At 34.5% G+C, this 60,948-nt stretch overlaps 2 protein-coding genes across 2 annotated transcripts; both read left to right on the forward strand.

Annotated features, from left to right (window-relative positions):
* Positions 1-43,853: 43,853 nt before the first annotated feature.
* LOC141713083 (la-related protein 1C) lies at positions 43,854-50,840 on the forward strand. The gene is made up of 6 exons (XM_074516316.1): positions 43,854-44,477; positions 45,238-45,784; positions 45,870-46,026; positions 46,134-46,224; positions 49,711-49,782; positions 50,227-50,840. The coding sequence occupies exons 1-6, from the start codon at positions 44,166-44,168 to the stop codon at positions 50,509-50,511; spliced, it is 1,464 nt and encodes a 487-aa protein (XP_074372417.1). The 5' UTR covers positions 43,854-44,165; the 3' UTR covers positions 50,512-50,840.
* Positions 50,841-54,873: 4,033 nt separating this feature from the next.
* LOC141714801 (uncharacterized) lies at positions 54,874-55,494 on the forward strand. The gene has a single exon (XM_074518299.1). It carries the CDS (start codon positions 54,874-54,876, stop codon positions 55,492-55,494), a length of 621 nt encoding a protein of 206 aa, XP_074374400.1.
* The last annotated feature ends 5,454 nt before the right edge of the window (positions 55,495-60,948 follow it).

Below are 60,948 nucleotides of genomic sequence, written 5' to 3' on the forward strand. Positions count from 1 at the left end.
AAATTCTGTGAGTTACCTGAGGCGGTTCCCATGAGTATCGTTCGCGAGTTATATGCGAATGCCAAGGCCGACAAGAATGGGTTTTCTGTTGTTCGTGGGCTTACTGTTGATTATCAGCCCGAGGGGATTCGCCGGGTGATTGGACAGCGACAAAGGAAACCATAAGAGGAACATTGGAATGAAAAGGCCACTGAGGACTTTGTTTTGGACTTGATTATTGCTACTCTCTGTCGGCCGGGCACAGTGTGGAAGTTTAAAAGGGGATCCAACGAGTATCGTAATTTCCCTGTTGTCGCGATGAATAGGTATGCTCGTGCTTGGAATGCGTTTATGTGTGATAATATTCTTCCTTCTGTGCATTCACATGAGGTTACAGTGGAGAGGGCCAGGTTGTTATGGGGAATTCTAAATGATGAATATTATGTGGACCTTGGTGAGCACATCTACCAAGGGATTTTGAAGTTTTTGAGGGGGAAATCGCAATACTCTATCCTGTATGCCTCTATTGTCATGAAGCTTTGCAAGGCATGTGGAGTCCAGTGGCCGTCTTATGAGCAGCTGTAGATGCCGACCGCTCCTATTGATCATCGACCTTGAATATGATGCAGGAGTGGATGGGTGAAGAGCTCGAGCCACATGGTTTGGGGTATCACCTTCCAGGAGGAGTCCCAACAGCTGGTGCTACTATGGCTAGGCCCAGTCAGGCTCAGGGAGAGGCAGGCTCTTCGAGAGCTCAGGGAGGAGATGGCTCGGGATTGGCTGATGTCCAGTACAGGAGGCTTTCCAGGAGGATGGATGCGATGTATGAGTCGCAGAGTCGGTTTGCGCAGAAGCTCACCCAAGTACTTGGGACTGCATTTAGAGGCCTTGGAGCTAACATCCAGTGGCCCGTTTATGGTGAGGATTCTGCTTATCCACCTCCTGACACTCCACCCTCTGAGGGTGATGATGATGATGATGATTCATCTGAGTAGGTATACCCTGTGTTCCTTTCTATTACCTTCATTGGGGACAGTGAAGATTTTAAGTTTGGGGGTGGTAGTTAAGGAACATATTTGTGTGTATGTCATGTAGTTGCATATTCATGATAGTTTAGCTCATTTAGTTGCATATTTTTTCCATATAGTTTTTTTATAGTTTTTTATTTTTATTTTATAGCTTTATTTATCATGTCATATAGCTCATGCATATACCATGATTCTTTTGTATTGCTTTACTGATTAATATGTGATATTGATGCGAGTGTAGTGATAGCGTTAGAGTGATTTTGAATCTTGTTAGGTTGATATGCATGCTTGAAACACTTGTAATTCCACTAAGTCTTAGAGTATGCTTAAGGACTAGATTGTTGTCATGATTTGATGGTTTTGAGGTTAATCTATTGCTTATACTTAGAATGCATGATAGGCTCTTAATGATAAAAGACATGAAAAGATTAAAATTAAAAAAATTGGAATTCATTGCTGGTTGTGGCTAGGCGTCAAATGGCTAGTAGCCGGCTCGTATTGTATACGAGTAGTCCAGGGTTGAGCAAGATGGAGCGAAACGCACTTGCTCAGAAATTAAAAAAAAAAGAGAAAAGAAAAAAGAAAAGAAAAAAAATATGGTTTAATGCACAATTGATCATAAGTGAGCTCTTTGGTATTCGAGTTATTAAGTTCTTAGGGAACTTTGTGCCTAGTGACCTAAGGCTTTTATAGTCTGGGATCCGCTAGCCTAACGTTCGTTAAATGGGTACCATTGCATAAGTCTTTTGTGGACCTCACTCATTGCACGATCAAATAAGCATTTGTTTTATGCGTTGAATAAAAACATGATTCCGTAATAAACTCCAATAATCTTGAAGTGTTATAAGTCATTGTGTGTCTAGAATATATTCTTCGTATAAGCTTGTGATTGCCTTGAGGATAATTAAGTTATGGTGATTGATCTAGTTTTGAAGCATATCTGTTAAGCATTCGCACACACCATGTTTCTAGTTGAATGTTAGCTTGCGTGATTTGATTGATCTTTAGTCGCCTAATTGCATTTGTTGATATGTCATGTGTTGGTTGGTTTAGTCATCGCGATGGGGATCGCTGCATTCATATAGTTGCATTCATGCATGTTTTATTCTGAGTTTGAGTCTGTGATGCTTGAGGACAAGCATCGATTTAAGTTTGGGGGTGTGATAAGTGGTATTTTATACCACTTAGAGTATCTCATAACGGCTTGAATTGGTGTCTTGAACTTGAGTATTTTGTGTATTTGACGCATTTTCTAGTGTTTTTGCATTTCAGGGTATAACTTGCTTAGATAGGTGGTTTTCATCAAATAAAGCTTAAGAAAGTGTTTAGAATCAGTGTAGGGGAGATGAGTGAAGAAATCAGCAAAAAAAGAAGCAAAACAAAATTATTTTCCAGAAGGGTAGCAGGCGCGCGCATGGAGAGAGCAGGCGGCCGCGCGCTAGCAGGCGCCCGCGTAGAGGATGCAGGCGCCCGCCTGTGTGCGGAATTTTAGATTCTGGATTTTATTAATTCTATTACAATTGGGCTTCTGTTAGCGATGGTTCTCTTGGGCAATTATATAATGGGAAGACATTTTATTCAGATAGAAGAGAAGAGATAATCAAGAGCGAATGCAAGAAGATTGAGAAGACCGTTTTAGCACGCAACAACGAAGAAGAGGAAGCATACGTTATTCTTGTGATTCTTTTAATTCGTAGTAACCGTGGATGCTAGTTTTCTTTATGCTTTGAACCTTAATACTCTTGTGACGTACTTCATTATTTATTAAGTATTTTTATTAGTTTATATCGTTGTGTTATTATCATGCTTTCATATGAACCCATGGTGACGATGAGTTCTATTATGGGCTAATCGTGATCATGGGATCCTAGCGGATTTACTATGGATTTCTTAAGTTAATTGTTTAATACCTTGGTATGTGGTGATTGTATGATTTCTAGCATAGGTTGTGCTTATTCGTCTTATGTGTGTCGAAAACAGGTAAGATAGCCTGTTAATCTCTTGTGAAGCGACAGTGAATCTTGAGATTTAGAACTTGCCATGCTAGCATAGGTTCATGTATTGTACGCATGATTATTGGGTAACTCTAACTGTTTTACTTGCCCTGTGTAATCATCATGAATAACTTGCGCTTAAATCGTTATGTTGTCAAATTATGTAGACATATAGGGTCTCAACATAATTGATGCCTATTCAACTTCTATCTTAATTGTGGATGCTTGGTAGAATGGTATTCGTACAACAAAAGTTGGCTTTTATCAGTTTCGTGTTGTTCGATTAATATCATCACCATTACATGCTAAGGGTAATGACAATAACTATTGAATGAAGTAGTAATGAAGTTAGGATCTCATGTGTGTTTAATATTATTAATTTAAGTGTTTAATTCTCGTATTTAATATTAGTTAACCAACCTTAATTGTTATTTTCTTGACATTGAAGAATAATCATACATTGGTGAGTAAGTGTTAATTAGATATAATTAATCATAGTCTATGTGGGAACGAACTAGAAATTATTCTATATTACTTGCGAACGCGTATATTTGAGTGAATTATTAGCGCATGCTTTGTGCCTAACAACCCCATCTTCTTTACCATTAGAAGCTAGGAAACCAACCATTTCATCCTCTCAAATGAGTGAAGTGAGTAAAAAGAAGAGAAAACAGGTACCAATAAATGTAATAAATGAGAGTGGTGAGGATTAAACAGAACAAGAGTCACCTTTGGTCAAGAAAACAAACTGAGTTGACCACTCAAGCCACCTCTGCATCCTCCCAACAGGATGCAGTTGTAAAATAGGGAATTAAACAGACTCTAGAGGCATCCTCCCAACAGAGTGTCTCTATTGAACAAAGAATCCACCTTAATGCATCTTGTATAGAGTTTGCACCATCACTTGAACAAATTCAAGTGTATGAAAGGAGAAATAAGGATGGCACACACAAAGAGAGCACATATCTTGGAGCTCCCTCATCCATTCAGGGGAGCTGCCAACACTCAACTCTGAAATTTAAACTCTAATTTCTCAAATTTTTTCCTCATACAATGAAACACTTGAATATGATTCTCAAGTATTGCCAACTTCATGTGACATGGTTCATGAAACTGTGCTTACCACCCAGGACAAAAATTTAGTTGGTAAGTGGCTACATGCTGGGTAGACCTTGATGACACCAACACAAACATATGGGTTTCATCAGTTTTTACTGAAGACCCTGTGGTAGTTACAAATGCACCTTCATGTGCAAATCAACCTTCACAGGTTGTAAGGTTTGGGGGTAGTACTCCTGAGGGGGAGCTATCTAAATCTTCTCCAATTCAATTGGAGGTTTCTCTTGCAGGAACCACTGCCCTCAAAACCCTAGCTAAGATTGCACTCACAATTGAATCTAGGAGTTCAATTGCCAATGATCCTGCTATTAGGGAGGCAAGTTTAGCACATTCAAATGTAAACTCACTGCAAAATGAGCAAGGCTTTGAGACTAGAGTACATGACAGTAACCTAGTTAACTCCCCTCCAATTACAATGGAGGTTCCCACCACAAGTGGAGAACAACAAATTATCATAACCACAGTTCAACCTGTGAGTCAAACTATGACATCTGTCACAGGTGGTTCTATTGAAGATCTACCCTCCACTTCACAACATAAAGATATTCCTTCAACATCCAACCCTACACAACAACCCTCTCATCTAATCCAAAAATGGTTATATAATGCTCAATCCCAACCCAACACAGTGGATGACCTTCTTGTTGATCAACTCTCATGCCTTGCAAACATTACACAACACCTACTCACTTCAGATATGTCAAATCAAGACTATCAGACAATTCTGTTTATCTATAATGAAGATGTTGAGAAGCAAAAGCAGAAGATAGTGAATGAAGCTGAGTAGGATGGAAATGTGGATTCTTGGCTTTCTAAGGACTTCACCTTGGAGATGGATGAGGTCTTGGCAAGGTTTAGAGAAGAATATGTCACCATTTTGGGAGTAATGTCAAGATCCTCACTCCACGGGAGATCTATGATGCAGTCAATGAAGTCTACAAGGCTCAAATCAAGGTTTTTCACCTCTTTGGTAAAGCATTACAGGTGACTTTGACGGGTCATCAAGACAAAATCAGGAAGTTGGTGAGGGAGAAGATGGGTGAGAATATTCCTTCACAAGTTGAGATCAAATCAAAATTCAAAACTTTTGCTGAACAAATGGCAAGGTTTGATCTAACTACAGTGGATGCAAATGTCAAAATTCTAAGGCAATCATTTGTAGCTTTGCATATGGTTCAACAACATATCAAAAACTCAAATGGCACAAGACTCAAGCTTAATTAACTTCATCAAAGTAGATATGAGCCATCTGCTCTTCTGATGGAAGGGATCAAGGAGGTTGTCCAAGCAACATTTGACACTGCCACATCTTCAAGCTCTCAACCACCTGTATTAATATCAACTAACTTGCAAATCCAGGCTCTTCAATCTCAAGTCTCCACCTTACAGTCAGCCAATAAGTCTCTAACAACTCAAGTATCACAACGGGTTGATATCCAAACCTTGGTGGACTATCACAAGCACCTACAAATGTAAAATTCAGTGTCTTTGGGAGCCATCACGGGTGCACTCAACATTCCACTGCTTACACTTCTAGAAGCTGTGAGGCCTGAAATCCCTACACCTCTTATCCTGCCTGCTAACAAGCCTAAGGGGGGAATTGAGGCTAGGATACTAAGATAATCCCAAACATCCACATCTGTACAAGCTACTAATAAAGGCAAATCTCAAGAAGTTGATGTTGGCATGAAGAGGCTTAGCAAAGCAGCTGAGGGACCTAGTCTGAGCAAAAAATTTGAAGATTTGCTAAAGGCTCTCAGGGATTCTCTCAATAATAACTTCATCACTTACAAGAGGGCTTTGAACAAGACCATAAACTACATAAGGGTGATTTTGGAAACCAAGGGTAATTTTCAAGAAAAGGGTGCTGTGATAAATATTAATGACTCAGGTGTAGACAGATGCATGCATGTATCCCTTAATTTTATTACATCAAGAAGGGCATATGGGTTGGATAGCTTCATTGAAAAATTCAACAGAGTAATCAGTGAAGACGCTATCTTGCTTAAGGAATTACAAAAAGCTCAAGAAACTACTTTTTCAGAAGCATATCTCCAGCCAAGCAAAGGAGTGGCATACATTTGTCCAAAAACCAAGGAACTCAAGAACTTTCTTGTTCCCAAACATTGTGTCATGGCACACAAAAAGCTTATAATAACTTTGGAAACTAGATTGAAGACCAAAAAGAACAAGACTAATGAAGATGTAGAGATGATAAGGATTTTGGGGAGATACTTGAGAGATCCTGAGGCCAAGTTGCCCAAAACACAATTCAATAAGGTTGACTTGGATGATGATGAGCAGAAGAAAGATGATCAAAAACCTTCTGGCTGAAATCATAGTCAATCCTCCGCAATTGGCAACAAGGAAGTTGCTAAGAATAAGGGAAATGATGAGAAGAAGGGGGATGAAAAAAGAAGAAAGAAGAAGGAAGATGGTTCAGGAACCAAGAAAAATGTCCAGTCAATTTATATCCAACCTCCTCAACCCTCTAGGCCAACAAACTCAAACATTTTACCACCTCTAAGCCTAAGTTCTTGTATAAACACACTGCTAACACCATATTAAAAATACCAATCACCTCCAACCAAGTTTCTCTAAAGAAAATCTCAAACCTACCTACTTTCAAGCCACCAATGAAAACTCATTACAAATCTGTTGGGAGAAAACCATAAAAATTGCAAGTTACTAAGAGGGCCATCTGGAATTGTTTCAATCAAAATGATTTTCTACCTCTAAACTAGTGCATCACAGATGATGACTACTTTCAACAATTATCTGAAGAAATAGTCAAAGTTTGGGTTATATCATTGAGGGAAGTCAGAATCTACTATCAGGATAGTTCCTACACTTTACTTGGCAGAAATTTAATGGACACTTTCTCAACCACGGAGATTAAGAGGGTGATTAACTTACTGAAGAATAAGGATATAAGTACATTGGCATGGAGATCTGTATTGGGTGTGCGGTTGATAGTAAGGGAAGAAAGAATAGTATGAAAAAAGGCTGAAAGAGAAGAAAGGGAGAGAAAATATGCTAAAGAAATAGAAATGTTTGAGCAAAGATCTGAGGAACTCAAGGCAAAGGAAATGAGCAGAATTTCCAAGGATGGACATTTTCTGAACATTAAAGTTGGCAGATTCTCAAGAGTCAGAGTTGGTTACTTGAATAGTTATTCATTAGATGATTGGATCAAGCTTGTGGAAGCTCTAACGCTGTGTTCCAGAAACTTTTTTGGAGAGAAAAGAAAAGAAATGTAAAGAATACATTTCTTCAGCTTGTTCCCAAACAACTTTAATGAAAGAAAGGAAAAGAAAGCTGTAGATTTGGGAAGAAGTTTTCTTTATTTTTGTCTCCAAAATCTTCTTCCCACTTTTGGAAAGATTAGGAGAGAAAGGAAAATTGATTATTTTCTATTCTTTTCTTTTCTACCCTAGATTCAGGAACACGGCGTAAGAGAGACACAAATCATAGAAGAACTGCAAGTACTTGTAAACTTAAAGGCCCTCATGAGACAAGAAACATGTTATGAGAAATTTATGTAATTGATGATCTTATCAAACTTATGTAATCACTTATTGTATAAAAGTTATACTTCTGTCAATTTGTATGTAATCTTTTAATTGTTTCATTGTAACTTGGGGTTAGTCTTGTTACCAGGCATGGATTTGTGATAATCAATCTTCTCACAAATTGGGGGAGATTATTGTGCAAGACATGCCTGTATCATAAAAAGACTAAGTCAAATTGACAGCCCTAAGAATTAGTTGTGTGATAATCTAAATATGTATTTTATATTGTATTACTTGAGTCTGTAAAAATGTCAAAGATTAGACTGGCGTATTTTTCTGTAAAAAGTCTCAAGCCTAAGAATAAACTTTGGAAGAAGATCATGTCTCAGAGAAATTGTGAAGAAGCTTGGAGTTTAATAAATCTATTTTGGGAAAAATATTCTAAGTCAAGATATTTATAAGTCACATATCAAGTCATATAGAGAAGTCATTCGAGAACTCCAGAATGACTTATCGAGAAGTCCAAAATAGCTTATAAAGGGTCTCAGAGATATCGACAAGCCAAATAAAGAATGAAGATTGAAGATATCGACAAGTCAAATTATCATTAGAGATCTTAGAGATATCTACAAGTCAAAATGTATATAGAGATCTATGAGATATCGAAAAGTCATTTCTGTATTAGAGAACTCAGAGATATCGACAAGCCAAAATAAAGATATAAAGATTGGAGATATCGACAAGTCAATTTTCTCATAAGAGATCTCAGATATATTGATAAGTCAAAATGCTTATAGAGATCTTAGAGATATCGACAAGTCATTTCCACATGCAGAAAATTGGAGACCTTGACAAGCCAAGTTCACTTATAGAGAACTCAGAGACCTCGAAAAGTCAAAGACACTTATAGAGAACTCAGAGATCTCGATAAGCCATTATACTTATCAAGATGTTAGTTCTCTATAGATCAAACTGGAGATCTTGATATAAACCTCAAAGTACAGAATGCAGAAAAGTTGAATATTCAAGATTATCAAATCAACAAATGATCTAATCACTTAGATTGAAAAGTCTACAAATGCAGCTTGAAGAGTACAAGATCAAAGGCCAAGATTAATTGACAAAGGAAAGTCACGGATCCACGGGATTTGCAAAGATACACTAAGCCAGAAATGGAAAGATTTAGATAACTTAAAGTAGGGTTTAGTACATCTTATTACATGTTGTGTAAACCTGTGTTTACTAATCTATAAAGTAAACACTGTTCCTTTGCTTTTAAGTTATATCAAACAGATCTAGTTTTTCTTGTAACTCTCTCAAGGAAGAAGCTGAGTTCTTTACTTACAAAGAACCTAGGATTTGTAGCAAAACACTAGCTTTATTTTAATACAAAATTAAGTGAGTTTTAAAATATTGTGTGAACTATTTAATTTCAATTAACATAATATCACTGCAATTCTAATCTGCTTTGTTCACCAAGTAACAAACATTCAAAAAGCCTTAAAAATATTTAAAAACGCATTCACCCCCCCACTGTGTTGTATTCATTACCTAACAGTCCTTCGCACTTTCGACTTTTTGTACTACTTTCACCTATAGGAGACACAAATTTGTTCAAATTTTAATGAATATACTCGAGTGATAGGAGACACAAATTTGTTCAAATTTTAATGAATATACTCGAGTGAAACTAGTACTTAAAAATGAAAATAAACCTTTCTCAAATACACTCTCAATCGGGGGCGCAAAGGTCATGTGATCAGCTTTCAAAATAGTCACAGCCTTCTCATGTGTTTATTGCTCACTCATTTCCCTTTTCTTTTTTTGGATTTCCAAGTACGACTCCATCACACCAATTCCTTGATTAATAGGAGCCCTGTCTAATTTGGTAAGATCAACGGGTGGTGGCGGGGGTGGAGGTAGTGGAGGGGGTGAATGGAAGACCAGTGGTTCTAAGGTACATGGTAAATTCAATCCATCAGTAGCCTTGCAAAAATACAAAATAAACAATTAAACACCTCAAAATACAATTCAGAAATATATTAAAAAGGACATTAAATTTGATTAAAATTAGACTTGTACCTTTTGTGCAGTATCAGCTGATGAACGGGTCGTTCGCCTGACCGTCACATCCTTCTCCTTCTCAATTTTCTTTTTTTCTGTAAAATAAAAATACGGTCAAAAACATTAAAGATACAATTTTATGATATTATTAAAAAAAATAATGTCATAAACTGGAAAAAATGACATGCACGTCTTCCTCTTCACTTAAACTGTCGTGACCAGAAACATAAGGCCTATCAAAATCCAATTTCAAACCTGACCATACATCTACAACCTTTTTTCTTAATTTCTTTTTCGGTTTTGCAGCTTCAGCCAACACAGCTTCCTTCTCTTCCAATTTTAGTATTTCAATTTATCCCTGGTTTTCTTCCGCTCTGATCCTTCTCTTCAATTCATAATCTACAACCTTTTCCTGCATTAAAGCCATAAATTATAAATAGAACAAATGTGTGATGTGTTCGTATAATATTATGAGATGAAGACAACCAAAATTACCTTGCCATTTGCTTTTTTCCTTTGCAAGTTAGAGATGCCTTTTCCTTTCCACTTGCAATATTTTTGTCCTCCGGTTCACTTCTAATTTTGTTCTCATTTTCACTTGCTTTTTTGTTTTTTTCTTGATCTACTGATTAGGTGCCTTTTCAGCAGCTTTTTTATTCTCGTGCTCATATGCGTCATTGGCCAACTTCTTTTAATCTAGTTGTTGTTGTTTAAGATCCTAAATCATCATAAACTTCTGTTTTACATGGAAATCAGTACCTATAACAGAAATGACAAAAAAAATTAAAAATAAAAATAAAGTTAGTTCTCAAATACATTCACAATACAAGAAATGTAGCCAACCACAGTTTACCTTCAAAACATTGTGTTCTTGGTCTAACAATTACATGGGGTTGAGTTTGAATTACAGGCTCAATGGATTTGTCAATAAATGTATCAACATATAAATCTAAGTAGGATCCATTGTCAGCCCCTTCTCCAAGATTGATATCTTCTGCATAATAAGTGATTAAATTCCAGCCACCACCCTTTTTACTTACATAAACTCCTCCGATTTTATTATATCCAATATCATCTTTTACATATTCCATGATTACCGAGTAGGAAAACCTATCAGGGTCAACAGCTTCTGCAATTGTGATGCAGCTTCCACGTAAATACTTATTCTTTTGAAATTCTCCCTTGTGGTAGAACCTGAGAAAAAAATGCTTGTCTTCCATTTTCTAAGAATACAAAAAACATGAAAAAGCACAATAGTCCACACATTTTACAAATAGAAGAAGGTAAAAATAATTAACAAGTAAAGGGTCAATTTCCATATATATATATATATATAATTTAGGAAATTAACTATGAGCACTTTTTGAAATTGAAAAGGTAAATATTTCGATAAATACCATGGAATTAAACCAAGCATTAAAAAGTTCAAGAATAATTCATAGGATTAATTACAAGCACATTTTAAATTGTATTGAATAAATTACAACAAAACATTAATATGATCAATTACAAGGAAATTGACATAACAAAAATAATGAAAAATCAGAAAGTTCGTTTATTCGTCAATTTCATTGTCCACTTTATCTCCACTAGACAGTTCAAGGCACATTTCACCCGGAATGTCATCCCTACACCAACTACCATCATCATTATGGTTTTGCAATTCAGTGACTAATTCCTTATCCTACATAGTGGGTCCACAAACATCTTCAAGAACATCAGTTTATGTGCCTCTATCACCATACTCCTTCGGTAGTTTCTTTACAACAAAATGAAAAATAATTGCAATACAGTCTTGAATATAAAAAACTTATTATACTTGGGTAGCTAGAATGAACGGATCATCCTTTGGTACTTTCTTACTAAAATTGACGCGTGTAAGCCCATAACAGTCCTTATCCTTTTCATACTAGTAACACCCGAACAGAACTACCGTAGTTGCTCCCCAATAATCTATTTCAATAATTTCTTCGATTATTCCATATTAAGTAACATCCCCAACTGTTGGATTTTTATCTTTAGAACTCGCAAAACTGGTGGTTAGGGTTGTCAGAATGACACCGCTATTTTGTGTAGTACATTTGGCATCTCTTTTCTTTGTATGGAACCTGAACTTGTTTACAACATAGCCGATAAACTTCTTAGTCGCTCGTTGAGGACCCCTTGCCAAATTTAATAATTCTATTGAAGGTTCATTTAGTTTTTGCACCTCATCTTTCAACCAGTGGTGAAACTCCATTGTCTGTGATCTTTCTCTAACATATCTCTTTGATTTTCCAAGACTGTCAAGTAAGGTATGATGATCCCTAAAATTCACATTAAATATCAGTGTTACATACTAGTTTAAGCTACTTTATTTACCTATATTAATACAAGATAAAACTACATTATTTATTTGAATAAATGCTAATAATATATAATAACGTACCCAATAAGCTTTTTAATTTCAACATTTCCACTGTTGAAAAGCACATATCGATGAACCTGGATCTAAACCTTTTCTGTCAACTCTAAAGATTGACCATCTTTGTTTCTTCTCGATCCAATTGAGTATCCAACATCTATGTGTTAATCAATTTTAGTTTTGATAGCATCACTTAAAAATCTAGAACAAAATATGACACACACTTCTGCCAAATACCCTCAGCAATGGACCCCTCCGGTTTACTCCTATTGCGGACATATGATTTCAATTTGCTCAGGTATCTTTCAGTTTCGAACATCCATCCGAGGTGCACTAGTGTAATATCCCGTAATTTTTAGTATAATATAAGAAAGGAATAATAGAACAAAAAAGATTAAAATTGGACAAGGATTGGGATTTAAAATTGAATTAGAGTAATGAGCCTAAAATTTGGATCAGGTTTTAATATGGGTAACTTGTAGGTTAAGAAAAAGGGTTTTGTATCGTTATAAATACACCATATTCGTCTTCCCCGTTTTTTTCATAAAATTTGTGTGTCTTTTATACACAAAAATTATCAATCTTGTAAAATTTGTAGAAAATTCATTGTAAGTCAGAATTTGTTGGTTCTATACTTTTCGAAAAATCTTTTCATTTTCTACAACTTTCGTGTTTTGTGCATTTCAAGAAAATGTTGTTTAGAGGGTCAAAAAGGCTAAACACAGATCTGGGCAAAATTGGAATCGTGAAAATTTTCAAGATTTTAGATGTGCTGTATTTGATGGGCTGCTAATAATTGAATATGTATTCTAATATAAACTATTTGTTTGCATGATTGAGGCAAGTAACTTTACGTTACTCTGTATTATTTGTTTGCTTACATGTTTCATAAGTAACTATTCATTACTCTGTATTACTTGTTTGCTTATGTGTTATGCAAGTAACTATTCGTTAGTCTGTATTATTTGTTTGCCTACATGTTCTGTAAGTGATTATCCATTGCTCTGTATGTGTAACATATATATATATATATATATTGTCTACGTACATGTTCTTAACTCTTTATTAAGTGACTATTTGTTGCTCCGTTTTTTTTGTGTAACGTATCTTATATTGTTTGGTTCATGTGCTCAAATATTTATTTCGATAATCGTAAGTGTGATATTGATATGTGATAGATAAGAAACGAATTCAAAAAAAAATCCCCGGTCTTAGTCATGTACAGTATAAGAATTAGAATTTGGTCACTGGGTAGCGTGATACATAGAATTTAGAACTAGTTTGCCACGTTCCGGAACACATCGATACCTTGTCAAGCTTTGGTTTCACTTGACGAGGGACGCAAACTAGCCCCTATCGAATAAGAATAAGAACCCGGGTACTTGGGAAGTGTGGCATAAAGTATAATATGACGGTCACTGGAAAAGTGTGGCATAAGGTGTGATTTAGGAATGTGGGACTAAAGATAAGAATTTGTTATTAAGATTCATCAATTGATTAAGAATTTTGATTATGTGAATTATAGATTATGTTGTGTGTTTTGTTTTGATCATTGTCATAGAAAATTTATAGTAATAATTTGATTTTGAGATATAATGTGTCGTGTGCTTCGCTTTGATAATGGTTATTGATTATATCGTGTGCATCTTTGTTCACCTTGTTATTGAATATGTGTGATTTTGTGTGATCTGTATTATGTGTCAAGCATGGTTAAATTGTGTTTTTGAAAAACTTAAAAATATTATTTTAATCCGTCAAACGGTAGTTGCTTGCTGGGCTTCGCGGCTCATTCTTTTAATATTTCAGGTTTTGCCTAAGATTCGAGTTGGATAACATTGGAGTTCGAGGACTTAGTTTTGGAGTAGAGTGACTTTTGGACTTCCGGTTTTAGTTGCACATTTGTAATAGTGACCTTTGTAATCAGATTTTTGATCAATAAATTGTATTTTATTTTAGTTTTGATTAAGAATTAATAGTTCAAAAAGTGCAGGTTGTTACAACTGGTCCTCCAAATTCCAGTTCCTTACAAAAATGAACTGGAAGGTGAACCATGATGTCAAAAAGGCAGGTGGAAAGATTATTTCTAACTGACAAAGGACTTCAATAATTTCTGCTTGCAACTTCGGAATATCTTCCAGCTCGATCACTTTGCCGCATAACCCCCTAAAAAAGGCACCCAATAAGCCACTGCAACCTCTGGTTTTGAGGTTTTTACGACAACAAATTGAAGTAAATACTTAAGCATAAAGTGTGTATCATGACTTTTATAACCAAATATCTTTCTTTCACCAATGTGCACACGGTGACTAATATTAGATGCAGTTTCATATGGAAGTTTAGCATTCTGTAAAACTGAGCAGAACATGGTTCCTTTTCTTTTTTCGTCATGTCAAAAATTGCCACCCTGATTTCGTATTGGTTGCTGTCACCAATTCTCGTATGGTGAAGAACCTTACGAATAGCCATTTCTTGTAGATCTTTTCGAGCGCTAAGATGATCTTTTGTCTTGCCGCCAATAGTCAACAAAGTTTCTAATATTTTATTAAAAATGTTTTTTTATTATGTGCACGACATCTAGATTATGCCTAACCAAGTTTTCTTTCCAATATGGTAATTGGAAAAATATGGACTTCTTTTTAAACAGACGGCCTGTCTCTTTTTTTCTTTTCTTTGAATCTCGCTTTCCAAAACAATTTTCATATCCAAATAACAGTTCTTCAATGTCCATTCCAGATAATGGAGGTGGAGGAACATTTGTTTCTACCATACAATTGAATCTTCTACAATCAGACCTATCCTTATGGTCAGGCGGAAGGAACTTTCTATGGTTCATGTAGCAAACTTTTCGACCATGTTTCAGATACGATGAAGAAGTACAGTAGTGGCAATTGGGACAACCCAATTTACCCTTGGTGCTTCACCCCGATAAAAGTGCACCCAGGAAAGTCGCTAATGGTCCACAGTAGGCTCGCGTGCAAAATAAATGTCTAGTCAGCAAAGGCAACGTAAGTTTTTAAACCTACATCCCATAATTCCTTTAACTCTGCAACCAATGGCTGCATATCCACATCTATGTCGTTACCAGGGTATTCGGGACCAGGGATTAGTGTTGATAAAATTAAATGTTCCGGTTTCATAATTAACTAAGGAGGAAGATTATAATTGACCAGAAAAACTGGCCAAGTGTTGTGACTTATATTCATTGATCGATATGGATTAACGTCATCTGCGGCTAAACCTAACCTAATATTTCAGGTTTTCGCTACAAATTTCGGATGACAAGCATCCATTTACTTACAGCCCTCTGTGTCCGCTGGATGTCTTAACTTTCCATCCTTTGTTCGTCCCACAACATGCCACTTCATGAGTTCAAAATACTTTTTACACATGAACAACCGCTGTAGACTTGGTTTCAATGAAAAGTGTTTCACAACTTTTGCAGGAATGTTACCACTTTTTTCTTGTAAATTAGTAGAAGGTGCATTACTATCTTTATTAGGGACTATCCACCTTAACATTACACAGAATTTACATTTAATTTCATGTTAGATATATTTGATAATGTCATGACTAATATGTTTTATGTTTAGTTTTCAGATCTTATGTGAACAGGATAAATCAGTACTTAACTGTTGATCAGTACTTATACTGGAAGTCAGGACTTAAGGATATCAGTACTTATATTATCAGGAGATAATCATCAGAAGATAGATATCAGAACTTAAGTGCTGAAGGACAATCAGAAAAGGACAGTAGCTGATTAAAGGAAAGAAGATCGAGATAAACATAAGAAGAGATATGCATGAAGAAGGAATTCCGTGAAGAATGGAATACTTGGAAGAAAAGATATCTGATTGATATATTTTAGGAAGCAGAATTATATTCCATATCAATTAGTGATTATCTTGTAACTGTGTAGTATATAAACACAGACATAGGGTTTACACTATAAGTGTTATCATTATTAGAAAAGATTATTCATTGTAACCCTGGCAGCTCTCGTGATATTTGTTCATCACTGAGAGGTAACAGTTCCATACTGTAACAGAGTTTATTGTTTCAATAAAGTTTGTTTTCTGTTACTTAAGTTCTTAAAGTTCGATTTGAGTGTACTATACACTGTATTCACCCCCTCTACAGTGTGTGTGTGACCTAACAATTGGTATCAGAGCCTATCTGTTAACTTACATACAGTTAAAGATCCAAACACAATCATGTCGGACACAGAAACTCCAACTAAGCCTACCACAACTGAGGAACCACCAAAGACACAAATTCAGAGTCGGTATGAGACCATCAGAGTCCCCATACTGAGACCATCTGAATATCCCATATGGAAGGTAAGGATGACCATGTTTCTGGAAGCAACAGATCCAGAATACCTGGATAGAATCAAGGAAGGTCCTCACAAACCAACCAAACTCGCTGTTGCAGTTGGAGGTGAAGCAGCAAAGATCGTACCAAAGGAGAAGAGTGATTATACTGCTGAGGACATAGCATCAATTGCTAAGGATGCTAAGGTACGACACTTACTGCATAGTGCCATTGATAATGTAATGTCAAACAGGGTAATCAACTGCAAGACTGCTAAGGAGATATGGGATGCTCTGGAAACATGGTGTCAGGGAACTGACACAATTAAGAAGAACAGGAAGACAATACTCACTCAAGAGTATGAACACTTTGACTCAAAGACTAATGAGTCATTGAATGATTTATATGATAGATTTGTCAAACTTTTGAATGATTTGTCATTGGTTGATAAAGAGTATGATCTTGAAGATTCAAACCTTAAGTTCCTGTTAGCTCTTCCTGAATGCTGGGATTTGAAGGCAACGACAATAAGAGACAACTACAATCTTGATGAAACAACTCTTGACAAAATCTATGGAATGCTCAAGACTCATGAGCTGGAGATGGAACAAAGAAGCAAGAGGAAAGGAGGAAAGTCAAGGACAGTTGCTCTTAAGGCTGAAGAAGAATTCCCCAAAGCAGCTTCCTCAAAGAAAGACAAGGGTAAAGCTCTTTTCATAAAGTCAGTCTGATACTGAGTCATCAAGTTCTGAGAGTGATGATGACTCAGATTCTGAAAGCTTGCCTGAGACTGATGCTGATGAGGAGATGATGAAGCTGTGTGCTCTTATGGTGAAAGGAATCACAAAGATTGCATACAGGAAGTTCAGGAAGGGAAAGAAGTTTTCCAGGAAAAGCATAAGTTCTGATAAGAAGAATTTCAGAAGATCTGAAGGCAGAGGAGGAAAGTCTGACAGAGGAGATTACACCAATGTTAAATGCTATAACTGTGGTGAGAAAGGCCACATATCTCTTGACTGTAAGAAGGTAAAGGGTGACAGAGGCAAGGCTCTTGTCACAAAGCAGAAAAGCTGGACAGACACCTCAGACTCTGAAAGTGAGGAGAACTATGCATTGATGGCAAATGCTGATAAAGAAAGTGCTGAGAGCAGTTCTGAAGCTGCTGAAACAAAGGTACCTCAGACTACTTATGCTTTTCATACTGATGATATTAATGAGTTGAGAAGATATCTTAAAACCATGTTTGTTAGCTATAGAGACCAAACTTTAACATGTGAAAGATTAACTTCTGAAAATCTTGCATTTAAGAAAAGGAATGATTTCTTAGAAAAAGAGTTAGTCATGTTCCATCAAACTTAGAAGGATAGAGATGATGCTTTTTATGTTAGGAATGAAGTGCTAAAATTAAATGAATCTCTAAAAACTGAGTTAGAAAAGGAAAGAGAGATTATCAGGACTTGGACTAACTCTGGCAAAACAACTCAAAATTTGCTAAGTAGTGGAAACTGGAAAGAGGGCTTAGGTTATGGAGAAGATAAGAATGATAAAGGAACTGAAGAAATTAAGCCTGTTGTTAAGCAAAAGACAAAGTTTAAACCTGTTAAGTTTGTAACTGTAAAGTCTGAAAATGAGAAATCAGAAGTTAAAGAGGAATTAACTTCTGACAAACTAAAACAGGAAAAGACAGCTGAAGTGAACATAGGCTTACTGACAAAGAAGCAGCTTAAGCATAAGCTGAAAGATGTCAAGAATGCAAACAAGGTAAAATCACCTAGGAAAAATAGGAATGGAAAGGAAGGTGTGAATAAAAGCAATGATTATAAACCTGTTCCTGATGCTCCTAGGAAAACATGTCATAACTGTGGAAGTTCTAACCATCTGGCTTCTTTTTGCAGGAAGAATAAGAATATTAACTCTTTACCTTCAAAATTAGGAGTTAAGAGTGAGTCTGTTAGATACAAACCACAAAATCCTTGTTTTCATTGTGGTAGTTTATGGCATTCCATTTATACTTGTAAGGAATATCATAGTTTGTACTATGATTATTATCAAATAAAACCTTCTTTGAAGAAAGTTTCCATTGTTCCTTCTAGTGTAAATTCTGATTCAAAGTCTAATAGTGTAAGTTCTAATAAGAAAAATGTTAACATAAACTCTGATGCTAAATCCGCTGCAAATGTTAACAAACTTAATAAGGCCAAAGGATCCAAGCAAGTCTGGGTCCTTAAAACTAATAATTAGTGGTCTTTGTGATTGCAGGGCAACAGGAAAAATATTCTAGTTCTGGACAGTGGATGTTCAGGACATATGACTGGAAATAAGGCCCTGCTATCAGACTTTGTGGAGAAAGCTGGCCCAAGTGTTTCTTATGGAGATGGCAACATTGGAAAAACATTGGGATATGGCAATATCAATCTTGGAAATATCATAATTAAACAAGTAGCTCTGGTCTTAGGACTTAAACACAACCTACTGAGTATAAGTCAAATCTGTGACAGAGGTTATCATGTTGATTTCTTTGAAGAACACTGTGAAATTGTGAGTAAATCTAAAGGCAAAGTTGTTCTGACAGGATACAGACGTGGTAACATTTATGAAGCTAAGCTTTCAACAAGTACTGATGGCTCTGCAATCTGTCTGTTAAGTAGAGCATCAATTGAAGAAAGCTGGAATTGGCATAAGAAACTCTCTCATTTAAATTTCAACAATATAAATGAACTGGTCAAGAAAGATCTTATGAGAGGATTGCCAAACACAGTATTTGCTCCTGATGGTCTTTGTGATTCATGTCAGAAAGCCAAACAAAGAAAATCTTCATTCAAGAGCAAGACTGAATCATCAATTCTTGAGCCTTATCATCTTATACATATTGATCTATTTGGTCCAGTAAATGTCATGTCTATTGCAAAGAAGAAGTATGCGTTGGTCATAGTGGATGAGTTCACCAGATACACATGGGTGTATTTCTTGCACACAAAAAGTGAAACTGCATCTATCTTGATTGATCATGTCAAACAGCTGGATAAAATGGTCAAAGATTCTGTGAAAATTTTAAGGAGTGATAATGGCACTGAGTTCAAGAATTTGATAATGGAAGAGTTCTGCAAAAGCCATGGAATAAAGTAGGAATTTTCTGCTCCTGGAACTCCACAGTAAAATGGAGTTGTTAAAAGGAAGAATAGAACTCTCATTGAAGCTGCACGTACAATGCTTGAAGAAGCAAAGCTTCCAACCTATTTCTGGGCTGAAGCTGTGCAGACTGCTTGTTTTACTTAAAATGCAACACTCATTAACAAGCATGGAAAAACACCATATGAGATGGTGAAGAAAAAGAAGCCAAATCTAAAATATTTTCATGTATTTGGATGCAAGTGTTTTGTTCTCAAGACTCATCCTGAACAGCTATCAAAGTTTGATCTAAAAGCTGATGAAGGAATCTTTGTTGGATATCCACTTTCCACAAAAGCCTTCAGAGTCTATAATTTGAGAACAAAAGTGGTCATGGAATCTATCAATGTCTCTTTTGATGACAAGAAGATCACTGGTCTTAAAGATTTCATTGACCATGATCAGCTGAGATTTGAAAATGAAGACTCATATTCTGATACTGAAAATCCTGACAGTCCAAGTCCTGATACTGCAAACTCTGATGGATTAAACTCTGATGTTATTGAAACTGTGGTGACTACGTTAAAGGAAGATGCACCTATGCAGGGGGGAGCATACTCAAGATCCTACCACATCTCAAGAAACATCAGAACATGCATCTGGCTCTTCAAGTTCTGATTCGTCAAGTTCTGATAAGCCAAGTTCTGATAGTGCTGAAAATCTAAATACTGAAGAATCCAACTCAGAGAGCATAGTTTCAGGGGGAGCATCAGAAAATGAAAATGAAGATAGCATGGATCATGGGGGAGCATCCAGTTCTAGAGAAAACCTTCCATCTGCAAGGAAGTGGACAAAATTACATAAACCTGATTTGATAATTGGAAATCCTGATGCAGGTGTCAGAACTAGAACAGGTACTTCAAATGAGTGTCTTTACAATTCTTTTCTCTCTCAGACTGAGCCAAAGAAAGTGGAAGAAGCTCTTCAAGATGCTGATTGGGTGCAAGCAATGCAGGAAGAGTTAAATGAATTTGAAAGAAACAAAGTCTGGACCCTAGTGCCAAGACCAAAGAATAGATCTGTTGTTGGTACAAAGTGGGTATTCAGAAACAAAACTGACAGTGATGGCATAATTACAAGGAATAAGGCAAGGCTGGTTGCAAAAGGATATTCTCAACAGGAGGGAATTGATTATGATGAAACATTTGTACCAGTTGCTAGGTTAGAAGCCATAAGGATATTTTTGGCTTATGCTGCTCACAAAAAGTTTACTGTCTTTCAAATGGATGTGAAAAGTGCTTTTCTCAATGGAGAATTGGAAGAAGAGGTATATGTTGAACAACCTCCAGGTTTTGTAGATAACAAAAATCCAGATTATGTCTACAGGCTTGATAAAGCACTTTATGGACTTAAGCAAGCTCCTAGAGCATGGTATGAGACTTTAGCTCAGTTCCTTCTGGAAAGTGGATTCAATAGAGGGATAATAGACAAAACACTGTTCTACCTCAACCATGGAAAAGACTTACTTCTGGTCCAGATTTATGTTGATGATATCATTTTTGGATCTACAAATGACAAACTTTGCAAGAAGTTTGCCAAACTAATGCAGTCAAGATATCAGATGAGTATGATGGGGGAACTTAGCTATTTTCTGGGCCTTCAAGTCAAGCAGAATGAGGAAGGCACTTTTATTTGTCAAACCAAGTACACCAGAAACTTGCTAAAGAAATTTGGAATGCAAGATTGTTCAAGTGCATCCACTCTAATGGCCACTGCGACAAAACTGGATAAGGATACCGGTAAATCAGTAGATATTACTGACTACAGAGGTATGATTGGCTCTCTACTCTATCTAACTGCTAGTAGACCTGATATCATGTATGCTACCTGTCTTTGTGCAAGATTTCAAGCAGATCCAAGAGAACCTCACTTAACAGCTGTAAAAAGAATCTTTAAGTATCTTAAAGGAACAGCTGCTCTGGGATTATGGTATCCTAGAGAATCAGATTTTAAACTAATAGGTTACTCAGATGCAGATTTTGCAGGTTGCAAAATTGACAGGAAAAGCACAAGTGGAAGCTGCCAATTTCTTGGAGGCAGATTGGTTTCTTGGTACAGCAAGAAACAAAAGTCAATTTCCACATCAACTGCAGAAGCAGAGTATATTGCTGCAGGAAGCTGTTGTGCACAAATTCTTTGGATGAAGAATCAGTTACTGGATTATGGGTTAACATATTTCAAAATCCCTATTTACTGTGATAATCAAAGTGCTATTGCTATGACAGGTAATCCAGTTCAACACTCAATGACAAAGCACATCAGCATCAGGTACCACTTCATCAGGGAACATGTGGATGAAGGTACAGTGTAATTGCATTTTGTTCCCACAGATCAACAATTGGCAGATATCTTCACAAAACCATTATATGAAGCTACTTTTACAAGATTGGTAAATGAACTTGGAATGGTTTCAGGTTCTTTCTCTAAATCTGCTTAGACTTGTTCTATGTTATCAGACTTTATGCTCATTATTTACAGAATTAATCTCATTGTATATTCTGTGCTTAATTAATAAATGTCTTTAAGTACTGACTGTTGTCTGATATATGTTTCTAAACTATGATAAGTGATATGTTTGCTCTAGTACCTATTCAATCCTATGAGGATAACTGTGCTAGATACTGACCTAGTAGTCTTTAATAAACAAATGATTCCATGGAAGAAGTAATTATTTCAGTGGAAATCTTATGACACTAGCAAATTCTGATAATTGAGCTTAGTTAAGTTTACTTTGTATATCTTATTACTAAGTCACAAATTAGAATAATGCTACTCATCCGTTAAGTTCTGATACTAGTAAAACTGCTGAATGTACTAAGTGTTGATAAACCTCTCTTATCAAAAGAAAAAGCAAAAAGATCAAAGAATAAAATCAGGTACTCCTTTGAGATCTAGAGTAAAAATATGGAAGGGACGACCCAAGTGCATAGCTGGTATTAAGTAAATATGCATTAGAAAAGCAAAATATTTTCTAGGTGACTTTTCACACTCTATGATTACTGGAGAAATACTCTGAAAATAGCATAAATTCTGATAAACAGTCGTGACTCACTTACACTGAGAAGCCACTGTAAAATAGAATTGCAAAAGATGCATAAAATTAGCACAAAACAGTTAAGATGGACTCAAGCATGAACTCATTCATCAGTAGATTTCAGGACAATGACAGATCTTTAGCAAAATTTTAGTTATGCCTTATTTCTAAGATGTACTGAAGTGAATCAGACTTTACTCTTTGTCTGTTTTTAGCTTAATGCACACACTAATCACTCCATCTGAATGATGAAAATTTCTGTGGTGGTCTATGTTATTTTAGATAAACAGTCATTGTGTCATTATTGCACAAATTCTGAGGACAAGTTCTAAGTTACACGTTCTGATGATTAAGTTTTGACGTCCATAACTCAGAACTTGTATGAGTAGTTACTAAGATGGGCATTCCTTTTTCGAGTTAAGAAATTATGTTCTGATGACTGTTAAGTTCTGGTATAGGTCTAAGTTCTGATTTCTCAGTCTAATCCTTTACTTGGCTTATCTGTGAATAAAATTTGATAACAGTCTCAGTTAGAACTAGAATATGTTGAAGTGGAAGATTAATAGTCACTATGATTAGGATTAATGGTATTTGTACTTGAACAGTCCACTGTTTCTTGTGTCTTGTGCGGTTTAGACCATGATTCCTCCTTCCAATGACTGTTATTCTTTTTCAAAGTCTAGGGAGACGAGGTAGAATTAATTCTACCTGTCGGCATTAAATATCTTTGCGTCTCTTGGCATTCTCTTGCCTATATAAGCAACCACTTCACATCAGTCTTTCCATCACATTCTTCTCACACACTTATCCTCCTTCTTCTGTCAAAACCACAATGGTTCGATACAACATGTTTTTGAACAACCAAACCTTCACTATGGAGCTAAGTTGTGCCGAGTGGCAGCAGGAGTGGCATGTAACAGCCATTCCTGAGGAGATCTGGGATTCTGTCCCACAGGAGGTGCTGACTCACCTTCTATTCTTCTCTATGGATTACCATCGCCATCTGGAGCGATTGGAGGAGGAAAGGCGGGAAGCTATCCGTCAGCAAGAGTGAATCATACGACTCGCCATCTTGTTCGTCGAAGATAGGAAGAGGAAGATGACTTAATCTTGTCTTCTTCCTGTTCTTCTTCATCCTCAGCTTTGTCAGGCTTCTTAGCTAGGACTAAAGCTGTTGATGTTAGGATTAGGAGCTTAGGGAAAATCTTGTATAAGTACTGATGTAATTTCCATTTCATAAATGTATTGTCTTGATATATTAATGAAAGTTGTTTTTACTTCAAGATTTTGTCTCTGAGTTATTTCATCTTGTGTTGATAAATCCTGATTGATGTTCTGATGACCATATATATTGTGTTTCTTATTAAGTTCTGATTCATTTTCAGCACTTACTCCTTTAATTTATCTTGGTCATTTTCATGTGATGTATTTTCAGAATATCAATGATGCAGTGAAAAATAATTCAATCAGTACTAATGGTTTAAATTTTGAATTAAAACTGTTTCTCTTGATTAATGGAACGGTTTTTCCTTGAAACAAGGCAACTGGGTAAGTAATGATTCCTATTTTCTCGAGCCCAGTAACTGACCGTTATTACTGCATGTCTGACAGTTGTCCAACGGTAACATTTTTTTCAGAGTATAAGTACAACAGAGAGAAGATTTCCTTAATCTTTTATTTTCTTTATACTTTATCTCTCTCCTTACTTTTACTCTCTTTCTCCTTCTTTCTCACGTTGGTTTTTCATACAGACATTATCTCAAACACCTAACAGGCATACTTGAATCTCAATATTTTTCACATGGCACCAAAGGATTTAATCGTTGATGGAGCAAAGTTTGTTCCGAACAACTATGCTGCAATTCTTGATCATGCTGAAGCTCCATCTGAATTGCACTTTGTGCAAGATCTTCTTGCACATAGTGAGGTTGGGTACGCCTTAACTCAGCCTGAATTATTTTCAAGTCAACAAGTTCTGAGGTTCTGGAGGACTGGAGTTTTTGATGATGGTGGTAACCGTGGAACTCCCATTATTATCTTCCAAGTGGGTGATTCATCCTTTGTAGTCACTCCTGGTACAGTACGCAGGGCTTTACATCTTCCAGAAGATTGTACTTTCTCAATTCCAGAGGACTCAGCCCTTCGGGAGTTAATGGCTGAATTGGGATATGAAAAGAGTCTGACGAAACTTGGACAGTTGAAACGGGCTAATATCAGAAGAGAATGGAGTTTCTTCTTTGATTGCATCACCAAAGCTTTTGGGAACAAATGTTCAAATTTTGATGCTATCCCAATTCTGAGTCAGCACATAGGGTATGCTATTATCCATCAAACTCATTTTGATTTTGCAACTGGAATAATTGGTTTTATTGGGGATAGGATGACAGAGGATCGAGATGTTGTTTATTTTGCTAGATTCTGTCAACTTATTTACACTTACTGTACTGATGAACCTCATTTAGTCAGCACTCAAACCCCACCTTTTAAGGTTGCAAAACGATACTTTAATGACCTGATAAATGCTGATACTAAGAAGAAAGTGGTTAGACCATTACAGATTCCTAAGTATGTCAAACAGATACTGGTAAATGCTGATCCTGATACTTATAGATCTGTTTACTCTGATGTCCAATCACCTCCAACCACCCAAAATCCATCAACCTCAGTACCTACCTCTCATTCTACTCAACCTGCCCTCAGAACTTATCTCAAATCCTATCTCTCCACTTCACAGACTGCTCAACCTTCTTCTTCAGCACCTACTGTGAAGCCTACATCCTCTAAGCCAAAGAGAACAAAGATTGTTCCTCAAATACCTCAAAAGAGGAGGAGAATTACTTTGAGAGATGAATCAGATTCTGAGGATCAGATTCCTTCTTCAGAACCTGTGGTAGATGAAGCTGAGAAAGCAACTTCTCAGAAGGATTCTGAAATTGGGGGTTCTAGGCTTCTCAAGCGGCTTAGACGAATGATAGTTCCTGAAACTCCCAAGGAATCCAAATCAACAAGGAAGTACAAGAAACAGAGGGCACAAAGGCCAGTTTCAGATGATGAGGAGGAAGCAGCTAAGGAAGGGGATCAGGAATCTCTGATCTCACAAGACAAAGAATTTGCTCCAGTCACTTCTTCTCCATCAACTCCATCTCAGGAAGCTGTATCTGACAAGGTTAACTCACCATCTGTGTCTCTTGTTGATCCAGGCACAAGTGCTGAAATTGATATTCAGAACCTGGTTGTGCCTGAAATACTTTTCTTAGAAGCTCCAACAGCAAATAATCCTTCCACAACACCTGTTACTGATGCTGTTCAAACTCCAGAGTTATCAACAACACCTTCTCTGCATCAAGATGCTGATGATCAGAATTTAGGTGAGCATCAGGATATGGCTGTTGATCAGAACTTAGAACAAGATCAGCAATTAGAGGATGCTGAAGCCTCCATTGCTACTCACACTGTTGTCTTATCAGAAGATACTGATTCTTTAAGTTCTGATGCTGCAAATGTTGGAGATACTGGTGATGCTGCTCCAACTGTAGATGCTGATGAAGTAGGTCCTTCCGGACATACTCCACCACCGACTCTTCCTAAGTCTGAACTGGTAAAGGAGTTTGTTATCAGGGATGCACCAGTGCCTTGGAGTGAAACTCCTGTAGGTTAGGAGTGGACTAAGGAATGGAACTCAGTTTCATGTGTTCCAAATGCTTTACATCTTGCTGAGCACTTGACTCAAGCTGATAAAATATTAAATTCTGATGATTTTAAAACCCAGCTTAGAGTCACTGCATTGAGTACTAAACATCTACAAGGTCTTCATTCAACTACTCATGCAGAGCTACACAAGATTCAGGAGAACTTTATCAAACAGGAACAAGTTTGGAAAATTGATAACAAAAAGTTCTTTCAACCTACCATTGACAGGATTGCTTATATTGAGAAAACTCAAGAGAAACAACAAGCTCAGATTGATCAAATTCTGACAAATCAAGCTTCTCAGCAATCGCAACTTACTGAAATCCAGACCTCAGTGGAACTACTTATCTCTCTTTTATTACCTGCTGATGCCAAAAAGGGGGAGAAGGTAATTAAGTCCAAATGCAAAACCAACAAGACACTGCAAGGAAAGGATGATGGAAAAGATGACCAAGGAAACTCTGGAATGGGTAGTGGTCATAGTCAAGGTAGAAGGTTTACATCAAGACAAGCTAGTCACAGAACAAGTTCTGATACTGGGAAAAGAATAAGTTCTGCTGCTGGTAAAAGGATAAGTTCTGATGAACTTCTAGATCTTGATGAGGAAATGTCAAGACAGTTATTTCTTCAAGAAAATCCAGGAATGGACTTGGAAATTTTAAAGGAAGAAGAAGCCAGACTTAAATCAGAGAAAGTCACATCTAAATCTGAAGCTTCTGGTAAAAAGTCACTTCCAAAACCTAAAGGCATTGTGATCAAAGAAAGGACACATACTGAAGCAACATTGGCTAGATCACAACCACAGATAGATCCAAGATCCAAGGGTAAAGAAAAGGTTGGTGAACCTATCAAGGCTTATGTACCTCCTAAAGAAGAAGAAATTGCTGATGAAAAAGATGATCTTGCTCTGATTTCAAGAAAAGTTCTTAAAACAACCTCTGACATGGCTCAAGTTGTTCAGAGTCAAGAATTTGTAAGTTCTGATATTCAGAAGAAGCAAGTAACCTCTGACAGAGCTCAAGTTAACTTGATATCAGAAAATAGATCAAAGACACTCCTACCAGGATTCACTAAAGCAAAACAGACTCAATCTTTGAAGACTACTGCAAGTGGTTTTGAAGCAAGAGTAGTTACTGGAAAGGAAGCTAGAGATAAAACTGGATTGGGAAGTGCTGATGAAAGAAGAGTACACAACACTACCAATGATCCAACTTTCTTGAGTGAACCAGGTATTGGAGCAACTCCTGAGAGATTGAATCAACTGGAATCTGTACAGATGGTTTACCATACCTACTTGAAATAATACATCATGTTGTATTTCATGACAGATGGTAGGGTTTATCATATAAGACAAAATGCTATTCCTTTGAAGTATTTTGAAGAATTGGAGCATGTACTTTTCTTACTTCAAGTGGATGACAGAATAACAGAGACTGCTGCAAACTACTTAAAAGAACAGATTCAGAGACAGAAAAGGCTTTATTCTGTTAAGTCTGACAGCATATATGTTCCAAAGTACAGAGATCACAATGGTGATATTGTTGATATGAAGCCTAATACTGCACAGATCAGAACGTATCTTGGTATTAAGGGACTTGAATTCAATCTTGAGTCTGACAAAGCTTATGTCATAAGACTAGATCAGGAGTTGAGAAAAGCAAAGATTAATGATCTCAGAGCTGCAATCTTTCAAACTGGTGAAGATACTGCAGAGCTTAAAGATGTTAAAAGGAGAATGATTGATGAACTCAGATATGCTGAGAAATGTTTGTTGAAGAACTATCTCAGAACAACTCCTGACATCAGAGAGATCAGAAAATGAAGAAGCCAAGTCGAAGATCTATAACTGCTTAAATTCTGATATTTATACAGATTGAAGTTGTTATCAGGAGTTGAAATTGGTAAAACTTTAAGGACTGTAAGTTGTAGTTATCTAGTCTATTTCTCATGCATTTGTACTTAATGTTTTTGACATCATCAAATATCTGTTAAACTTGTATATTTTGTTAATTTACAAGTTGGGGGAGATTGTTAGATATATTTGATAATGTCATGACTAATATGTTTTATGTTTAGTTTTCAGATCTTATGTGAACAGGATAAATCAGTACTTAACTGTTGATCAGTACTTATACTGGAAGTCAGGACTTAAGGATATCAGTACTTATATTATCAGGAGATAATCATCAGAAGATAGATATCAGAACTTAAGTGCTGAAGGACAATCAGAAAAGGACAGTAGCTGATTAAAGGAAAGAAGATCGAGATAAACATAAGAAGAGATATGCATGAAGAAGGAATTCCGTGAAGAATGGAATACTTGGAAGAAAAGATATCTGATTGATATATTTTAGGAAGCAGAATTATATTCCATATCAATTAGTGATTATCTTGTAACTGTGTAGTATATAAACACAGACATAGGGTTTACACTATAAGTGTTATCATTATTAGAAAAGATTATTCATTGTATCCCTAGCAGCTCTCGTGATATTTGTTCATCACTGAGAGGTAACAGTTCCATACTGTAACAGAGTTTATTGTTTCAATAAAGTTTGTTTTCTGTTACTTAAGTTCTTAAAGTTCGATTTGAGTGTACTATACACTGTATCCACCCCCTCTACAGTGTGTGTGTGACCTAACATTTCATTTTTATTTTCAGCCCAATATAGCATGCAATCCTTCGGGCAAGCATGTATCTTTTCATAATCAAAGCCTAAATCTCTAATCATTTTTTTAGCAACAATAAAATAAGAAGGAAAGTTCATATTGGGGAAAGATTCCTTTAACAACTATAGAATACCGCTAAACGCAAACTCGGTAAAACCGTGACTACACTTTAATTGGTAAAGTCTGACTATGAAGCCTAAATGTATGAATTTTTCAGACCCGGGAAATAGAGGCTGTTTCCCTTCCTTAACAATCTTATAAAAATCTGTTGAAGTTTGTTCATAGCATTTATAGCTCTAACTTCAATGCAAATCATTTCATCAAAATCATCACCTAGGCTTATACCCATATTACCATCCATGTCTACATCATTAAGTTTCCTAAACTTATCGGTTGACACTTCAAATATCCAATTACTAAATAATGGATAGGGGGCATTAAACACAAGATGTTCGTATACATTATCCTGAGAGAACTAGAAACAGTTACCACAATCTCTACAAGGGCATCGTAATTCATTTCAATGGCAAAATTATCAAACGCATTCCTAACAAAATCTGAGGCGCTAGTACTATAACCCTCGTTATGCTTTGGCAGAGAAATCCAAGTCATTTTGACACAGTGAAAATTATCTACACAATGAAACAAACAATATACATAAAATATAATTGTAAAATAAATAGCTAACACCGTAATATAAAGCACTTAATCACAACTTACAACCAAAAATAGAGCACAACACAAGAACATAGCATACAACAAGCACAAAAAATTGATAAGAACACAATCATATTTTATAATCCCAAATAAATTCATGCAACAAATACAAGGAACACAGTTACAAAATACCCACTCTAAAAGCTTCAAGAAAATCACATTTGAATGCCTAATTTTAAAATCACATTTGAAGACCTCATAAAAATGTTAGGTCACACACACTGTAGAAGGGGGTTGAATATATTGTATAATACAATCAAATCGAATTAAGAACACAAGTATGTAACAAAGAATAATCTTATTATTAAAACAGTATTGCAATGGAACTGTTCTCTCTCAGTGATGAACAAATATCACGAGAGCTGCTAGGGTTACAATGAATAATATTCTCGATAATGATAACACTTCTAGTGTAAACCCTATGTTGTGTTTATATACCACACAGTTACAAGATAATCTCTAATTGATATCGAATATGATTCTGTATCCTAAAATATATCAATTAGTTATCTTTTCCTCCAAGTCTTCTATTCTTCATAGAATTCTTCTCCATGCATATCTCTTCTTGTTTTAGTCTTGATCTTCTTTCCCTTCAATCAGCCGCCTTCCTTATCTGAAAGTCTTCTTAAGTCCTGATATTATCTCCTGATGAATATCTTCTGATATCTTAAGTTCTGATAACTTAAGTTCTTATATATTAAGTTCTAATTTCAGTATAAGTACTGATTTTCAGTTAAGTCCTGATTTATCCTGTTAGTCAAGATCTGAAAACTAAACACAAATCATTATTAGACATGACATCACAAATATATCTAACAATCTCCCCCAACTTGTAAATTAGCATAATATACAAGTTTAATAGATATTTGATGATGTCAAAAACATTAAGTACAAATGTATATGAGAATTTGACTAGATAACTACAACTCACAGTCCTTGTAGCTTTTACCATCCTTAAAGTCTGATATCAGCTTTAGCCTGTATATACTTCAAAATTTAACAGTTGTAGTCCTCGACCTGGCTTCAGTGTTTGATCTCTTGAATGTCAGGAGTTGTTCTGAGATAGTTCTTCAGAAGAGTTCTCTCAGCATATTCAAGTTCATTTATCATCCTCTTTTTAGCATCTTTAAGTTTAACCGTATCTTCTCCTGTCTGAAAGATAGCAGCCCTGAGATCATTAATCTTTAATTTCCTTACCTCCTGATCCAGTTTGATCAGATAAGCTTTGTCAGACTCCAGATTAAATTCAACACCCTTAATACCCAGAAAAGTAGTGATCTTGGCGGTATGGGGCTTCATCTCAACTAAATCACCATTGTGAGCTCTATACTTTGGATAGTATGGTCTGTCAGACTTTACAGAGTAAAGTTTCTTATGCCTCTGAATATCAGATATTAAGTATCTGGAAGCACCATCTGTTGACCTGTTCTTCACTTGAAGTAGAAATAAAACATGTTGCAGTTCTTCATAATACTTCAACTGAATTGCATCCTTTCTTATCTGGAATACTCTCCCATCTGTCATAAAATAAAGCATTATGTCTTCTTTCAGCTTGGAGTTGTAGAGCATCTGCACAGACTCTAATTGATTTAGTCTTTCTGGAGTTGTCCCTACTCCTGGTTCAGTAAGGGATGTAGGATCTGAGGTAGAGTTGTTTATTCTTTTCTCATCAGGATTACCCAGTCCTTTTTTATCTCTAGCTTCCTTCCCTTGGATCAATCTACCCTGAAAAATATTTGTTGAAGTCTTCATAGGTTGAACAGATTGTTGAGCTTTAGTAAACCCAGGTAGTAAAACTGTTGAAGGTTTAACATGAGCAATGTCAGAGGTTTCCTTTTCTTCTGATGTCAAGACAACTTGAGCTCTGTCAGAGGTTGCTTGAATATTCCTTTTCTCCTTCAAAATCAAAGTTGTATCTTCATCAACATTTACTTCCAGATCCATGTTTGGCATATATATCTTTACAGATTCATCAACTTTTGCCTTACCCTTGAATCTAGGATCAACTTCCACCTGTGATTTGGACTTGGCCTTAGATGCCTCAGTATTTGTCCTCTCTTTGATCACAATGCCTTTAGGCTTAGGTGGTTTCTTTGCTGTGACTTGAGTTTTAGAATTTGACTTAGATTTGTCATTTTCAGCTTTCAGTCTAATCTCTTCTTCCTTCAGACTTTTAATATCCATGCCTGGATTGTCCTTTAGGAACAACCTTTTGGAGATCTCTTCATCAAGTTTCAAAGTTTGTTCATGAGAACTTATCATTTTAGAATCGGAACTTGTTCTTTGACTTATAGTTCTGGCTTCCCTTGATAAAGAACCCCTGCCTTGACTTAGACCTCTACTCCTTTCAGAGTTTCCCTAGTCTTCATTATCATCATCCTTACCCTTCAGTGGTTGATCAGTTGTGCATTTGGACTTAATTAGTTTCTCCCCCTTTTTGGCATCATCTGGTAGAAGCAGGGAGACAAGCAATTCCATAGAGTTTTGGATTTTATTGAGTTGGTTTTGTTGAGCAGCTTGATTCTTTAAAATATCAGATAATTGAGCTTGCTGCTTTTATTGAGTCTTTTCTATATACTCAATGCGGTCAAAGGCTGGCTTAAAAAACTTTTTCTTGTCCAATGTGACATTCATGGTTTACTTAGTCACTGTATCTTGAATTTTGTTCACCTTGGCTTGAGTTATTGAGTGTTGACCTTGAAGGTTCTTGGTACTCAATGCAGTAACTCTGAGCTGTGCTTTGAAGTCATCATTCATCAGCATTTCATCAGCTTTAGCCAGGTGCTCAGCAAGAACATTTGCAGTAGGAACAAAATCAACTTTGTTCCACTCTTTGATCCATTCTCTTCCTCTGTTAGTTTCACTCCAAGGAACTGGTGCATCCTTTCTCACAAACTTCTTAATCAAATCAGCTTTACATACTGTTTTTGGAGGGGCATGTCCAGAAGGACCAGATGCATCAGCATTTATATTTATAGCAGTTTCACCAGTATTTTCTTTTAACAGAACTTGCAAAATCTTCAGTATCAGCATCTTTTGATCGAATGATTGTATGTGAAGCAATAGAAGATTCATCTTCATGGACATCAACATCTATCAATTGAGTTGTTGGTGTAGTGTGTTGAGAAAGATGTGAAGTAGATGGAGCTTCCAGATTCAAGACCAAAGGCACATCCAAGTTGTTGATATCAATTTCAGCACTTGTGCCTGGGTTGTCAGCATGTACTGGAGAGTTTGTTGGAAACACATGAGGTGTAGGCATTGGAGTAGTCTATGGCTCTTGGATTGGAGATTTGTGAGCTTCATGAAGTTCTGGCTCAGCACTTGGAAGAGATTCAACTACAGTAGGTTCTTGTGGGATCAGAGATTCTTGACCCCCTTCCACAACTGATGCTTCCATTCCTTCTTCAGAGATTGATTCTTCTACAGCCCTTCTATGTGTTCACTTGCTAGTAGTGGTTCATCTGATGTACAGTAACTGTTCCCACTAAACAAGTAATTATGACTGTCTTTATCTCACTTAAACCAATATTCTGATAAAATATAACAGTTCAAGTATTGACCAAAAATAAATCAAGAAAATAAATACTGCCACGTAAGCATCAGAACTTGAATATTATCAGAATTTAAAGATCATCAGAATATGGCTTCTGTACTCAAAAAGTGAATGTTTATTTCTGTAATTCTTCACACAAATACTGATATGGATTCCGCAGAACTTAATCATCAGAACTTCCATCAGAATTTGTCCTCAGAATATATGCAACTGACACTTAAACTGTTCATCTAAAATAACATTGATCACCACAGTAATTTTCATCATTCATATGGAGTGTAAGTGTGTGCTTTAAGCTAAATATCAGACAAAGAGTAAAGTCTGATTCACTTCAGTACATCTTAGAAATAAGGCATAACTAAGAACTTTGCTCAAAATCTGTCATTAGTCTAAAGTCTACTATAGAATGAGTTCATGCATGAGTCCACCTTAACTGTTTTGTGCTCATTTTATGCATCTTTTGATATTTTTTTTCACAGGAGCTCCTCAGTGTAAGTGAGTCACAACTGCTTATCAGAATTTATTTATACTATTATCAGAGTATTTCTCAAGTAATCAGAGAATGTGAAAAGTCACCAAGAAAATTTTATTTTGCTTTTCTAATGCATATTACTTAATACCAGCAATGCATTTGGGTCTTCCCTTCCACATATATTTTTCTCTAGATCTCAAAGGAGTACCTGATATTTATTTCTTCTCTTTACTTTTTCTTTTGATAAGTGAGGCATATCAGCACGTAGTACATCCATAAGATTTACCAACATCAGAACTTAACGGATAAGAAGCACTATTCTAGTTTTTGACTTAGTAATAAGATACACAAAGTAAACCTAACCAAGCTCAATATCAGAATTTGCTTGTGTTAAAAGATTTACACATAAACAATTACTTCAAACATAGGATCTTTAGTATATTAGAGACTACTAGGTCAGCATCTAGCACAGTTATCCTCATTGGAATGAATAGTCACAGAAACATTCATATCACTATCAGAGTTTAGAAATTCACATCATACAACAATCAGCACTTAGTTAAATGTCAATTTCAGCACAAATTACATAAAGATAGTAATATCTGTAAATACTGATTATAAGGTCTGATGTATCAGAACATAAACTAAACAGATTTAGAGACAGAACCTGAAACCATTCCAAGTTCATTTACCAATCTTGTAAAATTAGCTTCACATAGTGGTTTTGTGAAGATATCTGCTAGTTGTTGATCTGTTGGAACAAAATGCAATTCCACTGTACCTTCCATCACATGCTCCCTTATGAAGTGGTACCTAATGCTGATGTGATTTGTCATTGAGTGCTGAACTGGATTACCTGTCATAGCAATAGCACTTTGATTATCACAGTAAATGGGTATTTTAGAATATATTAACCCTAAATTCAGTAACTGATTCTTCATCCAAAGAATTTGTGCACAACAGCTTCCTACAGCAATGTACTCTGCCTCTGCAATTGATGTAAAAATTGACTTTTGTTTCTTGCTAAACCAAGAAACTAATCTGCCTCCAAGAAATTGGCAGCTTCCCCTTGTGCTTTTCCTGTCAATTTTACACCTTGCAAAATCTGCATATGAGTAACCTATTAGCTTAAAGTCTGATTCCCTAGGATACCACAATCCTAGATCAGCTGTACCCTTAAGGTACTTGAAAATTCTTTTCACAGCTGTTAAGTGAGGTTCTCTTGGATCTGCTTGAAATCTTGCACAAAGACAGGTAGCATACATAATATCAGGTCTACTTGCAGTTATATAGAGTAGTGAGCCAATCATACCTCTATAATCAGTAATATCTACTGATGTACCAGTATCCTTATCCAATTTTGTTACAGTGGTCATAGGAGTGGATGCACTTGAACAGTCTTGCATTCCAAATTTCTTCAACAAATTTCTGGTGTACTTAGATTGACAAATAAAAGTTCCTTCTTTATTCTGCTTGACTTGAAGACCCAGAAAATAGCTAAGTTCTCCTATCATACTCATTTGATATCTTGACTGCATTAGCTTGGCAAACCTTTTACAAAGTCTGTCATTTATAGAACCAAAAATGATATCATCAACATATATCTGCGCCAAAAGTAAGTCCTTTACATGGTTGAGATAGAATAAAGTTTTGTCAATAGTCCATCTGTTAAATCCACTTTCCAGAAGAAACTGAGCTAATGTCTCATACCATGCTCTTGGAGCTTGCTTAAGGCCATAAAGTGCTTTATCAAGTCTGTAGACATGATTAGGAAATTTTGAATCTACAAACCTGGAGGTTGTTCAACATATACTTCTTCTTCCAATGCTCCATTAAGAAAAGCACTTTTTACATCCATTTGAAAGACTTTAAACTTTTTGTGAGCAGCATAATCCAGAAATATCCTAATGGCTTCCAATCTAGCAACTGGTGCAAATGTTTCATCATAATCAATTCCCTCATGTTGAGAATATCCTTTTGCACTTTATTTCTTGTAATTATGCCATCACTATCAGTTTTATTTCTGAACACCCACTTTGTACCAACAACAGATCTATTCTTTGGTCTTGGCACTAGGGTCCAGACTTTATTTCTTTCAAATTTATTTAACTCTTCCTGCATTACTTGCACCCAATTAGCATCTTGAAGAGCTTCTTCCACTTTCTTTGGTTTAGTCTGAGAAAGAAAAGAATGATAGAGACATTCATTTGAAGTTGTTGTTCTAGTTCTAACACCTACTTCAGGATTTTCAATAATTAAGTCAGGTGTATGTGCTTTAGTCCACTTTCTTGCAGATGGAAGGTGATCTCTAGAACTGGATGCTCCCCCATGATCCATAATGTCTCCATCAACATTTTCTAATACTCCCCCTGAAATTATGCACTCTGAGTTGGATCCTTCAGAATTTGAGTTTCCAGAATTATCAGAACTTGGTCCATCAGAACTTGATGAATCAGAACTTGAAGATCCTGTTCTAGGTTCTGATGCTTCTTGAGATGTAGGTGGATCTTCAATATGCTCTTCCTACACATGTGCATTTTCCTTTGGCGTAGTCACCACAGTTTCAATAACATCAGAGTTTAACCCATCAGAGTTTGTAGTATCAGGATTTAGACTATTAGAATTTACAAAATCAGAATTTAAAACTTCATTCTCAAATCTCAGTTGATCATGATCATTGAAATCTTCAAGTCTAGTAATCTTCTTATCATCAAAGGAGACATTGATAGATTCTATGACAACCCTTGTTCTTAAATTGTAGACTCTGAAGGCTTTTGTGGAAAGTGGATATCCAACAAAAATTCCTTCATCAGCTTTTAGATCAAATTTGGATAGCTGTTCAGGATGAGTCTTAAGAACAAAACACTTGCATCCAAATATATGAAAGTACTTCAGAGTTGGCTTCTTTTTCTTCACCATCTCATATGGTGTCTTTCCATGCTTGTTGATAAGTGTTGCATTCTGAGTAAAACAAGCAGTCTGCATAACTTCAGCCCAAAGTAGGTTGGGAACTTTGCTTCATCAAGCATAGTTCTTGCAGCTTCAATAAGAGTTCTATTCTTTCTTTCAACAACTCCATTTTGCTATGGAGTTCCAGGAGCAGAGAATTCCTGCTTTATTCCATGGTCTTTGCAGAACTCTTCCATGATTAAATTCTTGAACTCAGTGCCATTATCACTTTTTATGATCTTCACAGAGTCTTTGACCAATTTATCCAGTTGTTTGACATGATCAATCAAGATAGATACAGTTTCACTTTTTGTGTGCAAGAAATACACCCATGTGTATCTGGTAAACTCATCTACTATGACCATAGCATATTTTTTCTTTACAATAGACATGACATTCACTGGACCAAATAGATCAGCATGTAGTAGGTGATAAGGCTCAAGAATTGAAGATTCAGTCTTGCTCTTGAATGAAGATTTTCTTTGTTTTGCCTTTTGACATGAATCACAAAGGCCATCAGGAGCAAATATTGATTTTAGCAGTCCTCTCACAAGATCTTTCTTGACTAGTTCATTTATATTGTTAAAATTTAAATGAGAGAGTTTCTTGTGCCAATCCCAACTTTTTTTAATTGATGCTCTACTTAACAGAAAGATTGCAGAATCATCAGAACTTGTTAAAAGCTTGGCTTCATAAATGTTACCATGCATGTATCCCTTCAGAACAACTTTGCTTGTAGATTTGCTTACAACTTCACAGTGTTCTTCAAAGAAATCCACATGATAACCTCTGTCACAGATTTGACTAACACTCAGCAGATTGTGTTTAAGTCCTGAGACAAGAGCTACTTTTTCAATGATGACATTCCTAAGATTGATATTTCCATATCCCAGAGTTTTTCCCATATTGTCATCTCCATAAGAAACTCCTGGGCCAGCTTTCTCCACAATGTCTGATAGCAGGGCTTTATTTCCAGTCATATGTCCTGAACATCCACTGTCCAGAACTAGGATGTTTTTCCTGTTGCCCTGCAATCACAAAAACCACTAATGATTAGTTTTAAGGACTCAGACTTGCTTGGATCCTTTGGCCTTATTAAGTTTGTTAGCATTTGCAGCGGATTTAACTTCAGAGTTTATGCTAACATTTTTCATAACAGATTTTACAGTATCAGACTTTACATCAGAACTTACACTAGAAGGAATAACTTCAGAGTTTATGCTAACATTAAGCCTATGTTAACTTCAACTGGTTTATCCTGTTTAAATTTGTCAGAAGTTGACTCTGCCTTAACTTCTGTATCAATATTTTCATCTTTTCAGAATAAGACTTTACGGTTTTAGCTACAAACTTAACAGGATTTACCTTTGGCTTAGTAGTCTGTTTAAAAATAATTGGCTTAATTTGTTCAGTTCCTATTTCACTTTTATCATCTCCATAACCTAAGCCCTCTTTCCAGTTTCCACTACTTAGCAAATTCTGAGTTGTTCTGCCAGAGTTAGTCCAAGTCCTGATAATCTCTCTTTCCTTTTCTAACTCAGTTTTTAGAGATTGATTCAATTTTAGCACTCCATCTCTAACATAAAAAGCATCATATCTTTCTTTATGAGTTTGATGGAACATAACTAACTCCTTTTCTAAATAGTCATTCCTTTTCTTAAAAGCCGGATTTTCAGAAGTTAACCTATCACATGTTAAATTCTGATCTCTATAGCTAATGAATATGGTTTTAATATAAGATCTCAACTCAGTAATATCATCAGTATGAAAAGTATAAGTTGTTTGAGGTACCTTTACCTCAGCAGCTTCAGAACTGCTATCAGCATTTGCCATCAAGGCATAGTTCACCTCATCTTCAGAATCTGAAGTGTATGTCCAGATTTTCTTCTTTGTGACAAGTGCCTTGCCTTTGTCACCTTTTCATTTCTTGTAATAAGGAGATATGTGGCCTTTCTCACCACAATTATAGCATTTAACATTTGAGTAATCTCCTCTGTCAGACTTTCCTCCTTTGCCTTCAGAGTTTCTAAAACTCTTCTTATCAGAACTTCCACTTTTCCTGAAATCTTCTTTCCCTTTTCTGAATTTCCTGCGGGCTATCTTTGTGATACCCTTCACCATAAGAGCACACAATTTCATCATCTCTTCATCAGCATCCATCTCAGATAGACTTTCAGTTTCTGAATACTCATCATCATCATCAGAACTTGATGAATCTGAATCAGACTTTATGATGAGAGCCTTTCCTTTCCCTTTCTTTGAGGCAGCCACTTTGGGGGATTCCTCCTCATCCTTAAGAGCAACTGTTCTTGACTTTCTCACATGCCTCTTACTTCTTTGATCCATCTCAAGTTCATGAGCTTTGAGCATACCATAAATTTCATCAAGAGTAGTTTCATCAAGAGCATAGTTGTCTCTTATAGTAGTTGCCTTCAAATCCCAACTTTCAGGAAGAGCTAAAAGGAATTTAAGATTAGAATCTTCTAAAATATTTCTTATCCACCAGTGACAGATCATTCAAGAGTTTGATAAATCTGTCATATAAACCAGTTAATGACTCATCAGGTTTTGAGTCAAAGTGCTCATACTCTTGAGTGAGTATAGTCCTCCTGTTCTTCTTAATTGCATCAGTTCCCTGGCATCTTATCTCCAAGGCATCCCATATCTCTTTTGCAGTCTTGCAGTTAATTACCCTATTTGACATGACATTATCAATGGCACTATGCAGCAAATGCCTTACCTTGCATCCTTGGCAATAGATGAGATATCTTCAGCTGTATACTCACTTTTCTCCTTTAGTGTAGTCTTTGTTGGCTGATCCGCAACTACTACAGAGAGCTTGGTTGGCTTATGTGGTCCTTCATTAATTATGTCAAGGTATTCTGGATCTGTAGCTTCCAGAAACATAGCCATCCTCACTTTCCATATGGGATACTCAGAAGGTCTCAGCATGGGAACCCTAATAGTCTCATATCAACTGTGGATTTGAGTCTTTGGAGTTTCTTCAGTTTTGGTGGGCTTGGTTGGAGTTTGTTCTTCTTCAGACATGATTATTTTTTATCTTTACTCTATATGTGTTAACATATTGGCTCTGATACCACTTGTTAGGTCACACACATTGTAGAAGGGGGTTGAATACAGTGTATAATACAATCAAGTCGAATTAAGAACACAAGTATGTAACAAAGAATAATCTTATTATTAAAACAGTATTGCAATGAAACTGTTCTCTCTCAGTGATGAACAAATATCACGAGAGCTGCTAGGGTTACAATGAATAATATTCTCGATAATGATAACACTTCTAGTGTAAACCCTATGCTGTGTTTAAATACCACACAGTTACAAGATAATCTCTAATTGATATCGAATATGATTCTGTATCCTAAAATATATCAATTAGTTATCTTTTCCTCCAAGTCTTCTATTCTTCATAGAATTCTTCTCCATGCATATCTCTTCTTGTTTTAGTCTTGATCTTCTTTCCCTTCAATCAGCCGCCTTCCTTATCTGAAAGTCTTCTTAAGTCCTGATATTATCTCTTGATGAATATCTTCTGATATCTTAAGTTCTGATAACTTAAGTTCTGATATCCCAAGTTCTGACTTCAGTATAAGTACTGATTTTCAGTTAAGTCCTGATTTGTCCTGTTAGTCAAGATCTGAAAACTAATTACACAAATCATTATTAGACATGACATCACAAATATATCTAACAAAAAAAACCCCAATTTAAAACCTTTAACAAAATCACAATCTCGAAGCCCTAATTTTAAAATGTGCATAAAAAATCTCAATTGGAAACCCCTAATTAACAAACAAACCCTAATTAAAACACACTTTTCAATTTACTAACAATTAAATCGATTGGAAGTTACCTTCAAGCCCGATGTGTTCTTGAGCCCGATGTGTGAACTTCAGTGTTATTGAACCCAATGTGTGAGTTTCAGTGTTCTTTAAACCTTCAAGACTCTCTCTCCCTCCCCCCCCTCTCTCGATGTGTGTAGATCTGAGTGTGTGTGTGTGTGAGATGTGAGTGCGTAGAGTGAGGGTGCGTGTTTGTGTGTGGTATTATTTAGAAAAATTTGAGCGTAATAATAATAATAATAGTAAATACTATAATAATACGCGTGTACTGTTTTGGAAAGCCCGGGCAAAAAAAAAGGAAAGCCCGTTTATTTTTTTAAGACCCGGGAAATTTTCGGCCCAATTTTTGAATGCCTTTGCAACGGTTTTCTAAAATCGTTGCAAAATCTTCAAATTTTTGCCAACAATGCAATCTGTTGTAACATTTTTAAAAACATTACAATAACTACGTATTTTCCAAAACTACTTTATATATAGCAATGTTTTATGGACAAATTTTAAAGTGAGCTTTGCTATATTCAATCTATGGTGTAGTGATGCATGAAGGGGGATCTTATCCAATTTTTTTGGTAGTTATGGTCCCTGTACCACCAATTTAATATGGAACGTTAGATATTTAAACAAATTAATCATAATCATTAAATCTAAAATAAAGGAATATTCTATAATCAACTATAAGTAGGTATTATAAATTGAATAAAATATCTTACCCTTTTAATGATTTAAACCAAAAAGGTTTCTTAAACTGAATATAATAATAATACAAAATTCGTAATAATTGTTTTCCTTCAAATTCTGGATAATATTTTTTGGATAAAATTTTTAAACTATCACTGAATCAAACATTACTTTGTATGTTTTGCGTGGACCATAAAATTATTAAAATCTGATTTATAGAAATTAAGATAGAGCCGAAATAAAATCAAACGAAACACGGTAATTTTTTTTGTTTGTTTGAACTTTAATTTGTTTTTTTTAACTATTTCAAATTAATAAATATTTGTCGAATAAACATTCGTGCATTGCACACCAGTACATTAAAAATTTGGTAGTCGGTACCATATTTGAGTTTGTATAGTACTTGAGTTTATATAATACACATGATTGCTTTTGTTTCCAAACTTAGATAAGGATAATTCATTCGTTAGTTAATGGTATTGAAATAAAACAAAATAATACACACTATTCATCTTAATTAAAAAAATTAGACTATTCAAAGTTATACTATTGGTTGAGATTAAAATAAATTTAAAATCAAATTAAGTATGATCAGTTGAGTTTATTCATTGTAATGAATTTCGGTCCAAAACAAAATTATAACTACTATTGATTCGGCTAAAAAAATATATCATTGAACTAGTAATTTGTCGATTGGAATAATAGCATCGTGCTAAAAAAATAGTATTTACTATACATCCTGGCTAAAAATTTATATAACTAATCCATGATAAAACAAAATTAAAATCAAAATAAAATTCTTCCAGTTAAAACAAAATAATATTTACTATTTATTTGAGTTAAACAAAAGTATATATTTATCTGGATTTAAACAAAATAAAATCAAACTAAATTTAATTACTTGGATTTGATCAGTATAACGGGTCTCTGGAGAATATTATTGAACAGGGATAAAACTTATCGTTTAAATTAAAAAAAACACGCAATATTGAGCACAACTAGCCCCTGCAAACAACACATCCAAGTTCATATATGTTCTTATGATATTTCATGTTACAATTTTCTACTTATAATTAGAAAAGAAAGATTAAAGTATAGTTTGGCTCTCATCATATTTATTTCTGCCTCCGTCACTATATGAATGAGTCATAATCGTGGACCTGCAAATTCTCTAAAGAGTAGTAACCTTATTGTTTCTATATGATTAATACCACCACAAGGGCGATGAACTCTGATTAGTTCTTGTAAATTCAAAATTTTCGTGGTCGCCCAACTCCATGACAATTTCATGATAGTATTAGAGCATCCTCATGAGTTAAAATTCTTAACTAAAACTAAAAGTGTGTTAAAAATATTATAAATATATTTTAGCCAACCTCTCTGTATTGACTATGTTTGTCGACATGTAAAGACCAGTAGTTAAAGTACACATCATTTATTATCCTATAAAAATAATACATTCTATCTAGAACAACTTAAAAGAATAACAAGTTGCTATTTTTAAAATATAGCCAATCATTATAAGAGAAAAAACCTAAGATTAACCTGAGGAAAATTCCTGAGGTAATTAAACTAAAATTGTTTCAATTCTTCTTTTTAAACCCTAAACTTCCCTTTTTCCCAAAAAAATAAAATTTATATTATCATAAACATATCAAACATAACATAATATTAGAACTAGGGCTTTGTATATGTTCAGGGATTCTATCACGTTGTTTCCGTCTCCCTGTTGTGCAGGATGTTCAAAATATTTTCATTTATACTTTGTTGTCTAGTTTATAAACCATGGATGCAACAACTAACAAACACAAGCCAAACTTGTGATTTTAGCATTGGATATAAACTTTGATTAAAATGATGTTCTTATTTTTGGTTGTGTTGAAGTGATCTGACAATGAAGTTGTTCATTTAAAATTGAAAGATGTAGTTAGGTGTTTGATGCTCAGTAAATAACATATGATATACCGTATATAAATCGGTTTAGAGTGTCTTAAAGACAGTACGACATCGTTTAATTCAAGCAACTCAGGGATTTTCCTAAATTTAAATTTTGGATCCCTTTAATCATCTTTATAATCCACTCCACCGGAGTAAATTACCTTGTAAGTTTAACAATTATACATTATCATTATTTTATATTATTTTAACTAAGCATTTTAGGTAACGTCGTTGAAGATGTTGTTAGCATGTTATTATGTCAAGGCTATTCAAGAAAATTTTAAGAGAGAAGTAACTGAAGGTAGCGATAGTTTATTTTATTTTTCATGTATCTAAAATAAAAGAGCGAAATTAATGTTATTAACATGATCAGGAATTGGAAGGAAAATTTTAAAATAATTATTAAGTTATAATTTAATTGTAAAATTTTAAAAAAATATAACTTAAGTAATAAGGGTATATTTGTAATGTTGATTATTATTTTAATTAATCACACCGCTTGCTTTCCCTTTTATATAAATTTTTGGAGTGAAAAAATTTCAAATTTTCACTTTCTTCATTTATTTCTCTTCTTAAGAAACTCAAAAATATAAACAAGAGTGAAAAAAAATATATTTTTTTGTGTTGTTTTATTTTTTAAAACTGGGGAGTAGGGCATAAAAACATGATATAAAGGGCAATTTGGTCAAGAGAAAGTGAAATAAGGTATCTTCGACCAGGGGAAGGAAAGTATTGGGAAACGAGAAAGAGGAGGTGGAGAGGGTTTGGTATAATTTTCCATCCAATTTTGTCTCTCTCTTTCCATTCTCTCCCTAGCTCTCCTCTTCCTTCAGAGCGAGATAGCGCCGATCGGATCCTTCTTCTGATCCGACCCGACCCTAATTTTTGATTCACATTATTCTCTTCACTCATCAATCCACTTTGATCGAGATTTTTCATTAATTCAACTTCGATCATCTACTACTTATCAATCACTACTTTCTTAATCAATTCAATTATAAACCCTAATTTTAATGGCAACCAATGTTTTTACCCAATCCGAACCACCACAAGTGTTTGTTCAATCCGAACCGACTTCTGTTTTAGTTGGTGCTGACTCGGATTCTGTTGGGGCTCCGATCAATTCGGGTGATAATAGTGTGAAACAAGTGTGGGGGAAGCCATTGAATGGTAATGGAAATACTGGTGCTGTTACGGCGGCTACTGCTGTTGTTGATGTTAGTCCTGTTATGGATACTCACTCCTGGCCTGCTCTTTCGAAAGCTCCTCCTAAATCGGCTTCTTCCGATTCGCTTCTTTCTGAAGGATCCTTGCCTGCATCTCAGGTTTAGTTAGCAATGCCTCGGATTGTGTTTATGTTTCGTACATTGTGTTATAAGATTTTAATTATCATTTTCATTTGGTTAGAAATTCATTAATTAATATGTTTTATTATATGGGATAATAATTGAATTTAGTGTAGAAGAAACTATTTAAAATGATGAGTTAATTGATTCTAAAGTTGATCCCTTTTTAAAGTTAAAGAGGTATTGAATGAGATTAATAGTTTCATTGTTATTGTTGTTGGTGAGATGAATTTTAAAGGAATGTTGATAGAAGATGAGAGAATTTTACGGCTTGAAAACACATTTGCATCAACCAAAGAAAGCGAGAGAATATTTCATTTTTTATTTTTTTTTGAAGAACATCCTCAAGTTTCATGTTATTTCATCTTCTATCTACTTGCCACTTTTTTTAGCTCCAAAAGATACGTTGAGAAAGACTAGAGAATGCATCAACTTCTGAATTAGCTATAATGTTGTAAATATCCCTTTAAATCATGAATTCTCTGCTCTATTTTATGAAATTCCCTTAGTATCATATCCTCAATCATGGTTCTAATAAAATATAAATTATCATTAGATATATGATATGATAAAATATAGTAACTAATGAATATTTAATTGAGTTAATTATATATAATTTATATTTATATATGTGGATATTTAAAAATATCCAAATACTTAAATATAGCATATATCATTTGGCCTTTTAGTTGAATATGGTGATATATGTTTAATTTTTGTAAATGTTTCTGTATTTCAGGTTAGTGGAATGGGCTCTATATCTTCAAGTAAACAAGTTTTAGCTAATACTTCAAGTCCTAATTCAAATGTGAATCATGTAACAAATACACGCCAAAGGTCTATTAAGCGTGGTACAAACAATGGAGGCTTTATTCAGCCATCTTCACCAAAACCACAGGCTCCAGCTGTGGAAGTGCCACCAGGAAAACCTGGTAATGCTACTGGAGAGTCTTTCTCCCATAAGGAGGGTGGTCCAAAGGGAGGATTTGGGAATGATCACCAACCCCAGCGTAGTAATTCGTTTAACAGGCGGGGAGGCAGTGGGCAGCATCCACGTGGAGATGCTTCTTATCATCATAGTTATGGGGGAAGACGTGATCAGGATCGTGGGAATCAGGACTGGAATCATACTCAGCAGAGTTACGGTAGCAGGGACAACTACATGCAGCAGCAGAGAGGTGCTCATAGGGGCTATCCACGAGGTCCACATGCGTCTCAGTTTATCGCTCCTCAGCCTGTGCCTGTCCCTGTCCGCCCTTTTCCCAGTCACATGGTTTTCCCCACAGGTGAGATGTTTTATCATTAATTGTATTATATATCACAGTTTTGCTCGATATATATGCTTTGTAACCAACATATATGTGATTTCAGATGTTCCACAACCTGTATTTTATGTTCAAAGTCCGGAATCTCTCAGAGGAGTTGTGCCTATCATGCCACAGGTGGCAGCTCATCCTATGTATTATCCTCCCTTTCCAGATCCTCAGTTGCATGTTAAGATAATGAATCAAATAGAATATTATTTCAGGTACTTCATTTTCTTTATTTTACTTTCTAGATCTGTTGTTGGTCAAGCGATATGTTAGTTTTGTGGGGAACTAAACAGCTATTTAACTTTAAGTTTTGCTTTTGCAGCAATGAAAATTTAGTTAAAGATACATTTTTGCGGAAAAACATGGACGAACAGGGATGGGTTCCTATTAAGTTAATAGCAGGCTTTAAGAAAGTAAGTTTTTACGATATTTGTATAACTATATCTGTGCAGTTATGTTTACTCCTTTGTGGTTCTAATTTTTCTGCTTATTATAATGAATTCTTTAATTTGTTCTTTTATGCCTTATTCTATCATCCAATTTTCTAGCTGTTGGATGGCTTCTGTTCTACTTGGGGTAAGTATGCAACATCATAAGTCATGCACCTTACATGGTATGATGAACTTGTGACATTGTGACATATCTTATTTTTATTTTTTTTGTGAACATTGGAGACTAACTTGCTATAGAATTTGTGGTAATATCTTATTTCCTTGATTATTTTCTTATGATCTGTTGGACAGCCTTAGTTCTCCTTCTGGACTTATGGTAGTCCTAAGAGAAATTACACAACATAATAAAGTTCTGCACCTTACATGGTGTGATGAACTCGTGGAGTTGTCACATCTCTTAGCAATTATTTTCTTGTGAATATGGGAGACTAAGTTGCTATACCATTTCTGGTGTAGTTTTAGTCTAATATATTATTTCCTTGATTCTCTTATGATCGGTGCTATTACAAGTTTGAGGGAACTTTGATTTACTCTACCTATCCTCCCTACTTAATAGCTTGAAGAAGTGGTATGTTTTGAAAGCCTGGAACTGACATGAGCATGTTCTTTTCTTTTGAAACAGTCTTGGTAGCATGTCATGTAAAGCAGTTTTCCTTTTATAAATTCACATGTCGATTCTTATTTTATGTTCTTTTTTGCTCTTGGTCCTTCAATTTTTTTTTGCTCCGTATATTTTTTTGTTACAATCTACTAGTAATTGATGATTCCAATTTTTTATAGCTATATGCTGCCATATGAAATTCACTTCAAATTAGCTTTGCCAGATTTGGAAATTGACATTTCTGAACGAGATAATTTATTTTTTGGCCTAAAACATATGCTTTTGCGAAATGGATGTTTTTTTATTATTATTAACATGAGATAAGTATAGGTTAAGTTAATATGCTTCAAAAAAGACATGCTTGTAATTTCCTCTGGACTTTCTATGGTGTTCTTTACTAAATTGGTCGATTAAAGGTTTAACATTAAAGTTATTGTTTTTCCTCTAAATTATTAAGTCCAATAACCATTAGACATAGGGTTAGAAATGGAGCGTAAATGGAGAGGGATCCCGACCTAAATATAGGAAATAGACGACTTATTGTTTTGAGGTGTACTTTGAACAAAGCAGTACAACCTTTGTATTTGAGATGTAGTGATGTAGTTTGTGTCAAGAAGTGCATGTCCATATATATATACATATATATTTATATGTATATAATCATGTACCGGTGCATCTAGATGAATCTACACTATTATTAGTTTATTACTGGACTTCATTCAGGACTTTTTGGCTTACCACAAATAAGTTATTTATAGTCTGCAAGTATAAGTTTTTTTTACCAAAAATAAGTTTTGCTTGGAGAGTTCAATTACTAAGTTAATTATGTGTTTGGTAATGTATGACTATGACCTGCAATTTATCATAAGGAACGATATGATAAAAAATAGTAGTTAAAAGTTTCATGTTTCATGTTGATCAATGTCTAAGTCTAGCTACAAACTGCAACGAGGCAAAAAAAATGTTACTTGCATTCATTTTATAAGTCTCCTTTAAGTTTCAAGTTATTAGTTCTTAATGTAGTTATATTGGGATCCATTTTTTTTAATAAATTATATAGATGATGGTCTAATTAATACAAATTAATAAAAGATTATTGAAACCCTTAATACAGGGTCTTTACCAAGTACCAGTATGAGATGTTAGCCTACTTCCATAGACTTTTTCAAAATGTATGTTGTACTTCCTCCGTTCCTCCCAATACTTTACATTTTTAAACGTACCCAGAATAGTAAAATTTTAATAATTAAAAAAGTTAAATGGCCCACCACTTCCCATTATTTTTTTTGCTAACCCACCACTTCCCACTACTTTCTTTCATCTTTCTAATTTATTACTTGAATATTGACGGGTTCGACAATTTTCCACTTTCTACTCATTTTTTTCACCTTCCCTGTCCTCCGCGCCTGACCCAACTGTAAAGAATTGGGAGTGACTGAGGGAGTAGTATGTAAATGATTATTGATTATGATCTCCTATCTGTTTTTTTTATCTTCATATTGATTGTGCATGTAACGATTGTGTCTTGTTAAATGACCGTGATAAGTTCCAAATTTCTGTGAATAGGCACGGGCACAGTAACGTCCTCGGTAGGTAAAAGTTATAGCTTATGGAAAGTGGAAACACAAGTTTTAATCCCCTTCTAGCTTATGGTCCTACGTCGTCATTTTGCATTCCGTTTTTGGTTGCTTTTTCAGTTGCTTAATAACTTGTGGAATCATATAACAATGTGTACTCCATCCTTAAAAGTGCCATTTGTCGGAAACTGACTGCCGCACTACTCGATGCATATTTTAAATTTCATTTAGCCTTCACCTAGCCTCTACAGTGTTTGCTTTCAGTTTTGTAGATTAGATGTTAGTGCTGTGGTTTAAGCCTTGCCATTTATATTTCTTGCACGCGTTAATATTTTCATACTGGTCTCGATGTAATTTTTTTAGCAGTGTGGTTTTTTAAAAATATTTATGTCATGATTTTTTTTGGTAGCTGTAATCTTCATGTGAATAGATTTTTTGCAGTCATTTCATGTTATTTCTTTTAAATGATCAATTTGAATCAGAAGAATATTGTATATCATTTTACATGTTCAAAATTTAACTTCCAATGGTTTCGTGCTAATGCATTCTCTATATTCGAACTTATAAGACAGTGTTCGTAAACAATTTGAGAAATTGCAGTTCAGTCTATTTCCATTCTCATTCAATCTAAAATCCTAAAATACTTTTTAATGTAAATGGTGATATGGAGCGGAGATAAAGCATTCTTTTGCAAGTAGTAGTCGTATCAATGAACTGGTATCTTTATTTATTTATCTTCTTCGTCATTGCAGCATTGCTCTAAGATGATATAATTAGTCCTTCCCCAAGAAGTTGCACTCAAAACATGTTATAAGTCGAGTAAGAATGACTATCCACCTTTGGATTAAGAGAAGGAATAAAAGGGACAATGAATTTGTAGCACACTGAATGGAATTAGCTTGTGTTCTTTTGTTTCTTTTTGTTCGTAGTCTGAACACCTTGATAGAAACTAAGCAAGTCATATTTATTTTATTGAAGTGAACGCCTTCAATATAAACGGCAGAAATGTTGTTATGTTGGTTTTCACACTTTCCCCGATGTGTTGATTCTCTATTTTCTCTTTTATAAGTTGATGAACTTTCATGTCAAATCTATATCATTCATTTTGTTCTTTTAATTGAAGTTGTATTTCGCTATCAAAAACCTCCAGGAAAGGCCTGTAGTGTGAATCTGACGGCGCTTCCCCGAATGTATTTTTTGTAGGAGATTGCTGTGCGTGATATGTTGCACATACAACACCATCTCACCATTTATTTTTCTCTTTTGCAGGTTTTGAATTTGACAGACAATATTATGCTCATATTGAATGCTGTTCAGGCGTCAACTGTTGTTGAAGTCCAGGTAATTATACATTGTTAACTTCTTTTTTAAAGAAAATATTCCTGTGCAGGTGATAAATGATAGAAAACCATTTGAATTGGACAAGTAGATTATTGTAGTTCCAATGTCTAACGTAAATGAGTATGCTATTAATTTAGTTTTTGCATTCTGTGTTACATGTTTATTCCAATGCGAAAATATTCCTGTGCAGGTGATAAATGATAGAAAACCATTTGGATTGGACAAGTAGATTATTGTAGTTCCAATGTCTAACGTAAATGAGTATGCTATTAATTTAGTTTTTGCATTCTGTGTTACATGTTTATTCCAATGCGAGAACACCTCCACCCTTTATCCCTCCCACCACCGCCACCTCCCACCGGGAAACACACAACTGAAACCCCCCCCCCCCTTCTTTTATGTCAGTTTGAAGTATTTATGTTCATTTCATGTTCAATTTTGCAGAATGACAAAATTAGGAAGCGAAATGAGTGGATGAAATGGATCATGCCTCCCGGCCCATTTTCTCCTGTATCAAGCCCTCAGGCTCGTACAAAGGCTAGTCATGATATGCTAACAGGTCAATTTCAAGGCGTTTCTTTGGATGAGAAGTCGGTGCATGGCCACACTGAGATGTTTAAGAAGTCATTATCTGGAGAATTTAGTAGCCAATCGCAACAATCTGGAAGTGGAAGTGATGTTCAGACTGGTTATGAGCGCAAGAGTTCTGCTGGAAGTCTAAGTAAATGATCGCAGAAATCTGTCATGCCTTGTCCGATAGAGGAAGAGAGTGAGAGAGAGAGGGAGTACTATAATGACGGTGACAAAACATTTTAAATCTGCTGGGTTGTCTATGTATCTTACCAGTTGGTGATGGTTTTGCGTCTTGGAGTGGCAAACAGACAAAAAAAAAATAATAGGGGAAGAAAAACATAAAGAAGAAACCTAAAACTCTAATAAAACAACAAAAAACAAGAATATATTATGACTTTAAGGAAGTGTTTGAAAATTTTGGATTAATGTTCCGTAATGGTTGGGATCATATTGTTTTTGTTTCTATGTGTTATCATTTTGTGGTTTGCTTGTGTATCTTATTTGGGGAATTTTGTTCCTACTTCCCCTGAGCTTACCCCTTAGCTAGTTTTTGATATTCTTTGGGGTCATGTTATCTTCCATTGTGGAAGCATACGAATAGGTTATTCAGAGCCATTGGTGTGTTTTAGCAGATGAAGGCCAAAAAGCTCGTGGTGAATCAGACTCGATGTCGTTTCATGTGTTTAAGTCTATAGTTTCAGCACTATTATATTTGGTTCTATTTACCAAGTGCTTTTGTGGAATACAATTTTAATTTATTTCAGATATATACTTTCTTCCTCAACACTATGATTATATTTTTCATAATGTTGTAGCAATGAATGTTTTGAGTGTGGCATGTGTCTAAAACATTGAAATCCATGCATGAACTAGACTAGATAGTTGTGCTAGGGAAACTATAAAACAAAGTTGCCTGCCAATATATGTCGACACCGATTGAATAGGGGGGGCAAGAGGTCTGCCTATCCTCAAATAATTTTTATTGGTTTTTATCAGTATATCTTTAAAATGACCCCTTGGTCGTTATTTTTATAGCAAATATATAATAATTAGAGGCAAAAATAATAAGTGATGGCACTTTTTGATAATTCTTTTGATAAATATAGTCCTTTTTAATTTGATTTTAGCAAAAATCTCAAACTATTAGTATTCTACATAATGTTACGAAAGTTGAATATTAGAGAGTATAAAAACGAGATTTCAGCATATTTCAGACGATAAGTTATTTCCGTAACCTGGAGGGTGACCATGGCTCAAGTATTTTGATCATAAAACCTTGTATTGCTTCTCTGTTGTTTGTGTTGCTTATATCTTACCGGATGAATATCAAGTCCCAAATATTAGTAGTTTTGAATACACATATATAAAAAAAGAAAAAATGCTAAAGAATCATTGGTGTCGTATTTGAGGTCTTGGAGTTTAACCCAACGTGTATAATATTTATATTAGCGGAAAAAGAAAAGAGAAAAAGAAAATAGTAACCACCTTACTTACCCACAGAATTTGAGGCATGCGGGGGGGATATATTGATAATATAAGTAGAGTGGCATCTGCAGTAGGCAGTAAGGAAGACATTGGAAATCGGGGCTAATGCCTGCACAACATCCATCGGATAATAACCTCTTACTTATATACTTATTATTTACCAACGGTCTATCACTGTTTCTTCCTCTGCTGGAAATCTGGACACACCAAAAATCCTTCTTTCTTCTCATTTACATTTTTCACACTAAAAATCGTTCGGTTTTAATATCAACTGTGAAATGCAACCAGTCAATATCAAATGACACAAATGCTAGAGTGACCAAAATGGTTCCTAAATACTTCCTTATAATGAGATCAAATATACGTTCTCAAATTAAAACATGACATGTCATTTGGGAAATATTTTGGAAACCGATTCGACCAGCCTAGCCATCCAGCAATGGGAAGTAAAGGAGTATATATTCAAGTTACAACTCCATAACACTTTACTTGTTGTGTATGCATTCAGAATCCGAATATCTGACTGCTTCTCACTAGTATCCCCCCAACCCATACCTTATATTCTTGTTTTATTTCTCTTTTATGAATTACAGAGATTGATGGATTTGATGGTCACTGTGAGTCTGTCAAAATGAAGATAAATATTACAAATGGCAACAGTCAAATCAGTATTCTACAAACATGTACTCTGCATTTATGTATATATGTAATTTATGTGTATTTGCATGGGGTAAAATTCCGCAGCCACGGAACTTCCGCAATGTTTCAACGCGGAAGACTTCCGCAATGAAACAATGCACGCGGAAGACTTCCGCAATGAAACAATGCGGAATACCCGGGTATACGTCCCTCGAACTAATATGATGGTAAGTAAGTGAAGTGGTTCTTTTTTATTTTAAATTTTATTCGATGTTTAATTCAATATAAATCTCTTTCTTAAATTTTATTAAGTACTTTATTTTTAAAAAATATAAAAATCAAATATAAAACTATAAATTCAAATTTATTTATCATCAAATTTAATAATGGAGATTTAAATGTTGAAGATAACATGAAACATTCAATATTAGAAATTTCAAATGAAATGATACAACTTACTAATAGACATTGTACTTCATTCATACTTATCAAGTGCTTAATATATGTTTTCAACAAAATAATATTTATTTATTTTTTCACATACCTATATTATAAAAAACAAATTAAAATTAAGTATTATATGTTTAGACAATTTTTTTAAATATTTAATGTATTATTTTCATAAAAAAGGCAAAATATACAATAATAATCAAAAAAAATAATTTTTTGATATAAAAAATTTATGTAATATTGACAAGTAACATGAATGTTATTATGAATTTTAAAATTTTTTTACTAATTATTTTCTTCACAAAAAAAAACAAAAAAAAAACAATTATCAAAACTGCTTCCGCAATGAATCATAGCGTAAGCTTTTGCTTCCGCAATGATTCATTGTGGAAGGAACTAATGTTTTGACAATTTATGCGCGTTTTAGCGCGTGGATTGGCTGAAGCTTTAAATACACCTTCCGCAATGATTCATTACGGAAGTGTGCATTAAATTTACCTTACCAGCTTCCTTTTTTGCTTTATAAACCCAATTCCACCATTTTTCTCTATCATTTTTCAATTTGGAGCCAAAAAGAGGTTAGTTTTTTTTTTACTATGGCATCTCATTTATTTAATTATTCAAGTTCATCTAGTGAGCATGACGATTTTGATTATTTTACACCCGTTGGGAAAAATCCGGTTTATCGTAAACTTATTGTAGATGATGTTAATGAATTGATAGATGTTGATAATTATAAATGTAAGAAAAAATTGGATATGGATGATGATGATATTGAGTATATGGAAAAAAAGAATATGGATGATGATGATATTGAGTATATGGAAAAAGAGAAATATCATAAAAAAGAAGAGGGAGATTGTAAGGGAAAAGGAAAAATGAATGATGATGATTTTTGTAGAGAAGAGAAAATGAATATAAGTGATGATGATGTTGATGATGATGATGAAAATGATGATATGAGTTTTGACAAAAAAGGTTACGGTTTTTTAAAGTCAAATATGAATAGTGTTGTGCCTTGCGTTGGTATGTTTTTTAACACTTTGGATGAAGCCGAAATTTTTTATAGAGATTATGGTAGAAGTGTTGGATTTGAGATTATTATTAGGAGTACTCATAGACATTCACGGGGTAATGGTATCTCCTCTCGTTTGTATATTTGTCGTAAGGGTGGAAGACTAGGTTCTAGTACGAAATTGGATGTTGATGATGAAAGAAAGGAAAAAAGAAGGATCGGAGATGTAATTCCGAGAACAAATTGTAGTGCTCGAATGTGTGTCGCTCATAGAGTTAAAAATGATAAATGGGAAGTAACTTTGGTTAAATTAGAGCATGATCATGATATGGTAACCTCAGATAAAGTACAATTCATGCAAAGGTCCAAAAATATAGATCCGGTTACCCGAGCATTGCTTGAGTTATTTGATAAATCGGGCATTAAAACCGCTAAAGCGATGAGATTTCTTGGTGAAATATGGGGTGGTGTGGAAAAACTTGGATTTTCTAATCAAGATGTTCGTAACATAATTCGTGATATTCGACGACGGGTGTTCGATTCCGGTGATGCGGGGAGTGGGATGACATTGCTACGCCAATTGAAAGAAAAAAGTTTTGGAAACTTTTTCTATCGAGTTGATTTGGATGAAGAAAATAGAGTTAGAGGTTTGGTTTGGGTTGATCATCGATCATTGAACGCATACACGAATTTTAGAGATGTTGTTTCATTTGACTCCACATATAGGACCAATAGGTATTGTATGCCGTTTATACCAATAATCGGGGTCAATCACCATTACCAAAATATCTTGTTCGGGTTTGCACTCATGCGGGATGAGACGGAGATTTCATATAAATGGGTTTTGAAGACATGGTTGGAAGCCGTCAGAAACAAACCTCCCCTATCTTAGTAATGTGCCGGAGAATATTAGAAGAAGGTATCGGGTAATGGTTTCTTTGGAAGGAAATATTGATTGTGAATGTAAAAAATTTGAACATTCCGGGATGCTTTGCAAACATATCCTACGCTATCTTGACAAGAAACAAAAAACCATGATACCAACAATTTTTATCAAATCAAGATGGACGGCGAGCGCAAATAAAATTGATGGTTTTTCGCCTTATAATCCTCCCGTTCTTGTTGATGTTGGTGATTCAACAACGGCAAGGTATAGTGCTTTGTGTAAATCTTTTCAAGGTTTGGGTGCTCTTGGAAGTTGTTCAAAACCACGATACAATTACGTCATGGATTTGATTGAGAAAGGAAAATGTTACGTGATTGAAAAGTTTCGTGAAGAAGAAAATAATTCAAGAATGGAGGAGGAGTTCCAAGTTTACGATGAACATGATCCAATATTCAATCCTCCAATGTCACAAACAAAGGGAAGAAAGAAGGATTCGGCAAGGTATAAAAGTGGCATTGAGACGTCAACAGCAAAGAAAAATTCAGGAAGGTCTAAAAGTGGTATTGAGACGTCAACTGAAAAAATCCGTTATTGCGGTTTTTGTGGTGTGGCCGGACATGATAGGAGGCGTTGTCTTAAAAATCCAAATAGAAATTTTAAATGATTTAATTCTATTTGAATGTAGAAATTTAAATTAATGGAATGTAATATTTGAATTTGGAATGTCATATTTGAATTTGGCTTTTAAATATTATTTGGTATGTATTGGAGCTATAATTTACTTTTTTTATAAGTACAAATTTTAAAAAATTAATAGCTGAAAAAACAGGGGAGTAAAACCTACTTCCGCAATGATTCATTGCGGAATGCCTTTCCTTCCGCAATGATTCATTGCGGAAGGTCCCCTATTTCCCCTGTTTTTCCTTAGCTTCGAATTTTTAAGGAATTAATTCAATTTTAAATTTTTAAAAAATTTAAAATTAAATGGAAAAAAGTCAGAAATGGTGAAAAAAAATTAGTGACAATATTTTTTGATAATTTCAGTCTCTCGTCTAATTTTTGATTATTTTTTAATAAAAGTCCATTTTTATATTTTTTTTCTTTATTTTTAATTCAAATTAATACAATTAAAGGAAAAAAATCAAAAAAAAAGGAAAATGGTGAAAAAAAATTAGTGACACTATTTTTTGATAATTTCAGTGTCTCCTCTAATTTTTGATTGATTTTTAAGAAAAGTCCATTTTTTTATTTTTTTTCTTTATTTTTAATTCGAATTAATACATATTATTAAAGAAAAAAAAATAAAAAAAGGAAAAAAGTCAGAAATGGTGAAAAAAATTAGTGACACTATTTTTTGATAATTCCAGCGTCTCCTCTAATTTTTGATTAATTTTTAAGAAAAGTCCATTTTTTTATTTTTTTTTCTTTATTTTTAATTCGAATTATTACATATTATTCAAGGAAAAAATCAAAATAAAATGGAAAAAAAATGAGAAATGGTGAAAAAAATACAGAAATTATTGTTTACAATTTTCAGTGTTCCAGGCATTTTCTGCAATAATTGTAAGAGTTTTTATTATTTAATTCGAATTTATTCATATGCAGTGACCAAATTATAAAAAAATGAAACAAGGTGACCAAAGTGTGATTTTTGCAGAAGTTTCAAGCTTCCGCAATGATTCATTGCGGATGGGACTTGCTTCCGCAATGATTCATTGCGGAAGGGTACTGAATTCTTTTCTATAAGTCTTTATTATGCATTTTATCCTAAATATGCAAATAATAAATCAAATTAAGGTCTAAAAGACATGAATTCTTTTCTATAAGTCTTTATTATGTATTTTATCCTAAATATGCAAATAATAAATCAAATTAAGGGCTAAAAGTCACAAATTCTTTTCTATAAGTCTTTATTATGCATTTTATCCTAAATATGCAAATAATAAATCAAATTAAGGGCTAAAAGACATGAATTCTTTTCTATAAGTCTTTATTATGCCTTTTATCCTAAATATGCAAATAATAAATCAAATTAAGGTCTAAAAGACATGAATTTTTTTCTACAAGTCTTTATTATGCATTTTATCCTAAATATGCAAATAATAAATCAAATTAAGGGCTAAAAGTCACAAATTCTTTTCTATAAGTCTTTATTATGCATTTTATCCTAAATATGCAAATAATAAATCAAATTAAGGGCTAAAAGACATGAATTCTTTTGTATAAGTCTTTATTATGCCTTTTATCCTAAATATGCAAATAATAAATCAAATTAAGGTCTAAAAGACATGAATTCTTTTCTACAAGTCTTTATTATGCATTTTATCCTAAATATGCAAATAATAAATCAAATTAAGGTCTAAAAGACATGAATTTTTTTTTATAAGTCTTTATTATGCATTTTATCCTAAATATGCAAATAATAAATCAAATTAAGGTCTAAAAGACATGAATTCTTTTCTATAAGTCTTTATTATGCATTTTATCCTAAATATGCAAATAATAAATCAAATTAAGGTCTAAAAGACATGAATTCTTTTCTATAAGTCTTTATTATGTATTTTATCCTAAATATGCAAGTAATAAATAAAATTAAGGGCTAAAAGACAAGAATTCTTTTCTATAAGTCTTTATTATGCATTTTATCCTAAATATGCAAATAATAAATCAAATTAAGGTCTAAAAGACATGAATTCTTTTCTATAAGTCTTTATTATGCATTTTATCCTAAATATGCAAATAATAAATCAAATTAAGGTCTAAAAGATATGAATTCTTTTCTATTAGTCTTTATTATGCATTTTATCCTAAACATGCTAATAATAAATCAAATTAAGGGCTAAAAGACATGATTTTTTTTCTATAAGTCTTTATTATGCATTTTATCCTAAATATGCAAATAATAAATCAAATTAAGGTCTAAAAGACATGAATTCTTTTTTATAAGTCTTTATTATGCATTTTATCCTAAATATGCAAATAATAAATCAAATTAAGGTCTAAAAGACATGAATTCTTTTCTATAAGTCTTTATTATGCATTTTATCCTAAATATGCAAATAATAAATCAAATTAATGTCTAAAAGACATGAATTCTTTTCTATAAGTCTTTATTATGCATTTTATCCTAAATATGCAAATAATAAATCAAATTAAGGTCTAAAAGACATGAATTCTTTTCTATAAGTCTTTATTATGCATTTTATCCTAAATATGCAAATAATAAATCAAATTAAGGTCTAAAAGACATGAATTCTTTTCTATAAGTCTTTATTATGCATTTTATCCTAAATATGCAAATAATAAATGTAAGGCATATTTCATAGCCTATTTGTATATTCGAGGATTTAACTCAACTCAAATAAGAATGTAATAAGTAAATAGTGGATCTACCGTCAAAGAGATCTCGCAAAGTAATATATGTCAAAGGATTCAGAGACAAGGTTCATCTACAGACTTGAGGAATTAATTCACTGGAAGAAGTTCAAGAAATTGATCAAGCCTCAGTGATACAAATCAAGATTGTGGATTTAATCAAGTGACAGAGATCTCGTCAGGGTATCAGATAATTACAAGGATTTAATCTGAAGAAAATTAAAGTGTCAAAGTCAAGACATGAAGAAACGTCACAGAAGTTAGTCACTCATGAACCAGACAGTACATCGAGTGTCAACATTGAAGTGGTGGAATTGATTCATAATTGACAGTGATTTTCAGAAGATTTTCAGAAGAATGGTTGCTGCTCAAGATTAGTATTAATTCTCTATTAATTAATTAAGTCATATAATTTAATTAAGAAAATAAATTATATCTGCAAAGATTAATTTATTGATTAATTGAATTAATTGATTAATTAATTCTGAATTAATATTAAGGTTTTTCAGAATTTTAATTGGATTAAAATCTGCATTAAATCAGCAAGATAATTGAAAATGAACTAGCATGACAATCAGGATTGTCATACCGATTGTCATGCCAGGCCATTTTTAATAGCCTCACCGAAAGTTACACTGGGAGGAGATTGTCTTGCTAGTTCATTCTGATAGTCTTGCTAGTTCATTTGATTGTCATACCGAAAGTCTTGCTAGCTGTTGAGATTGTCTTGCTAGTTCAAAGGATAGTCTCACCGAAAGTCCTACCAGCTATGGGATTGTCATTCCAGTTCATTTCATTTTGTTGATTGATTAAAAAGACAGAAGCAGCCATTCAAGAATTAACAATTTAACAGAAAAGAAGTCAAGAACATACAGAGAGAAAAAGCAGCCAAATATTTCATCTTATCTGCTAATTCAAGATCATAATTTCTAGTTTGTAATGTTAAATCCAATCAACTAGAAATCATTCTCTTGTTCTTGTGTAACAATCTAGCGGATCAAAATCCCTAGAACTTAATCTCAAATTGCGTTTAGCATTTGAATCTTTTTATTACAAAAATAGAAAAAGTTCATGTCGAATTTATTCTAGATTTGTGATAATTAATTTGAGATTAATTCCTTGTAATCGATACAATTGTTGTAACACCTTTCAAGTTTAATAATATTTTTATTTAACTTGAATTTTGTTTCATATTTTTTATTCCGCATTTAATTCGATTATTCGGTACTGTTTGTATTCAACCCCCCCTTCTACAAACACATTGGGACCTAACAATTGGTATTAGAGCCTTCTGATTAACGAACAAATCAAGATCCTAGACTTTTATGATTTTTCAACTCCTTGAATTTTTATTCATTAAAAAATTCATAATGACTTCACAAAAGTTGGAACCGTTAAAATTCCACAATTTGATAAAGAAAATTATATTATGTGGAAGAAGAAGATGCTCTTATTTTTACAAGTGGCAAATCCCAAATATTCAAACTTGTTAAAGAAGGGGATAAGAACTCCGATGCTTATTGAACCGGAGGTGATAGTAGATGATGTTGTGATCACCAAAGCCAGAACCTATCCTAAAGATCCTGAGGATTTTTCTCCTGCTGAAAAAGATGAAGCCTCCCTGGATGCCAGCCTTCAATTAATATTAATTGATTCCCTTGATCCCTTGATGAACAGACATGTGATGAACTGTAAAAATTCCAAACACATGTGGGAAACTATTGAGGTGATTAATGAAGGCACAGAGGAAGTTAGGGAGAACAAGTTGGAGATCCTAACCTCTGAGTATGAATATTTTAAATCAAATCCAGGAGAAGGAATTACTGAAGTGTTTGAGAGGTACAATGCGTTGATCAACAACCTGAACATAAATGGGAAATATTATTCAATCAGGGAAGTCAACAAAAAGTTTCTTTTAACACTGCCAACTCATCTTGAACATAGAATCACTGCCATTAGAGAAGCTAGAGATCTGAGTGAGATTTCTTTGGATAGACTCTATGGTGTGTTGAAAACCTATGAGTTGGAGCAGATTCAGCAAAAGGAAGTCTACGGGAAAGATAGAATGGTCAGCACATCTACTGCACTTGTAGCTGAAGGTCAACAACAACAGCAATCTCAACAATTGGAGAGAATGGTACAGTATTCCAAGGCTGAGGAAAATATGTTAGTAGCAGAATATGATCCTCCTACTACAAATCAATCAAGTGATGATTTTTATTCCTTGGAAGAGCTGGAGCAATTGGAAGACGAGTCAATGGCCCAAATTGTCAAGAGATTCTCCCATGTCAGATTCAAGAGGAATCCCAAGCTTAAGTACAAGTCCAACTACAACAAATTCCAGAAAGGTGGATACAAAACAGGGATGGTTGATCGGAGCACCATTAGATGCTATAACTGCAATGAGTTGGGACACTTTGCCACAGAATGTAGGAAGCCAAAGCAAGTAAGAAAGAACTCTGAAAGGGCTTATCTGGCAAAGGGAAGAAGCTGGGATGATACTGACAGTGAAGATGAAGATGAAGGAAATCTTGCTCTTATGGCTATTGATGGAAAAGCTTCATCGTCAAGAATAGAGGTAAAACTTTCTGATGCTGAAATGGTTTATCATCTAAGAGGTAACTTAGATTGTGCACGTCGTGATAATGAACTGTTAAGTTTACAGATCATAGACCTTGAGAAAGAGGTCAATGAATTAAGACTTGTGCACATTAATCAAGACAAATTAAAAGAACAAGTATCT

Source organism: Apium graveolens, chromosome 3 (assembly GCF_009905375.1).
Source record: "Apium graveolens cultivar Ventura chromosome 3, ASM990537v1, whole genome shotgun sequence".
Lineage (NCBI taxonomy): Eukaryota > Viridiplantae > Streptophyta > Magnoliopsida > Apiales > Apiaceae > Apium > Apium graveolens.

Bases quoted from the DNA above. Each gene is read 5' to 3' on its own strand.
- LOC141714801 (XM_074518299.1), top strand. From the start codon at position 54,874: ATGGTTTCTTTGGAAGGAAATATTGATTGTGAATGTAAAAAATTTGAA.
- LOC141713083 (XM_074516316.1), top strand. From the start codon at position 44,166: ATGGCAACCAATGTTTTTACCCAATCCGAACCACCACAAGTGTTTGTT. The intron at 44,478-45,237 runs GTTTAGTTAGCA...TCTGTATTTCAG, and splicing joins GATCCTTGCCTGCATCTCAG to GTTAGTGGAATGGGCTCTAT. The intron at 46,225-49,710 runs GTAAGTTTTTAC...TCTCTTTTGCAG, and splicing joins TAATAGCAGGCTTTAAGAAA to GTTTTGAATTTGACAGACAA.